Raw genomic sequence first — 72,089 nt, forward strand, 5'->3', positions numbered from 1 at the left:
TGCCAGTGACATGAACAGTATTTTATTTTTTTTTGCACCCTCGCCCCAATTTTGCTACAGCCCAGCTGCATAAGAAAAGTCATCCTGAGACTATGCGAGTTGAATTATCCAGCAACTTTTTTCAGCTATCCCATGACCAAATCTGAGGAGAAATACTATTCAGACGCGCTTGCCGATTTGCCTCGACCATGGACCGAGTCGCTGCCCAGCTGCTCCGTCTCACCATGACCATATATGACGCTGCTCGCGCCAGAGAAACACCCTCGCAGCGCCGAAACCTGCAGCATAGCGTAACCCGTCCACGTACGCCGGCCGGCATCAGGCATCAGCCGCGCCCTTTAAGCTCACGACGACCTTGCCCGGCGGCCAGTGGCGCCCATGGAGCCCACAGAGACCGCCTTCCTCGTCGCGGGAGACACGCCGCCGCCGAAGACGGTGCAGCTGGGCCAAGGTGAGGGGTCGGAGCAGCCCCGGTGCGGATGGGCGTTCTGGGCAATCCTCTGGGTCGTCACCGGCAACTTAGCGTGGGGGTTGTACCGCGCGCGCCACAGCAGCGCGCACGACCTCGCGTTCGTGATCATGGCATACTACCCCACCTACTTCTGCCTCTGGGGGCTCTACGTCTGCATCAGGAGGCACGAGCTCCTGCGCCGCGACGACGACCCGGCGGCGGCGCCCGAGCAGCGGCGGGCCAGGTTCAGAGTGTGGGCGACCTCGCTGGCGGTGGGCAGCATGATCGTGCTGCAGATCGCGGGTGACACCCCGGACCTGGCGCCCAAGTTCGCCTTGACCGTGCTCGGCTGTCTCGCCATGGCACTCGCCTGGTGCTGCATATACGCCGGCCACAGAGCCCGTGCGGACGCCGGAAGCTGGCCGGAGAAGGATCTCCACGAGGTGTCCCCGGAGCACCGGGTTTGAGCTTTCAAGCTTTAATTTGAACTGGTACATACGTGGAGGCAGCCTTTGTTTATATTCTTATACTGTATAATCTTGTAACCTTTGTATCTTGAAACTTTATTGGTGAACTGTTTCGTCGGCGTCTGTCTACCATACTACCTCTGTATTACTATAATACAGAGGGAGTAACTAATTGTTTGTGTCAAATCTGTAAAGTCTGGCTGATCTTTCCGCTGTTGATTTTTCGTTTCATTTCGCCAACTCTTTCCACCGTCGCAATAATACAGTGACACCACCGTGTGGCAACAACGTAAATCCAACACGACACGCAAAAACATCTTGTCATCAAAACGTGTTTCTTTTCGAGTGCAACGATTCGGTGCCCAAACTCATCTGCACCTTGCGAATCAACCTGTGGTTGAGATGGTTAGGTGGACAGTGGTATCCCTAACCCACCAGGGTGCAAATTTCTGGTGCTCGCATTATTTCTGGATTTATTTCAGGATTTCCGGCGATGCGCTTTCAGTGGGAGGAGACGTTTCCGACGACGACGAGACGCCTACGGTGGCTTCGTAAATCTCAAGATGATATGCCGGCTCACTCTCTCGGAGGTGCTCATAGGGATAGGGTGTGCGTGTGTGCGTTCATAGGGATGAGTGTATGCGCGTGTATATGAGCGCTTGTGTCTGTACTGATGCTCAAAAAAACTCATCTGCACCTTGTCAGAATTTTTTTTAAGAAAAAACTAGAAAAATTCAAAAAAAAATCCATGGTAGACACTTTATTGCGTGAGGTTCGCTCCAAATATTGACTCATTTGGACATCTGAGTAACTCTCAGCAAAAAAGATAATTCGGATCAAAACAGTACATGTAAAGTAAACTGTTTTACAAACCCTAAATTTGTCTTTTTGCCGAGAGTCGTGCAGTTGTCCAAATGATTTGAAAATTGGGACGGACCTCACGCATCAAATTGTCTACCATGAATTTTTTTAGATTTTTTTTGAATTTTGCTCGTATTTATTTTGATTTTTCATTCAACATGGATGCAGATGAGCCTGGGAACACAAAATGATTTTCGTTTCTTTTTTCCCTATTCTGACCATATAGAACCAAAGGGGTCTTGTCTTGCCTCACGAGCTTCCTGGTGAGGCCGAAACTGACCGTGCATGTCAGAGAAGACATAAGGCCAGAACATGATCCGTTGACATCCACTCCGCGAAACAACGCCAGCCAATAACACCTAGACGAAGCATAGACATAAGCTAGACCCAAGGCTTGGCCTTACCTAAGCTCCACACGTCCTTCACAAATGCTAATCAACATCGCCGGAAAAGGACAAGAGGGAGGCATCTTATTCCACGTTGTCGATAACACCATCGTCTCGCCACTAGCAACAAAACATCTAGATTGAGCTATACCCAAAACTAGGACGACCCAAACATGGCCACTCTCAAACTGGGTTCACCAAACCTCGTCGACGTTAGAAGGCACCCAGAGACGAGAGGGGAACCGGCGAAGGCGGCACTTACATGAAAACCCTTACCACCTTTCTGTCCAAAGAGGTAGAAGACGAGAGATAATTCATTGCATATTTCTTTTGGGAAAACTCTTGCTTTTGACCGACTGATTTCTCTCGCCTGATAAGTCACGTCCAGCGCGCACGCGTGTCCTGCCGAGGCAACCAACCACTCGTCTCTCCTAACCTTATCCCTTCGTGATGCCCATCCAGATTTCTTCTGAGTCTTCGTCTTCGCCTCTCTCCCTCTGACATCTCGCTGCTCCCTCGCCCACTATCTTCTCCCATCTCTCGCTGCAAGCAACTTCCGGCGAACGACGCCCTCATTCAGAGGCTTCGATGCTACAATTTATAGGTCGTCGTTCATCTCGCGATGCCTGCTACCACGCTGGTGGGACAGCTGCGTTGCAGCGGGTGAAGCGCGAGGACGCTGCTGCCCTGCCGACGACGGAGCTGCATTGCAGCAGGGCGAAGCACGAGGACGCTGAGGACGCACCGACGGTAGAGCTGCATTGCAGCAGACGAAGCACGAGGAAGCTGTCGCCATGCCCGTCGGGGAGCTGCATTGCAGCAGTATAAGACAATAGATTTTGGGGGAATCGGCACAACCCTTTAGGGGTGGCCTATCACATATATATAATGAGGTGGTATACAACGTTACAGTATACACATGTAAATACAGAAGCTATACAGTCTAACACCCTTCCTCAATCTTACCCACTTCCTAAAGAATCTAGAAGGGTAAGATTGCGCCTGCAAGCCTCAAACTGTGGTAAAGGCAATGGCTTGGTGAAGATGTCTGCAAGTTCATCCTTGGAAAAAATAAACTTGATCTGTAGTTGCTTCTGAGAGACACGTTCACGCACAAAGTGATAGTCAACTTCAATGTGTTTCGTTCGGGCATGAAATACCGGATTTGCAGAAAGGTATGTAGTACCGATGTTATCACACCAAAGAACAGGAGGCTGTGATTGGGATATACCCAACTCCTGGAGCAAAGACTGTACCCAGATAATCTCCGAAGTGGCATTGGCCACAGCTTTATACTCAGCCTTAGTACTGCTACGCGAGACAGTGGCCTGTTTCCGAGCACTCCAGGCAATCAGGTTAGAGCCAAAGAACACAGCATAACCCCCCGTGAATCGCCTGTCATCTGGATTGCCAGCCCAATCTGCATCAGAATATGCTGAAAGACAGCCAGAGGAGGACGGTCGAATATGCAATCCATGAGCCACCGTGAATCGAATGTAGCGCAAAATACGCTTAACAGCAGACCAATGAGTATCACGGGGTGACTGCAGATACTGGCAGACTCGGTTAACAGCAAAGGAAATATCCGGTCGTGTGATCGTCAAGTACTGAAGACCACCAACAATACTCATGTACTCCGTCGCATCAGAAAAAGATAGAAGCACACCATCAACAGCAGTGAGCTTGTCAGTGGTAGACATGGGTGTAGTCGTCGGTTTGGACTTAAGCATCCCAGCTCGCTGCAACAAATCCAGAGAGTACTTCTTCTGCATCATAACAAGACCATCAGCCCGAGAAGTAACTTCCACACCAAGAAAGTAGTGAAGCTTCCCAAGGTCCTTGACCGCAAAATCAGCACCAAGCGAGTGAACAAGCGCAGTAGCAGCCGACTGAGAGGAGCTGACCAAGATGATATCATCTACATAGACCAACAAGTACATAGTAACCTCAGGCCTCTGTAGAAGAAATAGTGAGGAGTCAGCAGTTGATGATGCAAAACCATGAGCACGAAGAGCCATTACAAGACGAGCATGCCAAGCACGAGGAGCCTGCTTCAGACCATAAAGTGCCTTGGACAGACGACAGAGATGATCAGGGCGATCCGGATCAGAAAAACCCGGAGGCTGGCGCATATAGACCTCCTCCTCCAACACACCATGAAGGAAGGCATTTTGAACATCAAGCTGACGAAGAAACCAACCTCGAGTAACGGCAAGAGAGAGAAGAAGCCTGATGGTAGTAGGCTTGACCACTGGACTGAAGGTGTCTTCATAGTCAAGACCAAAACGCAGTCGAAAACCACGAGCAACTAGACGAGCTTTGTAGCGCTCAATGGACCCATCAGAATGCCTCTTCACTTTGAAAACCCATTTAGAATCAATGACATTAACCCGTGATGGTGGAGGAACAAGAGTCCATGTCTGATTGCGAATGGGAGCTTGATACTCCTGCTCCATGGCCTCTCTCCAATGAGGAATGCGCATAGTAGCTTGATACGTGCGTGGCTCCGAGGATGGATCTGCAAGAGCAGCAGACATGCAGGCAGCTAACCAGGAAACTGTTCCATCGTGACATTGCTTAGGCTGAAAGATGCCACTCCGGCTGTGCGTATGTGGACGTAGAGCAGCAGCAGGAGCCGTCGAAGTCGAGGGCGATGGAGACGGCGCGGTTGGCGAAGAGCCAGACGCCGCCTCAGGAAAGCCAGTACCGGACGGCTCCGGGCTGCAGGAGGCCGGCCCCGATGACAGTGGCCCAGAGGCCATGGGCGAACCGAGGGCGGGCGAGGCCGGCTTCGGTGACGACGGCCCAGATGCCCTGGGCGAGACGAGGGCGGGCGAGGCCGACCCCGGTGACGACGGCCCAGACGCCCTGGGCGAGACAGGGACAGGTGAGGCCGGCCCAGTCACCGTTGGTGTGACCGGGCTCGCGGGGCGCAACTGTGGCGATGCCGGCCCAGAAGCCAGAGGCGACGAAGCGGGCGACCGGACCGGGGCAGCGATCGGTCGTGCATGGGCACGGGGACCGAGGCCATGCAGGGGCGCCATGTGATCGTCATGCACAGCTGAAGGTGCCGACGATAAAAACGATGGCGGCGAAGGAGGCGATGGCGCCTCTAAAATCTCCAAACGAGCCCCACGACCAGTGCCTGCACCATGGTTAGGCAACAACAGAGGAGAATATGCAACATCATCAAATTGGTCAGAAGCAACAGAGGATGAATGCATGGGTGGTGGTTCGACAGTGGACACAGGGAGTTTGGCAAAGGGAAATACATGCTCATCAAACACAACATCCCGAGAGATGTAGACACGATTAGTAGGCACATGAAGACATTTGTATCATTTATGAAGAGAGCTATAACCAAGAAAAACACACTTCTTGGAACGAAACTTGAGCTTACGCTTGTTATATGGACGGAGATGGGGCCAGCAAGCACACCCAAACACCTTGAGAAAGGTGTAGTCCGGTTGTTCATTAAGGAGAACTTCAATGGGAGTCTTCATGTTCAAAACACGAGTGGGAGTACGATTGATGAGAAAACATGCAGTGGTGAAAGCATCACTCCAAAACCGAAACGGAACAGATGCATGGGCCAAAAGAGTAAGACCAGCTTCAACAATGTGATGATGCTTACGTTCTACTGAACCATTATGCTGATGTGTATGTGGACATGCTAAACGGTGAGCGATCCCAAGCGACTGAAAAAAGGAGTTGAGGTTGCGATACTCGCCGCCCCAGTCCGACTGAACATGAACAATTTTGTGCTTGAGAAGGCGTTCAACATGTTTTTGGAACTGAACAAAAATGTCAAACACATCAGATTTACGTTTGATAAGATAAAGCCAGGTAAAGCGATTGTAAGCATCAACGAAACTGATATAATAATTATGACCACTGACAGAAATCTGAGCAGGACCCCATACATCTGAAAACACAAGTTCTAAAGGATGTTTCACCTCACGACTGGACTCCGAAAAAGGAAGTTGATGACTCTTCCCCTGCTGACAAGCATCACACACTGCTACATCTTTATTGCTAGACACACTAGGAAGCTCATGACAACGCAAAACATGCCGGACAATAGATGTGGCCGGGTGACCAAGACGAGCATGCCACTGTGACAGAGATACCCGAACTCCACTGAAAACGCAAGCGACGCCAGGATGCTCCATACGATAGAGGCCCTGGCAGAGCCGCCCACTAAGAAGAATGTCCCTCATGCCCCGATCCTTAATAAAAAGATCAAAAGGGTGAAATTCACAAAGCACATTATTATCACGTGTGAGTTTAGGAACTGAAAGAAGATTACGTGTCACAGATGGAACTCGAAGAACATTGCGAAGCTGAAGACTCCTATTGGCATGTCTAGTGAGAAGCGATGCTTGACCAATATGAGAGATGTGCATACCTGCTCCATTGGCGGTGTGGATCTTGTTCGGAGCCATGATAGGGTTCACGAGTGTGAAGCTTCCCCATCTCGCTTGTCAGGTGCTCTGTCGCCCCAGAGTCCATGTACCAGTGTGGATCGATGGAGTAGGACTGAGTGTGTCCCTGTTGCTTCTGTGGCGCCGGACGATCAGCCATGGCGACCTGACGGGCAAGGTTACGTGTATCCTTGCCGTAATTGCCAAGACCAAGACAACTCCGCTGGAAGCGCTTGTGACACTTGGAGGCCCAGTGCCCATCACGGCCACAAAGCTGACACACACGCTGACCGCCAGCCCCCGGTAATGTCGCAGTAGGAGGGGGGGCCGAGGCGGGCGGTGGTGGCAGCCCCGAAGGAGCCCGGGATGATGAAGAAGAGCGGCCACCCTTGGTGGCGGCGTTGGCCGAGAGGGAGCCGTTGCCCCTGGAGCGGCGCGTCTCGACCCGTTGCTTAGTGAGAAGGAGGCGAGAAAAAACCTCGTGTGCCAGCATGGGTGTCGAGTCGCCCCGCTCGTTGATGATCTCGACTAAGGCATCATACTCCTCATCAAGACCATTGACAACAAACGAGTTGAACTCGGAGTCGGTGAGGGGCTGTCCAATGGAGGCCAACGTGTCGGCGAGGCCCTTGACCTTGTTGTAGAACTCAGTGGTAGTGGAGTCAAGCTTCTGACACTCCCCAAGTTGACGACGGAGCGCAGAGACACGAGCCTGCGACTGTGCTGCAAACGAGCGCTCAAGGATGGTCCACGCCTCATAGGACGTCTTGGCGAAGACAACAAGACCGGAAACGGCCGGAGAGAGCGACCCCTGGATGGAGGAGAGGTTCGCCTGGTCCTACCCTGTCCAAACACGGTGAGCCGGATTATAGACCGGACCGTGCACGTTGTCCACCAGCGCAGTAGGGCAAGGGAGAGAGCCGTCGACATAGCCAAGCAGGTAATGACTCCCAAGGAGCGGAAGGACCTGCGCGCGCCAGAAGATGTAGTTGTCCGACGACAACTTGATGGTGATGAGATGGCCGAAGTGAAACGGCGGCGGCGGCTGCGATCCCATGGAGGAGACTGGCTGAGGTGTGACCACCGTGGAGACAGTCGGAGGGGTAACCGGCGCGGGTGCAGGGGGCGAGGCGACCGCGGTTGACACCGCGAGACCCGCCATCATGGCGGACTCCGCCACCAGCGGCATAGGCGAGACGGCAGCCGCGGTGGAAGAGGCGAACGGGGTGGCGGCGGTGTGCACCGCAAGCGCCTGGCCGGGCGATGAGGCGGCCGGTGGGATCGCGGACGGGGAGCCCACGCTCCGCGTCCTGATCGGCGACTGCAGGGAGGCGGCGTCCAACGGCCGCGAGAGGAGCGCCGCGAGGGAGGCCGGCAGAAAACCGGCGGCGGTGGAACCGGACGCAGCAGCGCACGACATGGTGGCGATGCAGCGGTGGGGCGGCGGCGGCGGTGGCGGTGGCGGTGGCGGTTTAGGGTTTTGGGCGGAAGCGTACATAACCTAGCGTGATACCATGTAAAACAATAGATTTTGGGGGAACCGGCACAACACTCTAGGGGTGGCCTATCACATATATATAATGAGGTGGTATACAACGTTACAGTATACACATGTAAATACATAAGCTATACAGTCTAACAAGCAGGAGAGCTGTCATGCCGCTGACGGAGCTGCGTTGCAGCAGGAGAATCACGGGACGCTGCTGCCACGTCTGGCGGTGGAGCTGCATTCCGGCAGGAGAAGCACGGGGACGCTGCGGCCATGCCCAGCGGCGGTGCTGCAACGACTATGGAGGATGCCGCTACCATGTCTGACCACGGAGCAGCATTGCAGCAGGTCGCCAGTTGCAGATGCACTGCCACATTCCAGCAGCGAGGCATTCAGTGCGTCTCGCTGGAGCTCGTCGCCCTACCGAGCACTCCTCGTGCGCATGGAAGAGGAGAAGAGAGTGTGGGGCAATTTTTCTGTTGTGATGCGGGAGCAGGACGAAGCTGCGGCGAAGTTTTGCGTGAGAAAGATGCGAGCATAGATCCAATGGCCGTGGGGGCCTACATCGGATGGCTGGCGAGCCGACTGATTTCCCCCCTGAAATCAGTTGGCTTATGCCTAGCAGCGGCTCTTTTACATGTGTCGGAGCACAATATGTCTATAGAAAAAAATCAGCAGAAGTATCAAAAATCCCCTTGTGACTAAGGGGGTTGGAACTTGGAAGCTATCCAGTTGGCCATGATCATATCTGAGGAGGCGTGGGGAGCGATTCGAAGCATCATGTCTCTTTTGCTAAATTGTTCAATGTCTTTTTTCAATATTTTTGTTTTGTTCTCTTTTATTTGTTTTTTTAATTTCTATCTTTTTTTGCGTGGGCTTACTCATTTTTGTCCCGCCCAAATGTTCCTTTTGTGTGTAAGATATGGCCATTTTTTAATTGTTAGTTATACACGACTGCTGCAAGTGTTATCCCTGCCACTGAATGTGTTTAACACAACAATAATTTAGTGGTACTTGTCAGGAGGGAGGAGACAATTGCATCTCTGTCGCTAGACACGTTTCAACGTGCGTGCAATTTGATGGTATTTTTTTGTTGAAAGAGGGCAGTTGCATGTATGCCACTAGGCATGCAACTGCAAGTGTCGTGTCCCAACTGTAATTGCATGTCTTCAGCGTGAATTTATCGAGGGGGTGCATGTCTGTCGCTAACTAGACACACAACTGTAAGTGTTGCCCCCGACTACAACTACATGTCTTCAATGTGACATCAACCTGATCGGGCGTCGAGATGGTGTTGGGTGGCATGATCGCGCTGCGGGTCACACCGATGTTCGTGGATCCGATGTCGAACCTGGCGCGGCAAGTCGCCTTGTAGGTGCTCGCCAACCTCGTCGCGAGCCTCTCCTGGCACCTCTTACTTTCTAGGGCGGTGCCGGTGCGGACCGGAAGATGGCCAGAGAAGGATCTCCGCGAGGTGACCCCAGAACAGAATATTTGATTATTTGGGCTATACCTGGAACCTGAAGTAGCCATTGTTTCATTTTTACTTTGTAAACTTCAGTATTTTTACTTATTATTGGCAAAATGTCATGTGACACCATAATAAATCATGAATTAATCTCTCTTTTCTAGCTTTACATATTTTTAATATTTTAACTAATAAATATGTTCACTTGTATGTTATACACAAATGTGTGTATTTAAAATAACAATAGTACATTATAAATCTAAATATTTGCATCATCTGATTCTCATTCACCCTATGTGTCTATATCGCTCTACTCACACATGGTTACAAAAGCATGATGGCAGCGATGAAGGTTGTGGTTGCGGTGTCAACGCAGAGGAACCCTCCTCGGAGATGATTTTTGTGTCCGGAAAACCTTCCAAATGAACATTGCGGAGATGGCGGCCTCTGTGATTAAATTCCCCATAGGTTTCCCTCTATAATTTGTTTGAACTATAATATGTCGCATCACATAACTAGTAATTTGTTGTCACCTGCAAGTGTGTTTACCGTTCATTTCAAGGAGCTATAATCAAACAAAAACAAGAAACGCCAAAGAAATAGGGTCAACCAATGGCCGGGCACCTCATTCTTATATTTCCCTTTGTTTTCGTAGTGGAACTCATTGACCCAAGCCTTTCACTATTGTTTCCATCACACTTGGAATTTTGCTAGGTGTGTTTCTCCATACAAGATTAGCATACTCTGGATGATCGACAAAAGGATTTCTGTTGTGCTGGTAAAGGCTACAAACTCTATCATTCCGACGTTGCTCTGATCTCGATGGTGGATCTAGTTCATTCCATTCTAGAAGAGCTGAAAGGAGACCCATCCTCCTCCTTTCTTAAATAAACAAGCAACAAATATTTGTCATTACTAAAGAAGCAATGCAATGTGATTCAAGTACAAATGAATTGACATGTATCATGTATGCAGCTAATAGTACATGTGTTGTGACAGGCTGATATATCTCTTATCTATATCTATACCATTACAAAATCACCACTATCTTGGAATCCAAATGATCTTGTGCAGCCTTCTCACTATAACCAGCATTTCTTAACTTTAATTGGATTAATCGGCCGTTGTAAGAGTAAATAATTAGGTAATTATTTAGGTCTTGTGATGTTCTATGCTCAGTAAGAGCTTCTAAATTTCAGATTTGTTGACAAAAGCAATAAGGAACATTCTATGCAAAGTGTTGTTCGATCTTTTGTGGTGTACTTGAATGCTTTATGAGCAAGCACGGGACAATACGATCTAGTCAAAAATGTTTTGAATAAATACACCACATGAATGAAGTACTTACGAATACTAGACGAATCAGAAAGTTCCAAATGTGGAGCTGCATCTTGCTGTCCAGACCCATAGCTTACAGCCATGTACATCAGGGACCTAGCTACATCTCCACGCACCTGAAGAAAGAAAGAAAAAAACTGGAAACATTGGTACGCCGAGTTGTGAAACCTTACAAGAACAATTATTCTTCACATGGTCAAAGCTGATATAAGTCTACCACTGGTATTCATGTGTTGATGTGCTACTTGCACTGGTTGCAATTGACATTCCAACTAATTTAGTACACCCTCCGTACGAAAATATAAGACATTTTTGCTGCTCAATTTGAACTGCAAAACGTCTTATATTTTGGTACAGAGAGAGTAATATAATTTGAAACTTCAATCCCATTTTTAGAACAAGACCCTCCTATTTATGGCACATAAGTGCAGTTCTCAGTTCTTGCAACTGAACATATTACTCTCTCCATTTGTTTTTATAAGATGTTTCAGACAGCTTGCTCTGTACTGTTTTGAACAGTGTCTGAATGTCTAAAACGTCCTGTAAAAATGAACAGAGGTAGTACTAAAAATGAATATTATAGGTCATATAAAATGTGACACAAATATGGATGAACAGTCTGAATAGCACATGTGTGTTTCATTATTTGGACAAAGGTTTTTAATACCTGAAAAGGGGTGCCCATCTTTCACTGTCTGTTTCAGTGTCAGGTGCAGCTTCACGATTTGCCGGCCTCGAACATTTTTTTGACGTCGCAGCACATCCTCCATAATACTTGTTTTGTTAGAATAAATCCGATCCATACCGTTGATCATCCGAGGACCAAGCAATCGCACGAGCACGACACCGAGATTTGTTAACGAGGTTCACCGATATGGCTACATCCCCGGGGCATTGACTACGGGCGCTCCTCCCCATGACACCGTCACAATACCGCACCCCGGCCGTCCGGACGCCGGCACACGCCGCCGGCTCCCCCTTGCGCGCCTGTGCTATTATGTTGGCATAGGTTACATCGTGTGTCTACCCCCACTATATATGAAAGGCCTAGGATACAAGTGTCCTACTAGGACACGACTCCATATCCTATGTAAACACAATACAACTCATAGTCCAACTGTAACCTACCGTGTACACTATATTCGACACAACTCTAACAAACTCCACCTTGGCGAATATTCTCCACCACCTTGAATTCGTCGATGCGTCAAACTTCCATGTACATTGAACTTGAGCTTATCCCATTAGCATTGCTGCTACTCCAAAGACTCCATGTGACTCCACCTGCAACTTGTAGTCCTTCTTTTCTTGACCACAGTCAACACTCGAGCAAAAAATTAAGTTCCACTTTACTCTAGTGTATGCTCCCAACTTCCAGAGCTTCGTTCAACGCATCACACACTGATCACTGACTTGCGTGAAAATAAACAACTCACATATTGGGTGTCACACATAAGAGTTACCTGAACTCAACATCATTGCTCCTTTCTTAACCGCCTGTCTGAAACATGAAGGAATTTCACCATTGCTTGTAGTCATCCCGAGTCAAATTCGCAGTTGTCTCACCACATGTATGACCACCAGAGCCCTGGCCCGTCTCCATGTCCCGTGTGCACCGCACGCCTCGCCGCTATTACCGCGTCGAGCCTCTGCTGTCCCGATCGAGTCTCAAGGGTCGCGAAACCACACCACTCAATCCCCATTGCAGAGTACCACCTATCATCACCGACCGATGACGAGTTTCATGCTTTCATCAGACCACTGTGCTCCAGTCCGAACTGCATGTCACTCGCTTTTCCCGCTGAATAGGCTTCGGTTCTCTGGATCCTTACATCGTAGCCCCCCCAATCCAGCTCCACCTTCAACATGACTCCTTGGTAGATGATCAGTCCACCCTCGCGCCCCGTCGACTTCAAGCTCTATACTGTGCACCGTCTTGAATCAACACCGTGCCATAGTCTTGTCGAAGTCACACAAGCCCTCGGGGCCTGCGCCACGTGTTTCCACACCCAGAAGTCAGTCACCATCAGCATCACGCACCTACGTCGTCTTCGCCGATCCACCACCGTCTTCTGTACCAACTGACCTGCATTGTCCCGTCAGACTGTCCAGTCCGACCCAGCCGAACTTGTTTGACTGCAACCATGCTCCACCATGCTCCGTGTCCGCCCGCACATCTAAGTGCATTGCTTGACGCCCTGTGTATGCATGATCCTCATGACGCACTGTCCTCTGCTTCACATAATCTCCGAGCCCTCTCAGCAATCTTGACAGAAAAAACTACCGTGCAAACCTGACCCGAAGAATTCTTTGCACAATTATTTTTTCACGTCACTGTTTTGCTAATGCATTTCAGTGTACCCTTAGCAGCAAAGACACATCTCCAATCTGCCCATGAACACACACGCACGCTCTTTACATGAAGCCTAGACATTGTGCCTCTTTTTTGTCCAAACAAATCTTCACGTGCCTGATTCCTTCGCTCATAGCATAGCACACGTATCATTCAACAGCAACTCTGCACGCCTGGCCGCTGCTCTGCCTTGGTAACCCCAGTCCACCTCATGGCTGCACAAGGGCCTAGCCCATCAAGAACGCACACAACCAGCCACCTGGGCCAGCCCGCCACATCCTAGCATGCCCACGAGCCACGTTGGCTATGGCTCCCTGCATGGCTGCGACCCACCAACGCTCGAGTTGGTCCGCGGCGCTTCGAATCCGCTGCTACACGCCCGTCTTCCGAAACCAGATCGATCACGTACAGATCCGATCGGCAAGAACTCCAGCGTGCTCGTTTGACGCCGCCTGCCTTCCGATCGCTTCTTTCAAACACGACGCCGTCCTTCATGAATCTTCAACTCGACCAACCTTGATCCACGACGCAACAACTTCGCTGCCATGTCTCCAATCACCCATGTTGCATCTCGTAAGATCTTTTGACAGCTTCCACGTGTTCTCCTCTAGATCAACAATCCACAGCCTCCGAATAACCTAGCTCTCATACCACTTGTTAGAATAAATTCGAGGCATACCGTTGATCATTCGAGGACCAAACAATCGCACGAGCACGACACCGAGATTTGTTAACGAGGTTCACCGATATGGCTACATCCCCGGGGCATTGACTACGGGCGCTCCTCCCCATGACACCGTCACAATACCGCACCCTGGCCGCCCGGACGCCGGCACACGCCGCCGGCTCCCCCTTGCGCGCATGTGCTATTATGTTGGCATAGGTTACATCGTGTGTCTACCCCCACTATATATGAGAGGCCTAGGATACAAGTGTCCTACTAGGACACGACTCCATATCCTATGTAAACACAATACAACTCATAGTCCAACTGTAACCTACCTTGTACACTATATTCGACACAACTCTAACATGTTTCCCTTGGACGAATTCACTGAAACGGGATTTGTCTATCCAGATAAGCATTTGTTTCTCCTCAAGCAAAAAAGTGAACCATTAAATCTGCCACTGATGGAGCACTGTTATCATACTGAAAGAGGAGTCCTCTATGCTCATGGGGTACTTTGGATCAACTACACCGTACAAACCAACTGACCATTGGCATCCGCAGGACGAATGTTGTGCAGATCGGTTAGAGAAGGACGGCGTTTTAGCCCGTATGATCGCGGCCAGAGGTGTTCTCCTACACAACAAAATGCACAAAATATGGCTGGGAAATAACAGAAAGAAAAGATGAACCCATCCTGTCTTGACAGCAAAATTTCAGAATGCAATTATGCAACTCACTGTTCCATCCATCCGGCTTGCCTGCCAAGAGCTTCGGCACAGCTCTCTGCGAGTATATCTCGATCCTGAAACAAAGCACCGCAGCTTAAATCAAGTGAGTAACGAAGAGCAAATGATACAAGTATTAGACTGTTATACACTGTTGGAGAGACATACACTTCAGAGGACGCTTCTGGGTGGTCTGCATCAGCTGCATCGAGAATCTTGAGCGCCTCCCACACCTACTACAGACCATCCATCACTTGTAATCATTGTCTGTTCATTCCAACTCAGATGTATTTCATCAATTAAGCACGGAATCAGATAGCTAGAGGCAAACCAACATTTTGTAGCGCAGTGAGGCGTGAGGCGAGACGACGGCGCCGAGCTTCGGCATCAGCCCGTCACCGGACAAGCCCTCCAGCCCCCCGTATCAAGATGGCAACGGGCCCCGAAACCCGCGTCCCCATGGGTTTTTACCCTATTAGGGGACGGGGATGGGCATCTTTTCATCCCCGCTGTGCTGTCGTTGGGCACATTATACAACCCGACACATTTCATGTGTTTGCACCCGTCTAGGTAGTCCCCGAACCCGAAACCCGGCAAACCCGGCAAAATACATTTTTTTACCAAGTAGTGCTCCGATGCGGCCCAACCCAAAACTACCGAGCCTGAGAGCGACCGAGCCCCCCCACCCCGCAGTGTCGAAAGCCAAACCAACCCCTCGCTGGGGTGGCCAGTCGCTCGCTCCTTTCCCCCTCGATCTAACCCTAAACCTAGGACCCCAGCTGCCGCCTGGCTCGATCCCATCTCGCAAGATCTGCCGACCACGATCTGCGTCGGTGAGCCTCCTCCCTCCACATCTTCTCCACCACCGCCGGTCTGATATGGAGAAAGAGCGTCGCCACCGGTGACGAACCCCATGGTGGCCTCTTCCCGTCCCAAGTCTGGTGAAAGGGCGCCACCGCCGGTGCCGCCGGCGAAGTCTGCAGCCACTCGCCGCCTTCCTCTCTCTACTACAACTACACGCGACGGTGGTGGAAGGGCAGCAAGTCGTGGCATTCGTGGAAGAGGAGGCAGAGGGCTTTCAAATCCGATTCCCGAGCCTCCATCCAACTTCAACGTCCGCAAGAAGTTAAAGACGAGGTGAGTAACCCCAATCTCTCACAATCTGAGGTGGATGGTGCTAGGGTTTGTGATGGATGATGTTAATTTTCTGTGAATTCATGGATTAGATTTGCTAGGGTTTGGTTTAGACTGTAGTATATGGTCTTTTTCATGAAAGTTTCAGAAGTTAAGTTGAAGCTATTACTATGTTGCTGCTGAAATGATATCATTGTTGCTATTATTTATCTTATGTTGCTGCCTCTGAAATATACTATGTATGTTGTTTAAATCTGTTAAAATAAACTCTATATAGCTGTTGAACCATCTACTATTGTTTATGTTGAAATTTGCTCTCGTTATGCTGCTGAAATATGCTTGTTTTGCTATTCAAATGTTGTTCTTTGTTGTCACTATGTTTGTTTAAATATTTTAATTTTCTCGTGGGTTTCCCGTAGGTTTCCCGAAATCCGATGGGTTTAGGAGACGGGCGGAAAACTAGCTCCGCACACAGTGATGGGGACGGGGACGGATTTGTGATTTTCTCGTGGTGATGGGTTTGGGAAGGCAAAACCCGACGGGTTTCGTCCCCGTTGCCATCTGGACCCCCGTAGTAGCTCTGGACGTCTTCGCAAGGATGCCGGGTACTCGGCTTCAGACGCTCGCCGATGGAGGAGGCATGGGCAGGGATGATATCTGGAGGACAGAGCGCGAGCGCTAGAGCAGCGGCGAGCGCGCGGAGGCACCATGGCACCCATGGCCGGCGGCTGGAGCGCGCGGGTCGCGGTGAGGACAAGACGGACCGGGGTGGTTTCGGGGTGGTTTTCTTTACGCATCCAGCGAGAGTTGGGCGGGAGCGGATTGTTCTACCGGACAGCGTGCCGGGAGCGGGGGAGAAGATAACGGCGGCGAAGGCCAACATTCCTTCGTTGCCGCCCGCAGCAGCTGCCGTTCAAAGGTTCCTCTATCTCGAAAATGTCCAAACTTCTCGTGAGCCATTCATTAATGACGAAAGAGATAACCTCCTTGAAACAAAAACACAACAGTAATAATCAAGAAAACAATAAAGAAATTAGTAAAACCACAAAGTATTTTAAAAAAACTACTCCCTCTGAATCCGGTTTGTCCATGAATCCGGTTCCGACTAGAACCTGATTCTGATTCTTAGACCTCACACCTCCTCTCAATAAGTAGCACCACTAGTCCTAGATAGGATTTGGAGTATATGCCTGTGTGAGATCGCACAAGACCCACCATGTTGCACGAAGGCTATTACGAAGCCTCTTTGCGTCCGCCGGCCGGGGATGATGCGCCGGCGGCGACAGAGTGGGACTGGGGGGAAGTCCTCCTCGACCGCGTCGCTTACATGGTCGACCAGGAAAACCGTACCTCCACCCGCTGTCGATTCACCAGGAACCTGGACGGCAAGCGGCTGGAGATGCGGGTGACCTTGTGCTTGGCCCCGCCGCCCCGCGTCTCCTACTTCTGCTGCCTCGCCTACAGCCCCGACGACGACGGAGAAGAAGAAGACACCCGCTTGTTCTTCCGCGAGCCTTTCGTGTTCGCCGCGGAGGGTAACCTCGCCGTCATCACCCTCTGCCACGGGCACATCTGTCCCTCCGCCTTCGGGAGCAAGAAGGACAACTACGAATACTTGGTCTACCAGGCACCATCCTCACCGGCGGGGGAGCCGGAACTCACCTGGGTCCCGCACATCCCCGCCAGCATGTTGCCAAGTACGGGAGTCGACTGCATCCCTTCCAGCTCGATTGGTGTCGTGCGTTACAACAGCAACATTTCCACCCATGATGCTCACCCGCTCCCCAAGGAGGATGATGACTTTGATGCCTACAGAATCGCAGCGCTTGCCTACGATTATTACCACGACTCTGGCAATAGCCCACATGGCCCATACTACATGTGCACCTACGACTCCAGGGCCAAGGTTTGGACCCGGAAGCCAGCTGCTATTCCACAACCGCTGCTGCATTCCGACTATATCTGTGACATCGACATGGTCATCACCATCGGCGGCTTCAGTTGCCGTGGCATCATGGGCTGGGTCGACCTCTGGAATGGCATACTGTTCTCTGACGTGCTCGCAGACCACACACCCTACAGCCCGCTTCGCTATGTCTCCCTTCCAAAGGCGAGGCAGCCGCAAAATTGGCTCCCTATTTCCCTGGACATTGGATGCCGCTTTCGGGACATTGTCTTTGTCAAAGACTCTGGCATCATCAGGTTCGTTGACCTGCAGATCCACACCGACCCCAACATCCCTTACTCAGAAACCCCTAGTGGCTGGACGGTGGTCACATGGATCCTGGAGGGGCTCAATGAGGGTTTGGAAACCCGGGGTGATTTGTGGTTCCGGCAGGAGCACGAGCTCCATTCTCGTGATATCTCCGACTACAACTTGCCCCAGTGTCTGTTTGTTACCAACCCCATTCTCAGCTCCCACGAAGATGGCTTCTTGTACCTCAGGACCAACGCCAGCAGCAGAACCTCCAGGAACTCGAGAGTGATCACTGTTGACATCAAGCAGGGGAAGCTGCTGGATGTGCAGGACTTCGATATGCAAAGACCCAACCCCTACATGCGCACTGCAATCTCCAGCTATCTCATGCCTGTAACAGCCGGACAGTAATCCCCTAGATAATTTTTGCTTATCAAATTGATTGTGCATCTCATAGGCGTTGCATCCGCATCACCTTCCAAGATAACTGCCGCAGTTTTGAACTAAGATTGTTATCGATCAGAGGAGTAATTAATTTGAATATTCAACATTATTTTGTTAAATACTGAGTAATTAAATCTCTCTCTCTCCCTCTCTCTCTCTAAATCATTGTGTGTATTGAAGATATATTACTAATTAGTTTTTTTTTTGCAATCTTTGTTCGGTTTGTTTCATAAAAAAGGCAAGGATTGTTCTAAACCAAATGCTTATGTAAGTATCCAATTTTTTCATGTAAATTGAGCTCTAATGATGTGTTGAAACTTAATGTATTTACTTATATCAACTTGCTTATTTAGTATATCGTAACTAGTATTTCCGGCCCATCAGAATTTCCTAATGTTAGGCACATGATTAATTTACATGTTTTAGTTATATTAAGTATAATGTAAGTTATTTCAATATTTAGTTATTTAGCTCGGTCGGTTTAGATACTGATGTGTGTGCCACCGGGCCTTACCGGTCCCAATGTTGCCGAGTCAGTCGGCTTGCCGCCTTGTTCGTCAAGAAGGTGGAAGCGCCCAGCCTAGCCGATGGGTACGAGTCCTCGGGCCATATGGTCAATGAGATGGTGCTGGGCCTCGTTTGCCCTACCCGGGTGCCACAACATCATCACACCCCATTGATATTAGAGAGGTGTTGTGGATGCTCCCAAACGAAGAGCTCCTAATACAAGCCTTTAGCATGCAATCGTCGCTATATCACGCACCTGGGCTATAGCCCAATAGCACTCTCCCTCCCTAGGAGCCTGGTTCGACTAGCTTGCTCATGTTCGATATTTTGATGGTGCACCTCACCATTCGAGGGGCCATAGATCTAGCTCAAAAAATCAGTAAAAAAATGTTAACATTTGTAAAATATTCACAGATCTAAAAACATGTGAATTCAAAAAATATTCATGAAATTTTAAAATGATCAAGATTTTTAAAACGCATTCAAGTGTTTAATAATATCCATATCTTTCAAAATGTTTATGAATTAAAAATTGTTCATGAATAACGAAATTAACTTGTCTATGTAGAAAAACTACCATACATAAAACCTGTTGAAAAACCTGAAAATAAAAAACAAAGCAGAACAACATCGATGAGAACCAGAGAAAACCTGGTGTTAGTTTTTTTTAAACATAATTTTTTTTGAGACAATTTAGAACATAAAACCTGCTGTTCATACATGAGCGGATAAGAAAATCGGTCTAAATGGGCCGGCCATGTCGCCTGGAGGGCCTGCGTAGCGTACGGTTCTGCCTTAGCGTCGAATAGGGAAGTCTGCCGATCAAACGCGCCGCTAGCTAGCCACGAGAGAAGCCGGATTGTTGCAGGAGGCAGAGTCCAAGATGTTGCCGCCTCCGCCTCCGCCGCCATCTATCTAACGGGAGGACTCTCCGTCTCCGTCTCGGTCTCGTGTTGTGAATCCGTTTCTGACCGCAACCCTCTCTCATAAGTACTCCACTACTCCTAGGCTCCTAGCTAGCCAGGAGTACGAACGCCTGTGTGAGATAACACAAGATCCACCATGTCGCTCAAAGGCTATTACGAAGCCTCGTTGTGTCCGCCGGCAGCAGACGATGTGTTGGCGGCGGCGCCGGTGGCGATAAAGTGGGACTGGGGGGAAGTCCTTCTTGACCACGCCGCTTACATGGTTGATAAGAAAAACCATACTTCCGCCCGCTGTCGATTCAGGATGAACGTCCTGAACAGCAGGGAGGTGGAAATGCGGGTCACCTTGTGCCTCGCCCCGCCGCCTCTCGTCTCCCATTTCTGCTGCCACGCCCACTACACCGACGGCCACGGAGAAGAAGACACCTGCTTGTTCTGCGACGAGCCGTCCATGTTCGCCATGGAGGGTGAGCTTGCACTCATCACCCTCTGCCACGGGGAATTCCCCCCATCCCCCATAGACGACAACAAGAACTACTATGAATACTTGGTGTACCGGGCAGGGGAGGAGGAACTCACCCGGCTCCCGCACCCCGCCCCCGCGATGTTGCCAAATAGGAGATCCCACTGCTTCAATTCCACTGCGATTGTTGTCGTGCCTTACAGCAGCAAAATTTTCACCCATACTCGCCCCCACAAAATTTCTCAGGGTGATGATGCGTGTGATGCCTACAAAATCGCAGCGCTTGGCAAGGACTTTTTCCACGACTTTGCCAATGGCCCACACTTCCTGTGCATCTACGACTCCAAGACCCGGGCCTGGACCCGCAAGGCAGGTGCTGTTCCCCAGCCACTGCCGTCGCCATCCGACTTTATCTCCGACACGGCCATCACCATCGGCGGCTCCAGCGGCGGCATCGTGGGCTGGGTCGACCTCTGGAGTGGCATGCTGCTCTCCGACGTGCTAGCCGACGACACCCCCTTCCACCTGTTCCGCTATGTCTCTCTTCCCAAGCCGAGGCAGCCGCCAAATTGGCTCCCTCTTGCCGTCGACATTGTAACCGCCTTTCGGGACATTGTCCTTGTCAAAGAGACTGGCATCATCAGGTTCGTCGACCTTCAGGTCCATGCAGAACCCGGCCCTTGCTCAGAAACCCCTAGTGGCTGGACGGTGGTCACATGGACCCTGGAGGGGTTCCGTAGGGATTCGGAAACCCTGGGTGATATGCGTTTCCGGCCGGAGCATGAAGTCCATTCTTGTGATATTGAAAACTACAATTTGCCCCAATCTGTCTTTGTTTCTTACCCCATTCTCAGCTCCCACAAAGATGGCATCTTGTACCTCAGGACCACTGTCAGCAGCACAACCGACAGGAACTCGCGAGTTATCGCTGATGACATCAAGAATAAGAAGCTGCTGAAGGTGGGTGAATTCGATATGCGAAGACCCAACACCTACAGGCGCACTACCATCTCCAGCTATCTCAAGCCCCCACGTACCGTACCAGCGCCTCCCCACTATTAATGATAAAAGATGCTATGCCTTGCTCAAATCCATTCAGAGATGTAGATCATGACATGAATTGTAGGTTTATCATCCGATGTCAATGTGGTGGTTAATTAAAGACAGGTACATGATAACTCGGTGACCACAAGATTTCCTGTCAATAAATTTCCTTTTCTTAGCATGGATGTTATTCTAACTACTCCCTCCGTTCCCAAATATTTGTCTTTCTAGACATTTCAAATGGGCAATAACATGTGGATGTATGTAGATATATTTTAGAGTGTAGATTCACTCATTTTGCTCCGGATGTAGTCACTTGTTGGAATCTCTAGAAAGACAAATATTTGGGAACGGAGGGAGTACATTCTAGAACTAGAAATTGTTGTTCAAAACTCTTATCACGTTGCCGGGCTTTGTTAGTTGTGATTTTAAAAGATAAGGTCAATGGTTTTTTTCTCACACCAAAAATATCTTCTTTGTGCAGTTTCAAAGGAGACTATGAAACGACCAGCTCCGGTGTCTCTCGGGTCCTCCTCGCAAGAGGCCGCAGAAGCAGCCTGCCTTCATTATGTCGGGGATGCTGAAGGAGGTCAGGGTGATGTCGGGGATGCCATAGTGCCATGGACTGGACTCACAATAGATGATTTGTTTGGGTATGGCTGCCTTCGAGGTCAATACCATCATTATGGTTTCTTTGCTTTCAACCCATGCCAGCCCACCATCCGAGAACATGGAGAGAGTGTCTGCTTGTGCTTCCTTGTTACTCCCTCTGTTCCATAATATAAAAATGTTTTTCACATTACACCAATGTCAAAAACGTTCTTATACTATGGGGACGGAGGGAGTAACTAGTAAGAATCTGAAAATGTTCTAGAAGATTCAGTAGGAATGTATGATGGAGGTCGAGGCTGGGAGACGATTGTTACTCCCTCCAATACAAAATAAGTATTTATAGTTATTTGGAGCTTCTACATGTTTGCTCTACCAATTACTATTATTATTATGTTCTAGTACAACCTGATGTCCATGGTTTGTAATCCCCTACTTGTATTTATTTTTCTATTATTATATAAGGTTATTATGAATGAGACCGTGGATGCTTCAGATGCGTTTTGTCATTATCTCAACTACATGAATGCCCTGGGCACTGTTGTAGGAATTTGTGCGGAGTAAAAACGTTGATATAGTAAAAATTGTAGATACATGATTAATAAGGAATATCATTTTCCAAATATTTTTTATAGTATACTAAAGTGAAATGCAAAACATAAATAACACCGCACCACTTTGCGTTGTCGAGGAAGCTGTTGAACTTGGGCACACCACATGCATTGAGTAGCACTCTTTGCTTCAAATTGCATTGACTTGTTTAAAATAAATAAAGCACAATAAAGAATTATGTCAATTAATCAATCAAATTGAGAGGTGATGGGAAATGAAGTAGTTGACATGTGTTCCCAAGGACCAACCTGCATGCGTGCAAGAGGGAAATTGGTGCAATTGACACCGTCAATTTAGATTCTGGGGTGATGTGGAAGCATGCATGCGCGGGAAAATAGCAATTAGTGACTTGTAGCACTATAGGAAAAACATATGTTGTCTTTTGTTTCCTCGTAAGCTGAGTGTAGTTTATTGGCTACTCCGCTTATGATGGTGTAAGCCGAGTATTAGCACCAAGACACACGACGACGAAAGAGCCCTCGGCTTACTATGCCGTATGCCGACAAATGCCTGAAGTACACCCGGCTTACAAAAAAACTCGGCATATTGTGGCAACAAAGCTCGACTTTATGACACACGCGGCGAACACGATGCCACGTGGTAGTGCTCGCCTGGCTTAATGGCTCCGTGATGGGTGGTCTATATAAACCGAGTGCCGCCTAACGTAGCTCACGGCGTATATATATAAAACCCTTCTGGTAAAAAATAATTATAAAAATATTCCGCCTACGCCGGTAGTTACCCAACCAATTTTTCCTAATTAGTTAGTTGCCCTATTTGTTTGTAATAATGATGTTTTTTGTTTTTATGCGGAAGGATGATTGTAGACACTGATAATTTAGTCGGTACCGAAGGGGATTTCTTGAATGAGAATGTCCATGATTCGTTGTTATCTCACTATGTTTGATGAAAGTTTGGTGAGTATGATTACCTCTGTAAAGATTTTGTACATTTTTCTTGCATGTGATGTCTCTTCATAAATCATTGTGTGTATTAAAGATATATTTCTAGTTAGTTTTTTATTCGTTTTGCCATAACTTTTCAGTTTGTTTCGTCTAAAGGCAGGATTGTTCTAAACCAAATGCTTCTGTAAGTATCCAAAGAAAAACATGTAAACTGAGCTCTAGGGATGTGTTGCAACTTTCTGTATTTACTTATACCAACTTGCTTATTTATTTTTTTTGCGAGAAAATTTTCGATCTATTCATCTTCAATCATGGCAGTACAACGAATACCAGAAATTATAAAAATTACATCCAGATCCATAGACCACCTAGCGACGACTACCGGCACTGAAGCAAGCTGAAGGCGCGCCGCCGTCATCGCCCCTCCATCGCTGGAGTCGGGCACAACTTGTTGTAGTAGACAGTCGGGAAGTCGTCGTGCTAAGGCCCCGTAGGACCAGCGCACTAGAACAGCAATCGCCGCAGATGAAGAATAACGTAGATCAGAAAGATCCAATCCAAAGACACGCGAACGTAGACGAACAACGACGAGATCCGAACAAATCCACCAAAGATAGATCCGCCGGAGACACACCTCCACACGCCCATCAACGGTGGTAGACGCGCCGCCGGAATGGGGACTAGGCGGGGAGACCTTTATTCCATCTTCAGGGAGCTGCCGCCGTCTCGTCTTCCTGAGCAGGACACAAACCCTAGCAAAACTGAAAAAAACGACTAAAAACGGAGCCCTCCCACCGGCCCTTGCCGAGATCCACCGCGCCCCATGGCCCTAGGGCCACCGGAGAGGAGGCGGACCTGCGGCGGCGATAGTGGGAGGTAGAAACCTTAACTTTTTTGTGGAGGAAGGAGGAGGCGGCGGCTAGCCTTTCCTTCGAGGGAAGGAAAGAACGATTAAGTAGGAACTTGCTTAATTTAGTATATTGTAACCACTATTTCTCGCTCATGAGAATCTAGTGCTAGTGCACGTGATGAATTTACATGCTTTAGTTATATTAAGTACAGTGCAAGTGTTCCGAATCCACCTCTTTACCGTGCAATTGTCACTACAGGGCGCACCCGGGCTGCACCCAATGGAAAATCCTATTTGACGCCCGCAGGCGTCAAAAGGACGAGCCTTCGCTGAAGCAACTCGCCACTTGGCCCGGCCCACGGACGGATTTCATTCGCTGCTGTTTCCTTGTTTCTTTCTTGCGTTTTTTTTCGTTTTTCTTGTATGGTTTTTTGCTTCCAGTTTTTTCACTGTGTTTGGCCGGTATTCAGTTGTTTTGTTCCGGTTTTTTATTTTTCTGTTTTGACTCCTTTTCTCCTTTCATTTTCTTTCTTTTACGTTTCTTTTTTTTATTTTTTGTTTCTGTTCTTCTTCTCATTATTGCGTATTTATAGAAAAAGTTCATCATGTGTTACAAAATTTGTCAATGTATTAAGAAAATGCTCATGGTATATTATGAAATAGTTCACCTTGTACTGTAAAAATGTTCATTGTATATTATTAAATTTTTCAACGTATATTAGAAAATGTTCATTATGTATTACAAAAATGTTCATTGTATATTATTAAATTGTTCAACATATATCAGAAAATGTTCATTGTGTATTACAAAAATGTTCATTGTATATTATTAAATTGTTCAACGTATATTAGAAAATGTTCATTGTGTATTACAAAAATGTTCATTGTATATTATTAAATTGTTCAACGTATATCGGAAAATGTTCATTGTGTATTACAAAAAATTTCATTGTACATTATTAAATTGTTCAATGTATATTACAAAATGTTCATTGTGTATTTAAGTTTTGTTCACCATATATTAAAATATTGTTCAACATATACCGATAAAATGTCCATATTAGTATTTTAGATTTGTCCAGTATTTTTTTACAAAAACGTTCACTGTATTTAAAATTTCTTCAACGCATATTATAAAAATGTTGAGCGTCCTTTTTTAAGGATTTGCCGCTGTGCGTTCTACTTTAAGATTGGCAATGCATCTAAAACAGTCGAGGTAGCTAGCTCGGCTGCCTAGCCTCACTACATTCTGTCAGCTGGTCGGAGGTTCGATGCCGCCCATGCGTTACTTCCTTTTTTGATTTTTCGCTCACAGCGACATGATTGGGCCGGCCCGTGTGCGCGTCGCTTCAGCGAAGTCGCAACGATCGGACGCACACGGGCGGCGTATAGGAGCTCCCGCACCCAATAGCCCTCTCACTCCCTCTTCGCTCGACTATTTTGATGGTGCAACTCTTCGCTCGACTATTTTGATTGGGCCGGCCCGTGTGCGCGTCGCTTCAGCGAAGTCGCAACGATCGGACGCACACGGGCGGCGTATAGGAGCTCCCGCACCCAATAGCCCTCTCACTCCCTCTTCGCTCGACTATTTTGATGGTGCAACTCAGCGTTAGAAAGCCCATAGATATGCTAAAAAAATCAGTAAAAGTATTCACATTTATAAAATATTATTAAATCTAAAGATTATTGCGAATTCAGAAATTATATATTTTTTAAAAAAATATGAACTTTAAATATGCTCATGAATTCAGAAAATATTCACGAATTTTTAAAAAATGAACTTAACAAATGTCCATGTAAAAAACCATAGAGAAAACCTGTTGAAAACATGAAAATAAAAAATAAATCAGAACAAAATTGATTAAAACCAGAGAAAACCTGGTCTTCGTTTTTTTATTACAACGTAAAACCTGGTGTGTGTTTTCTTTTTTATAGTACATAAAACCTGGGAAAACGCTTCAAAACACTTGGATGATTTGTTGCCTTCTTCAGCCGCTTCCGGCGTCGTCCGATCCCATGCAATCATATGGCGCGGAACGCTCCTGTGTCCCCGGCCTGAAGGTCCCCCACGTGAAGGTAGCTCATGCATACTAAGGGCATTTCCAGCCGCGCCCCCAGGAAGGTCCCCCACGTGAAGGTAGCTCATGCATACTAAGGGCATCTCCAGCCGCGCCCTCAGGAAGGCCTCTTCAGGCGTTTTTTTCACGCCGGCACCGAAAAAACGGCCCAGTCGCGCCCCCGGGAGCTCGATTTTCGCCGGCTTGGGCCGAAAATAGCGCCGGCGGACCTAGCCCGAACCCGGCGCGCTGGGGGCGCCCGGGGGCGCCGGGCGAACTGTTTTGGCGCGAAAAAGCCGCGGGCCCACCGCGTCAGCGACACGGCTCTCTTCTCGGCTCTTCGTCGTCCGCATCGCCTCGTTTCCCGCGGCGAATCAATGCCAAAGCTGCCGCGCGCTGCCGCGCCGGTCAGCCTGCACCATTGATGCCTCATGGGCGGCGCAGTGAAGACCGGACGACGCGCGTCCCTCGCCCTCCCTCGCCCGCCACGCGTACACACGATGGCACGCGCGTGGGCGGCGCCTCGGCCTATATATGCCGCGCCCCGACGCACTCGTCGGCTCGCACACTCTCCCGCCGTCATCGTTCCTCCCTCTCCTCTCCTCTCTTTCGCCGTCTCCAGTTCACACCCATGGCCGAGCGCTTCCCAGGCGACGGCGCGGCGGCGAACGGCTTCGGCCGCCGCCATCTTCATGAAGACGAGGCTCGCCTCCTTTACGAGGCCGAGTACCCGGTCCCGCCAGACATGCGGGTGCCGGGGGCGTGGAGGATCAGCGCGGGCGGCGTGCCGGTGCCCCCGGTACCCACCGGCGCGGCGCGGCATGCAGAGATCGCACGCATCCGCTCGAACCTGCCGCGTGCGGCGAGGGAGGGGCCAAGGTACGTCCCCGACAGCCCGCTCTGCGAACCGTACTTCCGCCGCCGTCACGCCCAGCAGCTCGAGGCCACCAACGGCGTCGTGCCCTCCGGCAGGCTCAACACCGCCGGCCGGCGTTGGTGGTGGGGCGTGCCCGGGCGCACGTTGGAGGCTGTCCTCGAGTACATCGAGGGCGGCAACACGCCGCGCCTCGAGTACCCCGACCCCCCTTCCTTCTCACGCCGCCGGGGAAGCTCCTGGACCCCGAGGCGCATGAAGACCGGGGGGTCCTCCTCCTCGTCCGGCGGCTCCCCTGCCTCCGCCCCGTCAAGCCGGAGCCCCAGGGTACGCCGGTCAGCGCGCGCACCCGCAGTTCCGGCGTCCGCATCGGCGCCAACGCCCCGCCACCCACCGGCCGCTTCGTCCTCGTCGAGCCCAAGCCGGAGCCGGGCCTCCCCGCGGAGTACGAGGAGATAGCCCGGCGCGGCTTCTCCGACGAGGACGCCATGCGGTGGGCGCGGGAGGACTACCTCCGCGACGAGACGGTCCGGAAGCGCCGGGCCCTGGAGGAGATCGCCGCCCGCAAGCGTGGGCGCGAGGACGAGCACGGTGTCGTGGTCCTCGACAGCGACGACGATGACGACGCCCCCGGACCGTCCAACCCGCCGCGCCAACCTGGGGAGGGATGCAGCAGGGACGGCGGAGGCGTAGGTGGGGGCGGCGACGACGACGACGATCACGGCGGCGACGGCGATGACTACACGCGGTTCTACAGCCTCCTCGGCATGTAGAACCACGTGGGCGTGCGACGAGGCGGGCGGCGAGGGAGACGGCGGGGGTAGCCCGCGGTAGTTTCTTTCTTTTTTGTAAAATATGTTTAAGTTTGGACGAAATATGTTTAAGTTTAAGTTTGAACTCGCCGCTGTTTGTGTTAAAATTGAGTCATTTTGAACTTTTTTAACTACCCGTGGGCGCCGCGACTGGGGGGCAACACGCCCTCAGTGCGCGGTTTAGCGCCGGTGCGCCCCAGAGGGCGATTTTTTGCCCCTTCCGAGGGGCCAACGGCTGGAGATGCCCTAACGTCTAGCCACGCGCGTGGAGTAGAAAGCATCAAATGAGGATTGCAGAACACCTCTTCTAGACGTTCATTATGGGGTGCTGGTTGCATTTGGTACTAGCAAGCTCGATCGGCACAGCTCGCACACGAGCGTTGTGCCGCTGGTGTTCCGCGCCGACGTGCCTCTGCTGGTTGCGTTTGCAAAACACCATCGTTGCCAGTTTGATGCGCCTGATGACAGCCACTCGTCCTTTCCTCTCATAGCACATACCACTCGTCTTAGCGTCTTTGACGATGCCAACGCCACGGTCGCCGCGGCCGCCGAAGCATGACATCGTAGTATCACAGGAGAAGTCAGACCGCCGTCACAGCACACCGCCGTCATTGATGTAGCACTCGAAGCACGCCGTCGCAGCATCATCGAAGCAGCTGGACCGTCGTGGCAGCGTTGCTGTTGCAACATCATCGAAGCAGCTGGACCGTCGTGGCAGCGTTGCTATTGCAACATCATCAAAGCAGCCAAAAAAAAGCCAGGCCCTTGCTGCAGTGTTGCCGTGGTCGTCGAAGTACGGCGTCGCAGGATTGCCGCGATAGTTAGAAGCACGCCATCGCTGCATCATCGAAGCAGCCAAGCCTTCGTTGCAGTGTTGCTGCTGTCGTCGAAGCACGACATCGCGGGATTGCCGCGATCGTCACGCCGTCGCTGCAGCCATCGAAGCACGACATTACATCATCATCGAAGCAGCCGGCCTGCCGTTGTAGCATCGACGCGGCCGACGAAGCACACCATGACCGTCTGAAGCACGCTGGTCGACGTGGCCGTCAAACTATGTCGCCGCAACATCATCGAAGCAACCAGGCCTCCGCTGCTGTCGTCGAAGCACGACGTCGCAAGATTGCCGCAATTGTTCGAAGCACGCCGCCGCCGCCGTCGAAGCACGACATTACATCATCATCGAAGCAGCCGGGTCGCTGTTGCAGTATCGACGCGCCCGACTAAGCACACCATGACCATTTGAAGCACGCCGGTCGCCGTGGCCATCGAACTATGTCGTCGCAACATCATTGAAGCAGTCGAGCCATCGTCAGAACAACACTGCTCGCGGTCGTCTCGGCTTGCATCGCCTGTGGCCATGTAAGCAGCAGCCACTCGTCTTTGCAGAGCTCGTGTCGCTACAGCAACGGCAGTCGTCTGACTTCCAAAGATGCACCTTTGAAGAGCCCTCGAAGACCACTTTTGGTACCATGCCATTGCCACTACTAGTCGGCGACGTGTATGGCTGCAAGTTGCCATGCCTCAATGCAAGAAGTTGCCGTCTGACGGAATTCCGGCCGCCGTCATCTAGCTTTGCAGGTGGGGCATAAGTGCTTCAAGGCATTAGTGGAGGACGGGGATGCAAACGCGTGCATGCAACCGTGAGATGTGAAAAGAGAAGATGACTTGGAATTTCCATCAAAATATCTAACGTCTCCGGGGCCAATCGGGCGGCTGGCGAGGCGGCTGATCTGACTTACGCCTAGCAGTGGCCACTAAAACCTGCTGTTAGTTTTTTTTTTGAGGGGGGCCTGGTGTTAGTTGACGAGCGGACAAAAAGATCGGTCTAAATGGGTCCCTGGGTACCATAAGGTTGTGCCTAGCGTCGTATAGGAAATTCCGCCGAACGGATCGCTAGCCACGAGACGAGAAGCCGGATTGTTGCAGCAGGCGGAGTCCAAAGGTCCAAAGGATCGGAGTCCAATGCGGATTGCAGCTGGAGCACTCTTCGTCTCCGTCTCGTGTTCGTCCATGAATCCGGTTCTCACTATAACCCTCCTCCCAATAAATACAGTACGAGTCCTATAGCTAGCCAGGAGTACGCCAGTGTGAGATCACATAGGATCCACACCATGTCGCTCAAAGGCTATTACGAAGCCTCGTTGCGTCCGCCGGCCGAGGATGATGTGTTTACGGCGGCGGCGGCGGCGACAAAGTGGGACTGGGGGGAAGCCCTCCTGGACCGCGCCGCTTACATGGTCGACAAGGTAAACCACACCTCCGCCCGCTGTCGATTCAGGCGGGACGTCCTGGACGAGAGGGAGGTGGAAATGCGGGTCACCTTGTGCCTCGCCCCGCCGCCTCTCGTCTCCTATTTCTGCTGCCACGCCTACTACACCGACGACAAAGGAGAAGACAACCGATTGTTCATCAGCGAGCCGTCCATGTTTGCCATGGAGGGTGACCTTGCACTTATCACCCTCTGCCACGGGAAATTCCACCCCTCCGCCATCAACGGCAACAAGGGCTATTATGAATACTTGGTGTACCAGGCAGGGAAGGAGGAACTCACCCGGCTCCCGCACCCCGACCCCTGGATGTTGCCAAATGAGAGATCCCACTGCTTCAATTCCACTTCCATTGCTGTCGTGCCTTACAGCAGCAAAATTTCTCCCAAGGATGATGATGATGCCTACAGAATCGCGGCGCTTGGCAAGGACTTTTTCCACGACTCTGCTAATGGCCCGCACTACCTGTGCATCTACGACTCCAAGGCCGGGGCCTGGACCCGCAAGGCAGGTGCTATTCCACAGCCGCTGCCGCCGCCATCCGACTTCATCTCCGACATGTCCATCACCATCGGCGGGAACAGCGGTGGCATCGTGGGCTGGGTCGACCTCTGGAGTGGCATGCTCCTCTCCGACGTGCTAGCCGACGACACCCCCTTCCACCAGTTCCGCTATGTCCCCCTTCCCGAGCCGAGGCAGCCGCCAAATCGCCTCCCTCTTGCCGTTGACATTGCAACCGCCTTTAGGGACATTGTCCTTGTCAAAGAGACTGGCATCATCAGGTTCGTCGACCTTCAGGTCCACGGCGAACCCGGCAACCCTTTCTCAGAAACCCCTAGTGGCTGGACGGTGGTCACATGGACAATGGAGGGGCTCCGTAGGGATTCGGTAACCCTGGGTGATATGCGTTTCAAGCTGGAGCATGAAGTCCATTCTTGTGATATTGAAAACTACGATTTGCCCAAATCTGTCTTTGTTTCCAACCCCATTCTCAGCTCCCACAAAGATGGCATATTGTACCTCAGGACCACTGTCAGCAGCAAAACCGACAGGAACTCGCGAGTTATCGCCGTTGACATCAAGAATAAGAAGCTGCTGAAGGTGGGTGAATTCGATATGCGAAGACCCAACACCTACAGGCGCACTACCATCTCCAGCTATCTCAAGCCCCCAGGTACCATGCCATCGCCTCCCCATTATTAATGATAAATATACTACGTCAATATGCCTTGCTAAATTCATTCGAGATGTAGACCATGACATGAATTGTTGTTTTATCATTTGAGGTCAATCTAGTGGCTATATAGACTTCAAAGTCGAAAGCTTACCTTGGTGACCATGACATTCTAGAACTATAAATTATTGTTCTAAACGCTTATCGCGCTGCTGGTTTTTGTTAGTTGTGATTTTAAAAGGTAAGGGGGCAAGGGTTTTTTTCTCACACCAAAAATATGTTCTTCTTTGTGCAGTTTCAAAGGAGAATATGAAACGAGGAGCTCCAGTGTCTGCGGGATCCTACTCACGCAAGAGGCCACAGCAGCAGCCTGCCATCACTAACCCAGCTGAAGGGGGAGAGGGTGATGCCGGGGATGCCATGGACTGGACTCACAGTAGTTGATTTGTTTGGGAATGAATGCCTTCGAGGTCCATACCATCATTATGGTTTCTTTGCTTTTCAACCCATGCCAACCCAACATCGGAGAAGTACCCAGGTGGAACGTGGAGAGAGTGTCTGCTTGTGCTTTCTTGTTAACTAGTCAGAATCTGAATTTTATTTATTGTAAGGTTCTAGAAGATTCTGTAGGAATGTATGATGCATGAGGTTGAGGCTGGAAGACGATTGTTAATCCCTCCGATCCAAAATAAGTGTATGTAGGTATTTAGAGCTTCTGCCTGTTTGCTCTACCAATTACTATTATTATTAAGTTCTAGTACAACCTGATGTCCACGGTTTGTAATCGCCTACTTGTGTTGAGTTTTTTTTATATATATAAGGTTATTATGATTGAGATGGTGGATGTTTCAGGTGCGTTTTCTCAGCTACATGAATGCCCTGGGCGTTGTTGTCAGAATTTGCGCGGAGTAAAAAGGATGATATAGACAATTTGTAGACGCATGATTAATAAGGAATATCATTTTCAAATAATTTTTAGTATCCTAAAGTTTTTTAGTCTAAACACACTTCTTTTTATTGATCAAAATTAAGGTTCATGAGAATACAGTTTATATCTGGTGGGTATATATGGCATCCTGCCGAAAGTCCTAAGTGTGTCTAGCAAGGCTATGTGCCTTTATGTTGGTCTCACGTCCTTCAAAGATGAAGGAACACTTGGTGAACTGGCTTGACATAGCTTGAATGTCCTTGATGATTGTAGCATATCACCCTCCTGTATGTCTGAGTATGTCATTGATCACTCCCAGAAAATCAGAGAAAATTGTCACATGTGATAAGGATGAATCCTGTGCGAGAGCCAACGCGTCACGGATTGCGAAGCCTTCAAGTGTGGCCGGGTCGGACACCCATACAGAAGCCCTCAAGTACTATCCCGTCCTGGTTTATTGGTCCCCATTGTATTCCGGGCTAAAATTTGACTGTAAATTTAACTAACAAAATATCCATGCATGTCATAAAAAATTGTATCATTGCAAACTATGTTCAAATACGAATTCAATAATATAATTTTTGTTGACATGCATTAACATTTTGTTAGTCAATTTTTTGGTCAAAATTCGGCACGGAATACAATGAGGATCAATAAACCAGGACGGAGGTAGTACTTACCAGTACAGTCCCTGCAAACAGCATTGGAAGTCCCGTCTCTGGAATTTATAGTTCCCAAAGTGAAACGCAAAAAATAAATAGCATTGCATCACTTTGTGTTGTCAAGGAAGTGGTTGAACTTAGGCACACCAGATGCATTGCATACTTAGCTTCGAATTGCATTGACAAGTTTTTGTGAGATTCTCTTCCAAAAATAAATAAAGCGCAATAAAGAATTAATGGCCAATCAATCAATCAAATTGAGAGGTGGCAGGAAATGTATTTGTTGACAAGTGTCATCCAGGACTGACATGTCCTAGGAGGACAAAAGGAAATTAGTTTAATTAATGCCATCAATTTATGGAAGCACACATGCACTATAGGAAAAAACATGTGTTTCTTGTGTTTCTTTGTAAGCCGAGTGTAGTTTATCGGTTACTCCGCTTATGATGGTGTAAGCCGAGTATTAGCGCCAAGACACACGGAAACGAAAGAGCCCTCGGCTTACTACGTCATGTGATGGCGAACGTCCGAAGTACACTTGGCTTATAAAAAAAACCATGCCACGTGGTTGTGCTCACCTCGCTTAACGGCTCCGTGATGGTGGTGGTCTGTATAAACCGAGTGCTGCCTACGTAGCTCACGGCATATATAAGACCCTTCTGGTAAATAAATTACAAAATGTTCCGTCTACTATAAACGTGGCCAGTAGCTAGTTGCCCGAACCATTTTTCCTGATTAGTTAGTTGCACTATTTGTTAGTAATAATGATGTTTTTTGTTTTTATGAAGAAGAATGATTGTAGACACTGATAATTTAGTCGGCAGCGAAAGGGATTTCTTGAATGAGAATGTTGATGATTCGTTGTTATCTCACTATGTTTGATGAAAGGTTGGTGAGTATGATTACTTCTGTAAAGACGTTGTCCATTTTTCTTGCATTTAAAGTCTCTTCATAAATCATTGTGTGTATTAAAGATATATTTCTAGTTAGTTTTTTATTCTTTTTGCCACCACTTTTCAGTTGTTTCGTCTAAAGGCAGGATTGTTCTAAACCAAATGCTTGTGTAAGTATCCAAAAAAATTCATGTAAACTGAGCTTCTAGTGATGTTTTGCAATTTATGTGTTTACTTAGAGTGAAGTGCACCCTAGGTCCTTGAACTATTTTGAAGGTGTCACATAGGTCCTCAAACTATGAAAAGTGTCATCCAGGTCCTTAAAAATCCTTGAAGTGCAATAAGTGTGTACGTATGTGACACCTCTAAAATAGTTCAAGGACCTACATGACACCTCTAAAATAGTTCGATGACTTGGATGAACGCATATTGCACTTTGAGGACCTGAATGACCCTTTTCATAATTCGAGGACCTACGTAACACCTCTAAAATAGTTCGAGGACCTTTGATGCACTTCACTCGTTTACTTATACCAACTTGCTTATTTTAGTATATATTGTAACTGCTATTTCTCTCCCATGAGAATTTGCTAATGCTAGTGCACTTGAGAAATTTACATGTTTTAGTTATATTAAGTAGTATGCAAGTGCTCCTAATCCACCCATTTAGCGTGCAATTGTCGCTATATAGCGCACCCGGGCTGCAACCCAATAGCCCTCTGCCCCACTCGCTCCCTTCGCTCGACTAGCTCGCTCGTTGCTCCATGTTTGATATTTTGATGGTGCAACTCAGCGTACGAAAACCCATAGATATGGCTCAAAAACCAGTAAAAATGGACAAATTATTATCAAATCTACATACTATTGTGAATTCACAAATATTATATATATATATATATATATATATATATATATTTAAATATGAACTTTAAATATGTTCATGAATTCAGAAAATATTCACAAATTGAAAAAGTTTATGAATTTAAAAATGTTCTTCAATTTGAAATTTCTATGAAAAAAATAAAAAATCATACATAAAACCTGTTGAAAAACGTGAAAATAAAAAATAGAGCACAACTAAATTGATTAAAACCAGAGAAAACCTGGTCTTCGTTTTTTTATTAGAACATTAAACAGGTGTGTGTTAGACGAATAAGCCGCGGCGGCCTGGGCGCGTCGTGCGTGTATGTGTGTAGTGTGTCTGGCCATAGTCTGGCCTAGTCCAGGCATGGTCCGACGTGCATGTAGTTGGCTAGCGGGTTGTTAGTGCGTGCATGGGTTAGCTGGTTAGTGGCCGGCGTGTGTGCGTGCGTTGGTCAGTTGGCGATGGAATCGGAGGGTGACAGCGTCAAGGGCTGTTGGGTGGCCGCGTTGTCTGCGTACGAGCGCGATGGGAGCGCGAGCCAGGAACGGCGTGGGGCACGGGGCGTGGGCGAGTGCGTGCGTACGAGCGCGCGTATAAAGCTTGGCCTCTGTGTATCGCTAGTAAGGAGCTGAGTACGTGCTCAGGAAAGAAAAGGACGCCGTTCGAGCGGCGGGTGACGTACGTGCGCCAGGAAAATACTTTTGTCTATGTCCTTCTTCCTTCCCCTTCATTCTTCTTCCTCTGGTGATCTAGTTCAGAGAGAGAGAAAGGTGCAGCGAGAGAGAGAGAGGTAGAGCTAGGGCATAGCCACGGCAACAACAATTGGTATCAGAGCTTCGGTACGGGCGATCATCGGCGACCATGGCGCTCGTCCCTCATGACGGAGGTGCGGGCGGACCGGCGTCGATGGCGATGCCGATGCTCATGGTGGACAACTACACCGTCTGGGCGATCAAGGCGCAGGCCATCCTCGACGTGGACACTGTGTGGGAGGTGGTGGCGCCGGGCGATACGGCGGTGAACGCGCGGAAGGACAAGACGGCGCGCGCGTTGCTTCTCGAAGCGCTGCAGGAGGACGTGTTGCTGCAAGTGTCGACGAAGCTCACCTCCAGGGAGGTATGGGACTCCTTGAAGGTGAGGTTCGTCGGCGCCGATCGGGTCCGCGCGGCGAGTCTAGCGACGCTGCGCAGCGAATTCGATCGCTTGAAGATGGCGGACGGCGAGGAGCTCGATGTGTATGGTGGGAGGCTCACAGCGATGGCGACGAGGTACGCCAACCTCGGGGAGACGCTGGGCGACGAGCCGCTCGTCAAGAAGCTGCTGGATACGGTGCTGAATCGACTCTTCCCTGTCGTCGCCGGCATCGAGCAGTTCCACGACGTGACGATGATGGCGTTCGACAAGGCGCTCGGGCGGCTGCGTGTGTTTGATGAGCGTGTTCGACGCCGTGGACAAGACGGCGGCGAGGGTGGCGGCGATCAGCTGATGCTCCTCATGGCGCAGTGGCGGGCGCGGGAGTGCCAGCAGGGAGGAGCGTGCGACGACGACGACGGACGGAGCGTGGCGTCGGGCTTCGGTGGCAACCGGCGCGGACGCTGCTACAAGTGCGACGAGCGCGGCCACTTCAAGCGGGACTGCCCGCTTCTGTGCAAGGCACCGGCGGCGGAGCGCGTGCTAATGGCGGATGCCGGCGTTGAAGACAGCGGACTCCTCTGAGCCACGGCTTAGAGGGTGAGTGTTAGACGAATAAGCCGCGGCGGCCTGGGCGCGTCATGCGTGTGTGTGTAGTGTGTCTGGCCATAGTCTGGCCTAGTCCAGGCATGGTCCGATGTGCATGTAGTTGGCTAGCGGGTTGTTAGTGCGTGCATGGGTTAGCTGGTTAGTGGCCGGCGTGTGTGCGTGCGTGCGTTGGTCAGTTGGTGATGAAACCGGAGGATGACCGCGACAAGGGCTATTGGGTGGCCGCGTCGTTTGCGTACGAGCGCGAGCCAGGAACGGCATGGGGTGCGGGTGTAGGACCTTGAGAAGAGGTGTCTAGAGGGGGAGGGATTAGACACTAAGTACCAAAGTTGCAGTTTTTAAATTTCCTTAAATTTAAGTGGAGTTTAGGCACAAGTTTAACATTCACAACACATATCAAGCAAGCATGCAAAGAGTATATGAGGAGCGGAAAGTAAAGCATGCAACTTGCAAGAAAGTAAAGGGAAGGGTTTGGAGGATTCAAACGCAATTGGAGACACAGATGTTTTTGGCGTGGTTCCGATAGGTGGTGCTATCGTACATCCACGTTGATGGAGACTTCAACCCACGATGGTTCCGATGCTTGGGTCTTCGTTGAACATCTTCTTCATCTTGTTCTTCTTCTTGGCCTTCTTCATTGTTGGCGTTGTTGTTCTCTTGTCGTGGTGGAGAAGGAGGTTGTTGACGTTCACCTTGATGCACTTCCTCGTTTTCTTCATCTTGGTGTGTCCCACTTGTGGATGCTTCCGTATCTACTCTCGGTTCACCTTGTCGTGAAGTAGAAGCTTCCACTTGGACATACGAGGTACTCTTCTTCACCTCCGTTGGACGGACCTTGCCAATAGACAAGTCTTGGATTGCTTCCGAAGGATCTTTGTCTCCTACATCAATTGGCAATTGCTCTACTTGCGAGCCGTTAGATTCATCAAACTTCACATCTACCGTCTCTTCAACCTTTTGGGTGAAATTGTTGTAGACACGGTAAGTGTGAGAGTTTGAGACATAACCTAGTAGGAAGCCTAAATGAGACATAGGAACAAATTTAGAACGACGATGCTTATCAAGAATGTAGCACTTTGAGCCGAATACTCGAAAGTATCCAACTTGGGGTTTGTTACCGGTGAGGAGCTCGTATGCCGTCTTGCCGAGTAGCTTGTGAAGATACAAGCAATTCGTTGCATGACAAGCTGTCTCAACCGCTTCTGTCCAAAAGTGCTTCGGCGTCTTGTACTCATCAAGCATCGTTCTCGCCATTTCGATGAGCGTCCGGTTCTTCCTCTCAACAAGTCCATTTTGTTGAGGTGTGTACGTAGCCGAGAACTCGTGTGAAATCCCTTCTTTGTCAAGAAAGGTGTCCACATTTGCGTTCTTGAACTCCGTTCCGTTGTCACTGCAAACCTTCTTGATCTTCACTTCAAATTGATTTTGGGCCTTCCTAGCGAAGTTTTTGAAGATCTTTTGGACCTGCGATTTATCATCGAGAAAGAACACCCACGTAAATCTGGAAAAATCATCAACTATAACTAGACCAAAAGAATTTCCACCGAGACTCTTGTAGGAGTTGGGACCAAAGAGATCCATATGAAGTAGCTCAAGTGGCCTCTTTGTGGTCATGATGTTCTTCACGGGATGCCTTCCTCCAACCTGTTTACCTGCTTGACAAGCACTGCAAAGTCTATCCTTATCAAAAATGACATCATTAACTCCAAGGATATGATTTCCCTTAATAAGCTTGTCAAGGTTTCTCATGCCAACGTGACCTAGTCGTCTATGCCATAACCAACCTTTTGAGGATTTCGCAATGAAGCAAGTTTTAGGTTGAGCCTTTTTAGTGAAATCAACAATGTATAGATCACCTCTACGTATACCGGTAAAGACCATTTTATGATTGTCTCGACGAAACACTTGGCAATCTACTTCAGTAAATAGAACATTGAACCCGAAATCAGCAAGTCTAGATACTGAAAGTAAGTTTTATCCAAGAGATTCAACGAGCATAACATTTTGTATGGAGCTATCATGTGAAATGGCCACCTTACCGAGGCCAACCACCTTACCTTTGAGTTGTCACCGAAAGTGACATACTATCCAGGACTATCATTATCAGCAAGCTCACGAAACATGTCTTTATCTCCGGTCATGTGATCGGTACATCCACTATCAAGAACCCATTCCTTTCCTCCTGACATATATCCCCGAAGATTTGCCATAGGACCAAAGTGTCTCATTGCATCATCAAGATCGAAGTCACTATCATCATCCTCATCATAGTATCCATGTTCAACATCGTCATACGGTGGATCAAATCCTAGAGAGGGTGATTCGTTACAGTGAGTTTGACAATGATCTTGTCTATGAATTTTTATAGCTTCGGAAATAATATCACTAATAATACCAACATTTCCTTTGGCACGCATAAGGTTTGTAAGCTCAAATAGACGATCACCAAACATAGGATCACTAGTATTCATTTTACTCAAAGCAATAGACTTATGGAGGAATTTCATCAAGATTTTTCAAGGAATAATCTGGAAATCGTTCCTCAAGAAATTTCCATATAGTATAGGCACACTTAAAAGTAGGCAAACATCCAATCAAGTTTCTAGGCAATCCTCTAATGATAAGTTCGGCAGTTTTAAGATTCCTAACCATGTCAATTGACTCATCATGGGTAGGATGCATAGGATTAACATAAGGTGCACAAGGGCTAGAAATGTACTTGTTCAAATGATATTGATTGAAAATTACAAGCATATCATTTTTCCACTCATGAAAATACTCTCCATAAAGAATAGGCACTCTATGTCTAAGACTCCTCAAAGTAGACTCATCCATCTTCCTCCAATGGTGATTAAACCAAGGCAATGGAGACCAATGCTCTGATACCACTTGTAGGACCTTGAGAAGAGGTGTGTAGAGGGGGGGATTAGACACTAAGTACCAAAGTTGCAGTTTTTAAATTTCCTTAAGTTTAAGTGGAGTTTAGGCATAAGTTTAACATTCACAACACATATCAAGCAAGCATGCAAAGAGTATATGAGCAGCGGAAAGTAAAGCATGCAACCTGCAAGAAAGTAAAGGGAAGTGTTTGGAGGATTCAAACGCAATTGGAGACACGGATGTTTTTGGCGTGGTTCCGATAGGTGGTGCTATCGTACATCCACGTTGATGGAGACTTCAACCCACGAAGGGTAACGATAGGTGGGGCCGAGTTTGACTTTAGGTTTAGGACATATGTGTGGAAGTGGGAAAGTAGTTGAGGGTATTTGGAGCATATCACTAAGCACTTGAAGCAAGAGGCTCATTAAGCAACACCTCATCCCTCCTTGATAGTATTGGCTTTTCCTATAGACTCAATGTGATCTTGGATCACTAAAATGTAAAATGAAGAGTCTTGAGCTTGAAGCTTGAGCCAATCCTTTGTCCTTAGCATCTTGAAGGAGTTCCACATCCTTTAGTCCATGCCACTCCATTGTTGAACTTATCTGAAACATACTAGATAAAAGTGTTAGTCCAACAAGAGATATGTTGACATTAATTACCAAAACCACCTAGGGAGCACTTGTGCTTTCAATCTCCCCCTTTTTGGTAATTGATGACAACATACATCAAAGGTTTAGATGAAGATATAAAGAACAACAAGTAAAGCTTTGGAAAGACATGTAACAAGCATAGGCTCCCCCTACATGTATGCAATCATGTGAATATGAAATATAGAAGCATGTGATAGCATAACCATGATAGAGTAGGCAATGTGTTACATGTATCTTGGCCATATGCATCAGAGCAAAAAGTATTAAAGGAAATACCTTCATGCCCATGAGTCCTTCTTGCAAACAGTATGTACATCAGCAAGAATTCCTCATACACATGATTGTGATGCATATACTTACCTTGTAGTCTTGAATTGGCTTAGGATGGAATGAACCTGTGTAAACAAGGTTAGATAACACAGATACATCTACTAGCCAGAGCAAACAGAAGAAACCACAAGAATACCAAGACTGGGATGACATGTAGAGAGTGAGTACTAAGTACCACATTTGATTAGACATGTCCCCAAGAGTAAAGATATGCACTGAATTTTATTGATTTCTTTCCCACAGATGTCTTGCTCCCCCTGAATCTAGCATATGATACTGGGAGAAGATAGGGAATAGAAAATCAGAGCTGAAAGATATAAATGAATAGAGCTAATGCAAACTAATGCAAATAAGCACATATGAACATGTCTTTCCCCTCAAGAAGACATGTGGCATCTCTCCTCTTGAACACCAAGCATCTGAGATCCTTGAGAAATACATTCTGCTAGTATTCTCTCCCCCTGGAGATCTCTCTCTCCCTGAAGGATCTCTCTCCCCCTGAGAAGGTGATACTCTCTCTCTGATGTGATCTCTCTCTCTAAATGATAAGCTTTGATGTGAACTCTCTCCTCCTCCTTTGACATCAATTTCCAAGAAGGGCTTGATAAAGATGTAATCTCTCTCTCCCCCTCTGGAATTTGTTGTGAATGGGTTTGATCCTTGAGTCACAACATAAAGCATTGATTAAAATGTGATGCTTGTAGAGGACAAGATTCATTGAGTGGAGCTAGATCAAAAGAAACACAGAATAAGTGGCAAACTGTTTTTCCTGTTGTGAAATCGGTGGCACCGAGTGGTATGCTTCGGTTGCACCAAAAGGATTCGGTTGGACCGAAAACAACAAATCGGTGAAACCGAGTTCATCGCAGAGAAAACACTTGTCACCTCAGCTCACTAGACTAATAAGATCTCACAAAGATTTGCAAGGAATTTACTGAAAGATGCGCAAGGAATTTGATGCAGAAAATGCAGAGCAAACAGAAAGAAATCTAGATGAAGTTTTTTTTGAAAGGGGAAACAAATATGCATGAGACGAATGCAAAAACATAGAAAGGAACATAAGAGAACTTCATCTAGAGATGGTCGGCGACAAAGTCACCTATTTTAGAGTATATTGACTTAGGAGTCAAGTGAGATCACTTGATCATAGGTCATACTCATCATTTAAGCTCAAAATGGGGTTGCCATTTTTCATTTAAGCATCTTCATGTATTCACATCTTGTTTAGTTGCTTTAACTCATGACTTGGAGTAAAGCTTCTCTAAGATGGAATAACATACCTTGGTTGGTGGTGTTGTCCATGTAGTTGAACTTGTGTGGGTTGCTCAAGGTTGATGTAGCTCATCAAGAATTTGGAGCACCACTTGGAATTTGAGTCTATCTACCTACATGGGTTAGTTCGTGCAAGGAAGAGCACTTGTGTATCCAAAAGTGACAATCATGAAGCTCAACATAGAATTTGTCAAAGGATATGTTTGAATGGTTTTTTGTGCTTCCTTGTCTTCAACCACCTTGTGTAGAGACTTGGTGATGTAGAGATTGCTCAAGATATGAGTAGGTTACAACCTCATGGAATTTGATTCAACCAAGTACCTACATGGGTTAGATAACATGCAATATACAAATATATCCAAGACAGAAGATTTTCATCATAAGAGAAATATCAAGGATTAGTCATAAGCTCATGTCTTGCATGTATCCAATGGAGTTTCTACTCCAAGTTTGAAGCATCAATGATGTTCAATTCTCCTCTTAACCTGCAAAACACTTTCTCATCAAGAGGTTTAGTGAATATATCCACTAATTGCTTTTCGGTGCGAACATGCTTAAGATCAATGTCACCCTTAGCAACATGATCTCGAATGAAATGATGACGAACTTCAATATGCTTAGTTCGAGAATGTTGCATAGGATTATGACCAATTTTGATAGCACTTTCATTGTCACAAAGCAATGGAACATGTTTCACATATATCCCATAATCTTTAAGAGTTTGGGTCATCCAAAGCAATTGAGCACAACATGAACTAGCGGCAATGTATTCCGCTTCGGCAGTGGATAAGGATACCGAGTTTTGTTTCTTGGAGGACCAAGACACAAGAGATCTACCAAGAAATTGACAAGTACCCGAAGTGGACTTTCTATCAACCTTGTCTCCGGCATAGTCCGAGTCGGAGTAGCCAACAAGATCGAAAGAGGCCCTCTTAGGATACCAAATGCCAAAATTTGGTGTATGGATTAAGTATCTCACTATCCTTTTCATGGCCTTAAGATGACATTCTTTAGGAGCACCTTGATATCGTGCACACATGCACACACTTAGCATAATATTGGGACGTGAAGCACATAGATATAACAATGAACCAATCATAGAGCGATAAACCTTTTGATCAACCGGTTCATCATCTTTGGTTAAGTCAAGATGTCCACTAGTAGGCATGGGTGTAGTCATACCTTTGCATTCTTGCATATTGAACTTCTTGAATAAGTGCTTGGTGTACTTAGTTTGAGAAACAAAAGTACCTTCCTTAGTTTGCTTGATTTGCAAACCAAGAAAGAATTTGAGTTCACTCATCATAGACATCTCAAACTTCTCCGACATTAGCTTCCCAAACTTTTCACTAGAATGAGGGTTAGTTGAACCAAATATAATATCATCAACATAGATTTGGCACACAAAGAGTTCTCCATTAACCCTTTTAGTAAAAAGTGTTGAATCAATTTTCCCAATTTCAAAGCCTTTTTAAATAAGGAACTTGGTCAAGCATTTATACCACGCTCTAGGAGCTTGTTTAAGACCATAAAGAGCTTTGTGAAGTTTGTAAACATGATTGGGTTTCTTAGGATTGACAAAGCCGGGAGGTTGCTTAACATAAACTTCCTCCTCCATTTCACCATTTAGAAAAGCACTTTTAATGTCCATTTGGTACAAGGTGATATCATGATGATTAGCATAGGCAAGTAAGATGCGAATGGACTCAAGTCTAGCAACAGGGGCGTAGGTCTCACCATAGTCCATACCTTCGACTTGTGTGTAGCCTTGGGCGACGAGATGTGCTTTGTTGCGAACTACTTGTCCATCTTCATCTAGCTTGTTGCGAAACACCCATTTGGTACCGATGATGTTGTGGTTGTTGTCGGGCTTCTCAACCAGTGTCCAAACTTGGTTCCTCTCAAAGTTGTGTAGCTCTTCATGCATAGCATTTATCCAATCCGGATCTTCCAGTGCTTCTTCAACCTTCATAGGTTCAATTCTAGAGATGAAAGAATAGTTTTCACAAAAGTTAGCTAAACGAGTTTTAGATCGAGTGATTCTCCCAGTTTGAATGTCATTGTAGATTTGCTCGACGGGATGATCTTTAGCAATTCTTGCTCGAACTCGTGAAAGCTTTTGCTTGGGTCTTCGTTGAACATCTTCTTCATCTTGTTCTTCTTCTTGGCCTTCTTCATTGTTGGCGTTGTCGTTCTCTTGTCGTGGTGGAGAAGGAGGTTGTTGACGTTCATCTTGATGCACTTCCTCGTTTTCTTCATCTTGGTGTGTCCCACTTGTGGATGCTTCCGTATCAACTCTTGGTTCACCTTGTCGTGAAGTAGAAGCTTCCACTTGGACGGACGAGGTACTCTCCTTCACCTCCGTTGGACGGACCTTGCCAATAGACAAGTCTTGGATTGCTTCCGAAGGATCTTTGTCTCCTACATCAATTGGCAATTGCTCTACTTGCGAGCCGTTAGATTCATCAAACTTCACATCTACCGTCTCTTCAACCTTTCGGGTGAAATTGTTGTAGACACGGTAAGTGTGAGAGTTTGAGCCATAACCTAGTAGGAAACCTTCATGAGACTTAGGAGCAAATTTAGAACGACGATGCTTATCAAGAATGTAGCACTTTGAGCCGAATACTCGAAAGTATCCAACTTGGGGTTTGTTACCGGTGAGGAGCTCGTATGCCGTCTTGCCGAGTAGCTTGTGAAGATACAAGCGATTTGTTGCATGACAAGCTGTCTCAACCGCTTCTGCCCAAAAGTGCTTCGGCGTCTTGTACTCATCAAGCATCGTTCTCGCCATTTCGATGAGCGTCCGGTTCTTCCTCTCAACAACTCCATTTTGTTGAGGTGTGTACGTAGCCGAGAACTCGTGTGAAATCCCTTCTTCGTCAAGAAAGGTGTCCACATTTGCGTTCTTGAACTCCGTTCCGTTGTCGCTGCGAACCTTCTTGATCTTCACTTCAAATTGATTTTGGGCCTTCCTAGCGAAGTTTTTGAAGATCTTTTGGACCTGCGATTTATCATCGAGAAAGAACACCCACGTAAATCTGGAAAAATCATCAACTATAACTAGACCAAAAGAATTTCCACCGAGACTCTTGTAAGAGTTGGGACCAAAGAGATCCATATGAAGCAGCTCGAGTGGCCTCTTTGTGGTCATGATGTTCTTCACGGGATGCCTTCCTCCAACCTGTTTACCTGCTTGACAAGCACTGCAAAGTCTATCCTTATCAAATATGACATCATTAACTCCAAGGATATGATTTCCCTTAATAAGCTTGTCAAGGTTCCGCATACCAACGTGACCTAATCGTCTATGCCATAACCAACCTTTTGAGGATTTAGCAATGAAGCAAGTTTTAGGTTGAGCCTTTTTAGTGAAATCAACAATGTATAGATCACCTCTACGTATACCGGTAAAGACCATTTTATGATTGTCTCGACGAAACACTTGGCAATCTACTTCAGTAAATAGGACATTGAAACCGAAATCAGCAAGTCTAGATACTGAAAGTAAGTTGTATCCAAGAGATTCAACGAGCATGACATTTTGTATGGAGCTATCATGTGATATGGCCACCTTACCGAGGCCAACCACCTTACCCTTTGAGTTGTCACCGAAAGTGACATACTTTCGAGGACTATCATTATCAGCAAGCTCATGAAACATGTCTTTATCTCCGGTCATGTGATCGGTACATCCACTATCAAGAACCCATTCCTTTCCTCCTGACATATATCCCCGAAGATTTGCCATAAGACCAAAGTGTCTCATTGCATCATCAAGATCGAAGTCACTATCATCATCCTCATCATAGTATCCATGTTCAACATCGTCATGTGGTGGATCAAATCCTAGAGAGGGTGATTCGTTAGAGTGAGTTTGACAATGATCTTGTCTATGAATTTTTATAGCTTCGGAAATAATATCACTAATAATACCAACATTTCCTTTGGCACGCATAAGGTTTGTAAGCTCAAATAGACGATCACCAAACATAGGATCACTAGTATTCATTTTACTCAAAGCAATAGACTTATGGAGAATTTCATCAAGATTTTTCAAGAATAATCTGGAAATCGTTCCTCAAGAAATTTCCATATAGTATAGGCACACTTAAAAGTAGGCAAACATCCAATCAAGTTTCTAGGCAATCCTCTAATGATAAGTTCGGCAGTTCTAAGATTCCTAAGCATGTCAATTGACTCATCATGGGTAGGATGCATAGGATTAACATAAGGTGCACAAGGGCTAGCAGTGTACTTATTCAAATGATATTGATTGAAAATTACAAGCATCTCATTTTTCCACTCATGAAAATACTCTCCATCAAGAATAGGCACTCTATGTCTAAGACTCCCCAAAGTAGACTCATCCATCTTCCTCCAATGGTGATTAAACCAAGGCAATGGAGACCAATGCTCTGATACCACTTGTAGGACCTTGAGAAGAGGTGTCTAGAGGGGGGTGATTAGACACTAAGTACCAAAGTTGCAGTTTTTAACCTTTCTTAAAGTTTAAGTGGAGTTTAGGCACAAGTTTAACATTCACAACACATATCAAGCAAGCATGCAAAGAGTATATGAGCAGCGGAAAGTAAAGCATGCAACTTGCAAGAATGTAAAGGGAAGGGTTTGGAGGATTCAAACGCAATTGGAGACACGGATGTTTTTGGCGTGGTTCCGATAGGTGGTGCTATCGTACATCCACGTTGATGGAGACTTCAACCCACGAAGGGTAACGGTTGCGCGAGTCCACGGAGGGCTCCACCCACGAAGGGTCCACGAAGAAGCAACCTTGTCTATCCCACCATGGCCGTCGCCCACGAAGGACTTGCCTCACTAGCGGTAGATCTTCACGAAGTAGGCGATCTCCTTGCCCTTACAAACTCCTTGGTTCAACTCCACAATCTTGTCGGAGGCTCCCAAGTGACACCTAGCCAATCTTGGAGACACCACTCTCCAAGAAGTAACAAATGGTGCGTTGATGATGAACTCCTTGCTCTTGTGCTTCAAATGATAGTCTCCCCAACACTCAACTCTCTCTCATAGGATTTGGATCTGGTGGAAAGAGGGTTTGAGTGGAAAGCAACTTGGGAAGGCTAGAGATCAAGATTCATATGGTAGGAATGGAATATCTTGGCCTCAACACATGAGTAGGTGGTTCTCTCTCAAAAATGGTAAGTTGGAAGTGTAGGTTTAGTCTGATGGCTCTCTCCACGAATGAAGAGGAGGTGGAGGGGTATATATATCCTCCACACAAAATCTAACCATTACACACAATTTACCAAACTCGTTGGGACCGAATCAACAAACTCGGTCGGACCGATTTAGTAAATCTAGTGACCGTTAGGATTTTCGGTGGGACCAAAATGCAACTCGATAGGACCGATATGGTTAGGGTTAGGGCATAACGTAATCTCGGTGAGACCGATTACACAAACTCGGTGAGACCGATTTTGGTAATTAGCTAACCAGAGAGTTGGTCAGGAAAACTCGGTTGGACTGATTACTCAAACTCGGTGGGACCGATTTTGGTAATGAGTCAACCAGGAAGTTTGCATTGTAATCTCGGTAGTACCGATTGCTCAAACTCGATGAGGCCGATTTGATAATGGAAATACACAGAGAGATTACAATCCCATCTCGGTGAGACCGAGATCCCTATCGGCGAGACCGATTTGCCTAGGGTTTGTGGCAGTGGCTAAGACATCCAAACTCGGTGGTGCCGGATAGAAAGAATCGGTGGGGCCGAGTTTGACTTTAGGTTTAGGACATATGTGTGGAAGTGTGAAAGTAGTTGAGGGTATTTGGAGCATATCACTAAGCACTTGAAGGAAGAGGCTCATTAAGCAACACCTCATCCCTCCTTGATAGTATTGGCTTTTCCTATAGACTCAATGTGATCTTGGATCACTAAAATGTAAAATGAAGAGTCTTGAGCTTGAAGCTTGAGCCAATCCTTTGTCCTTAGCATCTTGAAGGAGTTCCACATCCTTTAGTCCATGCCACTCCATTGTTAAACTTATCTGAAGCATACTAGATAAAAGTGTTAGTCCAACAAGAGATATGTTGAAATTAATTACCAAAACCACCTAGGGAGCACTTGTGCTTTCAGCGGGCCGTGGGCAAGTGCGTGCGTACGAGCTCGCGAATAAAGCTTGGCCTCTGTGTATCGCTAGTAAGGAGCTGAGTACGTGCTCAGGAAAGAAAAGGATGCCGTTCGAGCGGCGGGTGGCGTATGTGCGCCAGGAAAATACTTGTGTGTCTGTTCTTCTTCCTTCCCCTTCCTTCTTCTTCCTCTGGTGATCTAGTTCAGAGAGAGAGAAAGGTGCAGCGAGAGAGAGAGAGAGAGAGAGTTATAGCTAGGGCATAGCCACGGCAGCAACAATTGGTATTAGAGCTTCAGTTCGGGTGATCACCGGCGACCATGGCGCTCGTCCCTCATGGCGGAGGTGCGGGCGGATCAACGTCGATGGTGATGCCAATGCTCACGGTGGACAACTACACCGTCTAGGCGATCAAGGCACAGGCCATCCTCGACGTGCACACTGTGTGGGAGGCGGTGGCGTCGGGCGATGCATCAATGAACGCGCGGAAGGGCAAGACGGCGCGCGCGTTGTTGCTCGGAGCGCTGCCGGAGGACGTGTTGCTGCAGGTGTCGATGAGGCTCACCACCAGGAAGGTATGGGACTCCTTGAAGGTGAGGTTCGTCGGTGCTGATCGGGTCCGCGCGGCGAGGCCGGTGATGTTGCGCGGCGAATTCGACCGCCTGAAGATGGTGGACGACGAGGAGCTCGACGTGTATGGCAGGAGGCTCGCGGCGATGGCGGCGAGGTATGCTAACCTCGGGGAGACGCTGGGCGACGGGCCGCTCGTCAAGAAGCTACTGGATACGGTGCAGGATCGACTTTTCCCCGTCGTCGCCGGCATCGAGCAGTTCCATGAAGTGACGACGATGGCGTTCGACGAGGCGCTCGGGCGGCTGCGCGCGTTTGATGAGCGGTTTCGGTGCCATGGACAAGACGGCGGCGAGCGTGGCGGCAATCAGCTGATGCTCACCATCATGCAGTGGCGGGCGCGGGAGCGGCAGCAGGAAGGAGCACGCGACGATGATGACGGGCGGAGCGTGGCGTCGGGCTTCGGCAACAAACGGCGCAGACGCTGCTACAAGTGCGGCGAGCGCGGCCACTTCAAGCAGGATTGCCCGCTGCTGCGCAAGGCACCGGCGGCGGAGCACGCACTAATGGCGGACGCCGGTGTTGAAGATGGTGGACTCCTCTGAGCCACGGCTTAGGAGGTGAATGTTAGACGAATAAGCCGCGGCGGCCTGGGTACGTCGTGCGTGTGTGTGTGTAGTGTGTCTGGCCATAGTCTGGCCTAGTCCAGGCATGGTCCATCGTGCATGCAGTTGGCTAGCGGGTTGTTACTGCGTGCATGGGTTAGCTGGTTAGTGGCCGACGTGTGCGCGTGCGTGCATTGGTTAGTTGGTGATGGAACCGGAGGGTGGCCGCATCGAGGGCTGTTGGGTGGCCGCGTCGTCTGCGTACGAGCGCGATTGGAGCGCGAGCCAGGAACGACGTGGGGCGCGGGGCGTGGGCGAGTGTGTGCGTACGAGCGCGCTTATAGAGCTTGGCCTCTATGTATCGCTAGTAAGGAGCTGAGTACGTGCTCACGAAAGAAAAGGATGCCGTTCGAGCGGCGGGTGGCATATGAGCACCAAGAAAATACTTGTGTCTCTATCCTTCTTCCTTCCCCTTCCTTCTTCTTCCTCTGGTGATCTAGTTCAGAGAGAGAGAAATGAAGTAAATATGCCCTAGAGGCAATAATAAAGTTATTATTTATTTCCTTATTTCATGATAAATGTTTATTATTCATGCTAGAATTGTATTAACCGAAAACATAATACATGTGTGAGTACATAGGCAAACATAGTGTCACTAGTATGCCTCTACTTGACTAGCTCGTTGATCAAAGATGGTTGAGTTTCCTAGCCATAGACATGAGTTGTCATTTGATTAACGGGATCACATCATTAGGAGAATGATGTGATTGACTTGACCCATTATGTTAGCTTAGCACTTGATGGTTTAGTATGTTGCTATTGCTTTCTTCATGACTTATACATGTTCCTATGACTATGAGATTATGCAACTCCCGTTTACCGGAGGAACACTTTATGTGCTACCAAACGTCACAACGTAACTGGGTGATTATAAAGGAGCTCTACAGGTGTCTCCGAAGGTACTTGTTTAGTTGGCGTATTTCGAGATTAGGATTTGTCACTCTGATTGTCACAGAGGTATCTCTGGGCCCTCTCGGTAATACTCATCACTATAAGCCTTGCAAGCATTGTGACTAATAAGTTAGTTGCGGGATGAAGTATTACGGAACGAGTAAAGAGACTTGCCGGTAACGAGATTGAACTAGGTATTGAGATACCGAAGATCGAATCTCGGACAAGTAACATACCGATGACAAAGGGAACAACGTATGTTGTTATGCGGTTTGACCGATAGAGATCTTCGTAGAATATGTGGGAGCCAATATGGGCATCCAGGTCCCACTATTAGTTATTGACCGGAAACGTGTCTTGGTCATGTCTACATAGTTCTCGAACCCATAGGGTCCGCACGCTTAACGTTTTGTTGACAATATAGTATTATATGAGTTATGTATGTTGGTAACCGAATGTTGTTCGGAGTCTCGTATGAGATCATGGACATGATGAGGAACTCCGGAATGGTCTGGAGATAAAGTTTGATATATGGGATAATAGTGTTTGATCTCCGGAAGGGTTCCGGAATTCACCGGAAGGGGTTCTGGATGTTTCCCGAAATGTTTGGGTACGAGAACACGTTATTTGGGCCAAAGGGGAAAGCCCACAAGATTTTTGGAAAGCGCAAAAGGAAGTTTTGCAGAGTCCAGGTGCCAGACGCCAGGGTCCCTGGCGTCTGGGTCCAGACGCCGGGAACCCTGGCGTCTGGCCCTGGAGTCCGATAAGGACTCTTGCCTTTCAGGTGAAACCGACTTTGTGGAGGATTTTACTACAAGTTTCGACCCCAAGGCTCAACATATAAATAGAGGGGTAGGGCTAGCACCAAAGAAACATCAAGAAATACCAAGCCGTGTGCCGGCAACCCCGTCCCCTCTAGTTTATCCTCCGTCATAGTTTCCGTAGTGCTTAGGCGAAGCCCTGCGGAGATTGTTCTTCACCAACACCGTCACCACACCGTCGTGCTGCCGGAACTCATCTACTACTTCGCCCGTCTTGCCGGATCGAGAAGGCAAGGACGTCATCGAGCTAAACATGTGCAGAACTTGGAGGTGCCGTGCTTCGTTACTTGGATCGGTCGGATCGTGAAGACGTACGACTACATCAACCGCATTGATAAACGCTTCCGCTTGGCGGTCTTCAAGGGTATGAAGATACACTCCCCCTCTCGTTGATATGCATCACCATGATCTTGCGTGTGCGTAGGAAATTTTTGAAATTACTACGTTCCCCAACAGTGGCATCAGAGCCAGGTTTTATGTGTAGATGTCATATGCACGAGTAGAACACAAGTGATTTGTGCGCGATATAAGTCATACTGCTTACCAGCATGTCATACTTTGGTTTAGCGGCATTGTGAGATGAAGCGGCCAGGACTGACATTACGATTACGCTTATGCGAGACTAGTTTTACCGCCGTGCTTTGCACACAGGTGACTAGCGGGTGTCAGTTTCTCCAACTTTAGTTGAACTGAGTGTGGCTACTCCCGGTACTTGCGAAGGTTAAAACAACACTAACTTGACAAACTATCGTTGTGGTTTTGATGCGTAGGTAAGAACGGTTCTTGCTCAGCCCGTAGAAGCCACGCAAAATTTGCAACAACAAAGTAGAGGACGTCTAACTTGTTTTTGCAGGGCATGTTGTGATGTGATATGGTCAAGACGTGATGCTATATTTTATTGTATGAGATGATCATGTTTTGTAGCGAAGTTATCGGCAACTGGCAAGAGCCATATGGTTGTCGCTTTATTGTATGAAATGCAAACGCCCTGTAATTGCTTTACTTTATCACTAAGCGGTAGCGATAGTCGTAGAAGCAATAGATGGTGTAACGACAATGATGCTACGATGGAGATCAAGGTGTCGCGCCGGTGACGATGGTGATCACGACGGTGCTTCGGAGATGGAGATCAAAAGCACAAGATGATGATGGCCATATCATATCACTTATATTGATTGCATGTGATGTTTATCCTTTATGCATCTTATCTTGCTTTGATTGAAGGTAGCATTTTAAGATGACCTCTCACTAATTATCAAGAAGTGTTCTCCCTGAGTATGCACCGTTGCGAAAGTTCTTCGTGCTGAGACACCACGTGATGATCGGGTGTGATAGGCTCTACGTTCAAATACAACGGGTGCAAAACAGTTGCACACGCGGAATACTCAGGTTAAACTTGACGAGCCTAGTATATACAGATATGGCCTCGGAATACGGAGACCGAAAGGTCGAGCGTGAATCATATAGTAGATATGATCAACATAGTGATGTTCACCATTGAAAACAACACCATCTCACGTGATGATCGGACATGGTTTAGTTGATTTGGATCACGTGATCACTTAGATGACTAGAGAGATGTCTGTCTAAGTGGGAGTTCTTAAGTAATATGATTAATTGAACTTAAATTTATCATGAACTTAGTCCTGGTAGTATTTTGCAAATTATGTTGTAGATCAATAGCTTGCATTCTTGCTTTCATATATTTTGATATGTTCCTACAGAAAATTGTGTTGAAAGATGTTAGTAGCAATGATGCGGATTGGATCCGTGATCTGAGGATTATCCTCATTGCTGCACAGAAGAATTATGTCCTTAAGGCACCGCTAGGTGACAGACCTATTGCAGGAGCAGATGCAGACATTATGAACGTTTGGCTAGCTCAATATGATGACTACTTGATAGTTTAGTGCACCATGCTTAACGGCTTAGAATCGGGACTTCAAAGACGTTTTGAACGTCATGGACCATATGAGATGTTCGAGGAGTTGAAGTTAATATTTCAAGCAAATACCCGAGTTGAGAGATATGAAGTCTCCAACAAGTTCTATGGCTAAAATATGGAGGAGAATCGCTCAACTTGTGAGCATGTGCTCAGATTGTTTGGGTACTACGATCGCTTGAATCAAGTGGGAGTTAATCTTCTAGATAAGATAGTGATTGACAAAGTTCTCTAGTCACCATCACCAAGTTAGTAGAACTTTGTGATGAACTATCGTATGCAAGGGATGACGAAAACGATTCCCGAGCTCTTCGTGATGTTGAAATCGATGAAGGTAGAAATCAAGAAAGAGCATCAAGTGTTGATGATTGACAAGACCACTAGTTTCAAGAAAAGGGCAAAGGGAAAGAAAGGGAACTTCAATTAGAATGGCAAGAAAGTTGTCACTCCTGCGAAGAAGCCCAAAGCTGAACCAAAGCCTGAAACTGAGTGCTTACACTGCAAAGGAAATGGTCACTGGAAACGAAAATAGCCTGAATATTTGGTGGATAAGAAGGATGGCAGAGTGAACAAGGGTATATTTGATATACAAGTTATTGATGTGTACCTTACTAGTGTTTACAGTAGCCTCTGAGTATTTGATACTTGTTCGGTTGCTAAAAATTAGTGACTCGAAACAGGAGTTACAGAATAAACAGAGACTAGGTAAGGGTGAAGTGACGATGTGTGTTGGAAGTAGTTCCAAGATTGATATGATCATCATCGCACACTCCCTATACTTTCGGGATTAGTGTTGAACCTAAATAAGTGTTATTTGGTGTTTGCATTGAGCATGAATATGATTTGATCATGTTTATTGCAATACGGTTATTCATTTAAAGTCAGAGAATAATTGTTGTTCTGTTTACATGAATAAAACCTTTGATGTTCATACACCCAATGAAAATAGTTTGTTGGATCTCGATCGTAGTGATACACATATACATAATATTATGCCAAAAGATGCAAAGTTGATAATGATAGTGCAACTTATTTGTGGCACTGTCGTTTGGGTCATATCGGTGTAAAGCGCATGAAGAAACTCCATAAAGATGGACTTTTGGAATCACTTGGTTATGAATCATTTGATACTTGCGAATCGTGCCTTTTGGGCAAGATGACTAAAACTCCGTTCTTCGGAACAATGGAACGAGCAACAAACTTGTTGGAAATAATACATGCTGATGTATGCAGACCAATGAGTATTAAGGTTCGTGGCGGGTATCGTTATTTTCTGACCTTCACAGATGATTTGAGCAGATATGGGTATATCTACTTGATGAAACATAAGTCTGAAATAGTTGAAAGGTTCAAAGAATTTCAGAGTAAAGTGTAAAATCATCGTAACAATAAAATAAAGTTTCTGTGATCTGATCGTGGAGATGAATATTTGAGTTACGAGTTTGGCCTTCAGTTAAAACAATGTGGAATAGTTTCACAAACTCATGCCACCTGGAACACCACAACGTAACGGTGTGTCCGAACATCATAACCGCACTTTATTTGATATGGTGCGATCAATGATGTCTCTTACCGATTTACCAATATCGTTTTGGGGTTATGCATTAGAGACAGCTGCATTCACGTTAAATAGGGCACCATCTAAATCCTTTGAGATGACACCTTATGAACTGTGGTTTGGCAAGAAACCCAAGTTGTCGTTTCTTAAAGTTTGGGGTTGCGATGCTTATGTGGAAAAGTTTCATCCTGATAAGCTCAAACCCAAATCGGAGAAGCGCGTCTTCATAGAATACCCAAAGGAAACTGTTGGGTACACCTTCTATCACAGATCCGAAGGCAAGATATTCATTGCTAAGAATGGTTCGTTTCTAGAGAAGGAGTTTCTCTCGAAAGAAGTGAGTGGGAGGAAAGTAGATCTTGATAAGGTAATTTGTACCTTCTCCCGAATTGGAAAGTAGTTCATCACAGAAATCAGTTCCAGTGATTCCTACACCAATTAATGAGGAAGCTAATGATGATGATCATGAAACTTCAGATTAAGTTACTACAAAACCTTGTAGGTCTTCCAAAGTACAGTCCGCACCAGAGTGGTACGGTAATCCTGTTCTGGAAGTCATGTTACTAGACCATGATGAACCTAGGAACTATGAGGAAGCGATGATGAGCCCAGATTCCACTAAATGGCTTGAGGCCATGAAATCTGAGATGGGGTCCATGTATGCGAACAAAGTATGGACTTTGGTTGACTTGCCCGATGATCGGCAAGCCATAAAAAATAAATGGATTTTCAAGAAGAAGACTGACGCTGATGGTAATGTAACTGCCTACAAAGCTCGACTTGTTGCGAAAGGTTTTCGACAAGTTCAAGGAGTTGACTACGATGAGACTTTCTCACCCGTAGTGATGCTTAAGTCTGTCTGAATCATGTTAGCAATTGTCGCATTTTATGATTATGAAATTTAGCAAATGGATGTCAAAACTGCATTCCTGAATGGATTTCTGGAAGAAGAATTGTATATGATGCAACCGAAAGGTTTTGTCGATCCAAAATGTGCTAACAAAGTGTGCAAGCTCCAGCGTTTCATTTATGGACTGGTGCAAGCATCTCGGAGTTGGAATAAACGTTTTGATAGTGTGATCAAAGCATATGGTTTTATACAGACTTTTGGAGAAGCCTGTATTTGCAAGAAAGTGAGTGGGAGCTCTGTAGCATTTCTAAATACTATATGTAGATGACATATTGTTGATTGGAAATGATATAGAAATTCTGGATATCATAAAAGGATACTTGAATAAGAGTTTTTCAAAGAAAGACCTCGGTAAAGCTGCTTACACATTGAGCATCAAGATCTATAGAGATAGATCAAGAGGCTTGATAAGATTTTTTCAATGAGTACATACCTTGATAAGATTTTGAAGTAGTTGAAAATGGAACAGTCAAAGGAGTTCTTTCCTGTATTGCAAGGTGTGAAGTTGAGTAAGACTCAAAACCCGACCATGGCAGAAAATAGAAAGAGAATGAACAGTCATTCCCTATGCCTCATTCATAGGTTATATATAGTATGCTATGCTGTGTACCAGACCTATTGTATACCTTGCTCTGAGTTTGGCAAGGGAGTACACTTTTGATCTAAGAGTAGATCACTGGACAACGGTCAAGAATATCCTTAGTGAGGACTAAGGAAATATTTCTTGATTATGGAGGTGATAAAAGAGCCCGTCATAAAGACTTACATCGGTGCAAGCTTTTACACCAATCCAGATGACTCTAAGTCTTAATCTGGATACATATTGAAAGTGGGAGCACTTAGCTAGAGTAGCTTCGTGCAGAGCATTGTAGACATAGAATATTTGCAAAATACATATGGCTCTGAATGTGACAGACCCGTTGACTAAACTTCTCTCACGAGAAAAACATGATCACACCTTAGTACTCTTTGGGTGTTAATGACATAGCGATGTGAACTAGATTATTGACTCTAGTAAACCCTTTGGGTGTTGGTCACATGGCGATGTGAGCTATGGGTGTTAATCACATAATGTGAATATTTGTGTTAAATCACATGGTGACGTGAACTAGATTATTGACTCTAGTCCAAGTGGGAGACTGAGGGAAATATGCCCTACACGCAATAATAAAGTTATTATTTATTTCCTTATTTCATGACAAATGTTTATTATTCATGCTAGAATTGTATTAACCGGAAACATAATACATGTGTGAATACATAGACAAACATAGTGTCACTAGTATGCCTCTACTTGACTAGCTCGTTGATAAAAGATGGTTGAGTTTCCTAGCCATAGACATGAGCTGTCATTTATATTAACGGGATCACATCATTAGGAGAATGATGTGATTGACTTGACCCATTCCGTTAGCTTAGCACTTGATCGTTTAGTATGTTGCTATTGCTTTCTTCATGACTTATACATGTTCCTATGACTATGAGATTATGCAACTCCCGTTTACCGGAGGAATACTTTGTGTGCTATCAAACGTCACAACGTAACTGGGTGATTATAAAGGAGCTCTACAGGTGTCTCCGAAGGTACTTGTTTAGTTGGCGTATTTCGAGATTAGGATTTGTCACTCCGATTGTCGGAGAGGTATCTTTGGGCCCTCTCGATAATACTCATCACTATAAGCCTTGCAAGCATTGTGACTAATAAGTTAGTTGCGGTATGAAGTATTACGGAACGAGTAAAGAGACTTGCCGGTAACAAGATTGAACTAGGTATTGAGATACCGATGATCGAATCTCGGGCAAGTAACATACCAATGACAAAGGGAACAACGTATGTTGTTATGCGGTTTGACCGATAAAGATCTTCGTAGAATATGTGGGAGCCAATATGGGCATCCAGGTCCCGCTATTGGTTATTGACCAGAACGTGTCTTGGTCATGTCTACATAGTTCTCGAACCCGTAGGGTCCGCATGCTTAACGTTTCATTGACAATATAGTATTATATGAGTTATGTATGTTGGTAACCGAATGTTGTTCGGAGTCCCGGATGAGATCATGGACATGACGAGGAACTCCGGAATGGTCTGGAGATAAAGTTTGATATATGGGATAATAGTGTTTGATCTCCGGAAGGGTTCCGGAATTCACCGGAAGGGGTTCCGGATGTTTCCCGAAATGTTTGGGTATGAGAACACGTTATTTGGGCCAAAGGGAAAGCCCACAAGGTTTTTGGAAAGCGCAAAAGGAAGTTTTGTGGAGTCCAGATGGGCCAGACGCCAGGGTCCCTGGCGTCTGGGTCCAGACGCAGGGAATCCATGCGTCTGGCACTGGAATCCGAGAAGGACTCTTGCCTTTCGGGTGAAACCGACTTTGTGGAGGCTTTTACTCCAAGTTTTGACCCCAAGACTCAACATATAAATAGAGGGGTAGGGCTAGCACCAAAGACACATCAAGAAACACCAAGCCGTGTGCTGGCAACCCCGTTCCCCTCTAGTTTATCCTCCGTCATAGTTTCCGTAGTGCTTAGGCGAAGCCCTGCGGAGATTGTTCTTCATCAACACCGTCACCACGCCGTCGTGCTGCCGGAACTCATCTACTACTTCGCCCATCTTACTGGATCGAGAAGGTGAGGACGTCATCGAGCTGAACGTGTGCAGAAGTCGGAGGTGCCGTGCGTTCGGTACTTGGATCGATCGGATCGTGAAGACATACGACTACATCAACCGCGTTGATAAACGCTTCCTCTTAGCGATCTTCAAGGGTATGAAGATACACTCCCCCTCTCTTTGATATGCATCACCATGATCTTGCGTGTGCGTAGGAAATTTTTGAAATTACTACGTTCCCCAACAAGAAAGGTGCAGCGAGAGAGAGAGGTAGAGCTAGGGCATAGCCACGGCAACAACAATTGGTATCAGAGCTTCGGTTCGGGCGATCACCGGCGACCATGGCGCTCGTTCCTCATGGCGGAGGTGCGGGCGGATCGGCGTTGATAGCGATGCCGATGCTCACGGTGGACAACTACACCGTCTGGGCGATCAAGGCGCAGGCCATCCTCGACGTGCACACTGTGTGGGAGGCGGTGGCCCCGGGCGATGCGGCGGTGAACGCGTAGAAGGACAAGACGGCGCGCGCGTTGCTGCTCGGAGCGCTGCCGGGGACGTGTTGCTGCAGGTGTCGACGAAGCTCACCGCCAGGGAGGTATGGGAATCCTTGAAGGTGAGGTTCGTCGGCGCCGATCGGGTCCGCGCGGCAAGGCTGGCGATGCTGCACGGCGAATTCGATCGCCTGAAGATGGCGGACGGCGAGGAGCTCGACGTGTATGGCAGGAGGCTCGCGGCGATGGCGGCGAGGTACGCCAACCTCGGGGAGACGCTGGGCGACGGGCCGCTCGTCAAGAAGCTGCTGGATACGGTGCCGGATCGGCTCTTCCTCGTCGTCGCCGGCATCGAGCAGTTCCACGACGTGACGATGATGGCGTTCGACGAGGCGCTCGGGCAGCTGCGCGCGTTTGATGAGCAGGTTCGGCGCCGTGGACAAGACAACGGCGAGCGTGGCGGCGATCAGCTGATGCTCACCATGGCGCAGTGGCGGGCGTGGGAGCGGCAGCAGGGAGGAGAGCGCGACGATGACGACGGACGGAGCGTGGCGTCGGGCTTCGGCGGCAACCGGCGCGGACGCTGCTACAAGTGCGGCGAGCGCGGCCACTTCAAGCGGGACTGACCGCTGCTGCGCAAGGCACTAGCGGCGGAGCGCGCGCTAATGGCGGACGCCGGCGTTGAATACGGCGGACTCCTCTGAGCCACGGCTTAGGGGGGTGAATGTTAGGCGAATAAGCCACGGCGGCCTGGGCGCGTCGTGCGTGTGTGTGTATAGTGTGTCTGGCCACAGTCTGGCCTAGTCCAGGCATGGTCCGACGTGCATGTAGTTGGCTAGCGGGTTGTTAGTGCGTGCATGGGTTAGCTGGTTAGTGGCCGGGTGTGTGCGTGCGTTGGTTAGTTGGCGATGGAACCGGAGGGTGACCGCGTCAAGGGCTGTTGGGTGGCCGCGTTGTCTGCGTACGAGTGCGACGGGAACGCGAGCCAGGAACGGCGTGGGGCGCGGGGCGTGGGCGAGTGGGTGCGTACGAGCGCGCGTATAAAGCTTGACCTCTGTGTATCACTAGTAAGGAGCTGAGTACGTGCTCAGGAAAGAAAAGGAGGCCGTTCAAGTGGCGGGTGGTATACGTGCGCCAGGAAAATACTTGTGTCTATGTCCTTCTTCCTTTCCCTTCCTTCTTCTTCCTCTGGTGATCTAGTTGAGAGAGAGAAAGGTGCAGCGAGAGAGAGGTAGAGCTAATGCATAGCCACGGCAACAACAGTGTGTGTGTCTGTGTTTTATACAGTACATAAAACCTGGTGTTAGTAAAAAAATTTGGGGTACCACTACCAGGTGTTAGTAAACGAGCGGAGAAAAAGATCGGTCTAAATGGGCCCCTGTGTACCGTACGGTTCTACCGAACGCATCGTATAGGAAATTCCGCCGTCACCTCCAAAAAAAAAGAAGCAAATTCGGCCGAACGCATCGCTAGCCACGGAGACGTGAGAAGCCGGATTGTTGCAACACGCGGAGTCCTAGGCGGATTGCAGCAGGAGCACTCTTCGTCTCCGTCTCGTGTTTGTCCATGAATCCGGTTCTCTCACTACAACCCTCCTCTCAATAAATACAATACCGAGTCCTATAGCCAGGAGTATGCCTGTGTGAGATCACACAAGTCCCACCATGTCGCTCAAAGGCTATTACGAAGCCTCGTTGCGTCCGCCAGCGGCGGATGATGCACAGGCGGCGACAGAGTGGGACTGGGGGGAAGGCCTCCTCGACAGCAAAGCTTACATGGCCGACAAGGAAAACCACACCTCCGCCCGCTGTCGATTCACCAGGAAGCAGGACGGCAAGTTGGTGGAGATGCGGGTGACCTTGTGCCTCGCCCCGCCTCCCCGCGTCTCCTATTTCTGCTGCCACGCCCGCTGCCCCGACGGCCACGGCGGCGAAGAGGTGGCCCGCCTGTTCTCCCGCGAGCCGTCCATGTTGGCCACTGAGGGTAACCTTGCCCTCGTCACCCTCCGCAACGGGTTCTCCCGTTCCTCCTTCAGCACCTGCGCCATCAGTGACTACTACGAATACTTCGTCTACCAGGCGGGGGTGCGGGAACTCACCCGGCTCCGGCAACCATCCCCCGACATGTTAACTGGGGGAGCTGACTGCTTCGATGCCGATTCGATCGGTGTCGTGCCTTACCGCAGCGACATTTCCACCCATGCTCACACCCACAAAACCGTCACCGGCCCTTCTCCCAAGGATGATGATAATGCCTCTGATGCCTACAGAATCGCAGCGCTTGGCCACGACTATTTCCATGACTCTGCCAATGGCCCACACTACCTGTGCATCTACGACTCCAAGGCCGGGGCCTGGACCCGCAAGCCAGGCGCTATTCCACGGCCGCCGCCGCCATCCGAGTATATGTGTGACATGGCCATCACCATCGGCTGCGGCTCCAGCCGTGCCATCGTGGGCTGGGTCGACCTCTGGAGGGGCATGCTCCTTGCCGACGTGCTAGCCGACCGCAACCCCTTCCACCGGTTCCGCTATATCCCCCTTCCCAAGCGGAGGCATCCGGTAAATTGCCTCCCTCTTGCCATTGACATTGCACGCAACTTCAGGGACATTGTCTTTGTCAAAGACTCCGGCACCATCAGGCTCGTCGACCTTCAGGTCCACGCTGACACCAGCAGCAACCCTTTCTCAGAAACCCCCATTGGCTGGACGGTGGTCACATGGACCATGGAGATGGAGGGGCTTCACGGGGATTTGGAAACCCTGGGTGGTTTGCGTTTCAAGCAGGAGCTTGAACTTCATTCTCGTGATATCAAGGGCTACAACTTGCCCAAGGCGCTCTTTGTCTCCAGCCCCATCCTCAGCTCCGGCAAAGATGTCATCTTGTACCTCCAGACCAATATCAGCAGCGAAACCGACAGGAACTCGCATGTGATTGCTGTTGATCTCAAGCAGAAGAAGCTCATGGGGGTGAAGGAATTCGATATGCAAAGACCCACCAGCTACATACGAACTAGCATCTCCAGCGATCTCATGCCGCCAGGCACCGTACCATTGCCTTCCCGTTAATGATAAATATACGTCGAGATGCATTGCTCAAATTCATTTACGATGTAGAGTTGTAGACCATGACATGAGTTGTAGTTTTGACATTTGTAGTCCAAATATTTTTCTTACTTAGGAGGGGAAAAAAGAGAAGTTTGTACACAAGAATTTTGGTGTAAGAATGGTCTAGATAAGAGGTGTAGCTACATGGCTACACAACCACAACTTTCCCACACTCTTCTCACGTTGCGGTCGTTGTTGGTTGTGATTTTAAAAAGAGAAGGGCACATGCTTATTTTTCACACCCGTTCTTTTTTCAGTTTTAAAGGATAATATGAAACGAGCAACACTTGTGTCTCTGGGATCCTCTCGCAAGAAGCCTGCCATCACTAACCTAGCGCAAGGAGATGGTGATGTTGTTGGGGATCGTAGTAATAATTTTAAAAAAAATTCCTACGTGTCATCAAGATCAATCTAGGAGATGCTAGCAACGGGAGAGAGGCAGTGCATCTTCATACCCTTGAAGATCGCTAAGCGGAAGCGTTACAAGAACGCGGTTGATGGAGTCGTACTCACGACGATTCAAATCGCGGAAGATCCGATCCAAGCGCCGAACACGTACAACCCGGGGACGTCTCCTCCTTGATCCAGCAAGGGGAGAGGAGAAGTTGAGGGAGAACTCCGGCAGCACGACGGCGTGGTGACGGAGCTCGTGGTTCTCCGGTAGGGCTTCGCCAAGCACTACGGAGGAGAAGGAGGAGGTGTAGGAGGAGGGAAGGCTGCGCCAGGGGACAAGGGGTGCGGCTCGCATGCACCTCCCCATTATATATAGGGGTGGAGGGGGTTGGTTTCTTACCCTCCAAGTCCATTGGGGCGTTGGCAAAGGTGCGAGGAAAGAAATCCCATCCTTTTCCTTCCCCACCGATTGTTATCCCCCCTTTTTAGGGATCTTGATCTTATCCCTTCGGGATATGATCTTATTCCTTCTAAGGGGGGATCTTGGTGCGTCTTGAACAGGGGTGTGGGGCCTTGGCCCCACTACCGACGTTTATGTGGGTCCCCCCATGCAGGTGGGCCCTGTTGGGGAACGCAGTAATTTCAAAAAAATTCTACGATCACGCAAGATCTATCTAGGAGAAGCATAGCAACGAGCGGGGAGAGTGTGTCCACGTACCCTCGTAGACCGAAAGCGAAAGCGTCAAGTTATGCGGTTGATGTAGTCCAACGTCTTCATGATCCAACCAATCCTAGTACCGAAAGTACGACACATCCGTGATCTACACACATTCAGCTCGGTGACGTCCCTTGTACTCTTGATCCAGTTGAGGCCGAGGGAGAGTTCCGTCAGCACGACGGCGTGGTGACAATGATGATGAAGTTACCGATGCAGGGCTTCGCCTAAGCACTACGACGATATGACCGAGGTGTGTAACTGTGGAGGGGGGCACCGCACACGGCTAAGACAAATCTTGAGTGCCTTTGGCGTGCCCCCCGGCCACGTATATAAAGGAGGAGAGGGAAGAGGTGGCCGGCAAAAGGGGGGCACGCCAGGTGTGGGGAATCCTACTAGGACTCCCCAGTCCAAGTAGGATTCCCCTCCTCTTTCCTATTCGGAGTAGGAGAGAAGGAAAGAGAGGGAGAGGGAGAAGGAAAGGGGGGTCGCGCCCCCACCCCTTGTCCAAGTCGGTTTGGGTAGGGGGGCGGCGCGCTCCACCTCTTGGCCCTTCTCCCCTCTCTCCACTAAAGCCCAATGTGGCCCATTACTTCTCCCGACGAATTCCCGTAACTCTGCGGCACTCCGAAAAATACCCGAATCACTCGGAACCTTTCCGATATCCGAATATAGCCTTCCAATACATCGATCTTTACGTCTCGACCATTTTGAGACTCCTCGTCATGTCTGTGATCTCATCTAGGATTCCGAACAACCTTCGGTACATCAAATCACATAACTCATAATACAAATAGTCATCGAACATTAAGCGTGCGGACCATACGGGTTCGAGAACTATGTAGACATAACCGAGACACATCTCCTGTCAATAACCAGTAACGGAACCTGGATGCTCATATTGGCTCCTACATATTCTACAAAGATCTTTATCGATCAAACCGCATAACAATATACTTTGTTCCCTTTGTCATCGGTATGTTACTTGCCCGAGATTCGATCGCCGGTATCTCAATACATAGTTCAATCTCATTACCGACAAGTCTCTTTACTCGTTCCGTAATGCATCATCCCGCAACTAACTCATTAGTCACATTGCTTGCAAGGCTTATAGTGATGTGTATTACCGAGAGGGCCCAGGGATACCTCTCCGAAACACGGAGTGACAAATCCTACTCTCGATATATGCCAACCCATCAAACACCATCGGAGACACCTGTAGAGCATTTTATAATCACCCAGTTATGTTGTGACGTTTGATAGCGCACTAAGTGTTCCTCGGTATTCGGGAGTTGCATAATCTCATAGTCATAGGAACATGTATAAGTCATGAAGAAAGCAATAGCAACAAACTAAACGATCATAGTGCTAAGCTAAAGAATGGGTCATGTCCATCACATCATTCTGTAATGATGTGATCCCGTTCATCAAATGACAACACATGTCTATGGCTAGGAAACTTAACCATCTTTGATTAACGAGCTAGTCAAGTAGAGGCATACTAGGGACACTCTTGTTTGTCTATGTATTCACACATGTACTAAGTTTCCGGTTAATACAATTCTAGCATGAATAATAAACATTTATCATGAAATAAGGAAATAAATAATAACTTTACTATTGCCTCTCGGACATATTTCCTTCAGTCTCCCACTTGCACTAGAGTCAATAATCTAGTTCACATTGCCATGTGATTTAACACCAATAGTTCACATCTTTATGTGATTAACACCCATAGTTCACATCGCCATGTGACCAATACCTAAAAGGTTTACTAGAGTCAATAATCTTGTTCACATCGCTATGTGATTAACACCCAAGAGTAATAAGGTATGATCATGTTTTGCCTATGAGAGAAATTTTTAGTCTACGGGTCTGCAACATTCAGATCCGTATGTATTTTGCAAATTTCTATGTCTACAATACTCTGCACGGAGCTACTCTACATAATTGCTCCCACTTTTAATATGTATCTAGATCGAGACTTAGAGTCATCCAGATCAGTGTCAAAGCTTGCATCGACGTAACCCTTTAAGATGGACCTTTTTGTCACTTCCCTAACCGAGAAACATATCCTTATTCCACTAAGGATAATTTTGACCGTTGTCCAGTGATCCACTCCTGGATCACTATTTTACCCTCTTGCCAAACTCATGGTGAGGTACACAATAGGTCTGATACACAGCATAGCATACTTTATAGAACCTATGACTGAGGCATAGGGAATGACTTTTCATTCTCTTTCAATTTTCTTCCATGGTCGGGTTTTTGAGTCTTTACTCAATTTCACACCTTGCAATACATGCAAGAACTCCTTCTTTGATTGTTCCATTTTGAAATGCTTCAAAATCTTGTCAAGGTATGTACTAATCGAAAAAACTTATCAAGTGTTTTGATCTATCTCTATAGATCTTGATGCTTAATATGTAAGCAGCTTCACCGAGGTCTTTCTTTGAAAAACTCCTTTCAAATACTCCTTTATGCTTTCCCAAAAATACTACATCATTTCTGATCAACAATATGTCTTTCACATATACTTATCAGAAAAGCTGTAGTGCTCCCACTCACTTTCTTGTAAATACAGGCTTCACCACAAGTCTGCATAAAATTATATGCTTTGATCAACTCATCAAAGTGTATATTCCAACTCCAAGATGCTTGCACCAGTCCATAGATGGATCGCTGGAGCTTGCACACTTTGTTAGCACCTTTAGGATTGACAAAATCTTCTTGTTGTATCATATACAACTCTTCTTTAAGAAATCCATTAAGGAATGCAGTTTTGACATCCATTTGCCAGATTTCATCAAATGTGGCAATTGCTAACATGGTTCGGACAGACTTAAGCATCGCTACAAGTGAAGAAATCTCATCGTAGTCAACACCTTGAACTTGTCAAAAACCTTTTGCGACAATTCGAGTTTTGTAGATAGTAACACTACTATCAGAGACCGTCTTCCTCTTGAAGATCCATTTATTCTCAATGGCTTGCCGATCATGGGGCAAGTCAACCAAAGTCCATACTTTGTTCTCATACATGGATCCCATCTTAGATTTCATGGCCTCAAGCCATTTTACGGAATCTGGGCTCATCATCGCTTCCTCATAGTTCGTAGGTTCATCATGGTCTATTAACATGACTTCCAGAACAGGACTATCGTACCACTCTGGTGCGGATTGTACTCTGGTTGACCTACGAGGTTCGGTAGTAACTTGATCTGAAGTTTCATGATTATCATCATTAACTTCCTCACTAATTCATGTAGGCATCACTGAAAATGATTTCAGTGATGAGCTACTTCCCAATTCGAGAGAAGGTATAATTACCTCATCAAGTTCTACTTTCCTCCCACTCACTTCTTTTGAGAGAAACTCCTTCTCTAGAAAGGATCCATTCTCAGCAACGAGTATCTTGCCTTCGAATCAGTGATAGAAGGTGTACCCAACAGTCTCCTTTGGGTATCCTATGAAGACACATTTTTCCGACTTGGGTTCGAGCTTATCAGGTTGAAGCTTTTTCACATAAGCATCGCAGCCCCAAACTTTAAGAAACGACAACTTTGGTTTCTTGCCAAACCACAGTTCATATGGCGTCGTCTCAATGGATTTAGATGGTGCCCTATTTAACGTGAATGCAACTGTCTCTAATGCATAACCCCAAAACATTAGTGGTAAATCGGTAAGAGACATCATAAATCACACCATATCTAATAAAATGCGGTTACGACGTTCAGACACACCATTACGCTATGGTGTTCCAGGTGACATGAGTTGCGAAACTATTCCACATTGTTTCAAATGAAGACCAAACTCATAACTCAGATATTCTCCTCCACGATGAGATCGTAGAAGCTTTATTTTCTTGTTATGATGATTTTCCACTTCACTCTGAAATTCTTTGAACTTTTCAAATGTTTCAGACTTATGTTTCATCAAGTAGATATACCCATATCTGCTCAAATCATCTGTGAAGGTCAGAAAATGACGATACCCGCCACGAGCATCAACACTCATCGAACCGCATACATCAATATGTATTATTTCCAACAAATCTGTTGCTCGCTCCATTGTTCAGGAGAACAGAGCTTTAGTCATCTTGCCCCTGAGGCATGGTTCGCAAGTATCAAGTGATTCCAAAAGACCATCAGCATTGAGTTTCTTCATGCGCTTTACACCAATATGACCTAAACGGTAGTGCCACAAATAAGTTGCACTATCATTATTAACTTTGCATCTTTTGGCTTCAATATTATGAATATGTGTATCACTACGATCGAGATCCAACAAACCATTTTCATTGGGTGTATGACCATAGAAGGTTTTATTCATGTAAATAGAACAACAATTATTCTCTGACTTAAATGAATAATCGTATTGCAATAAACATGATCAAATCATATTCATGCTCAATGCAAACACCAAATAACATTTATTTAGGTTCAACACTAATCCCGAAAGTAGAGGGAGCGTGCGATGATGATCATATCAATCTTGGAACCACTTCGAACACACATCGTCACTTCACCCTTAACTAGTCCTCTGTTCATTCTGCAACTCCTGTTTCAAGTTACTACTCTTAGCAACTGAACCAGTATCAAATGCCGAGGGGTTGCTATAAACACTAGTAAAGTACACATAAATAACATGTATATCAAATATACCTTTGTTCACTCTGCCATACTTCTTATCAGCCAAGTATCTAGGGCAGTTCCACTTCCAGTGACCATTTCCATTGCAGTAGAAGCACTCAGCCTCAGGCTTAGGTCCAGACTTGGGCTTCTTCACTTGAGCAGCAACTTGCTTGCCGTTCTTCTTGAAGTTCCCCTTCTATCCCTTTGCCCTTTTCTTGAAACTAGTGGTCTTGTTAACCATCAACACTTGGTGCTCTTTCTTGATTTCTACCTTCGTCGATTTCAGCATCGCGAAGAGCTCGGGAATTACTTTCATCATCCCTTGCATATTATAGTTCATCATGAAGTTCTAGTAACTTCGAGATAGTGAGTAGAGAACTTTGTCAATTACTATCTTATCTGGAAGATTAACTCCCACTTGATTCAAGTAATTGTAGTACCCAGACAATCTGAGAACATACTCACTAGTTGAGCTATTCTCATCCATCTTGTAGGCAAAGTACTGTCAGAGGTCTCATACCTCTTGATACGGGCGTGAGTATGAAATACCAATTTCAACTCTTGGAACATATTATATGCTATGTGGCATTCAAAACATTTTTGAAGTCCCGGTCCTAAGCCGTAAAGCATGGTGCACTAAACTATCAAGTAGTCATCATATCGAGCTTTTGTCAAAACGTTCATAACATCTACATATGCTCCTGCAATAGGTCTGTCACCTAGCGGTGCATCAAGGACATAATTCTTCTGTGCAGCAATGATGAAAATCCTCACATCACGGACCAAGTCTGGATCATTGCTATTATCATCTTTCAACCCATATTTCTCTAGGAACATATAAAAAATAAATGGGGAGCTACATCGCGAGCTATTGATCTACAACATAGATATGCTAATACTACCAGGACTAAGTTCATGATAAATTAAAGTTCAATTAATCATATTACTTAAGAACTCCCACTTAGATAGACATCCCTCTAATCATCTAAGTGATCACGTGATCCAAATCAACTAAACCATGTCCGATCATCACGTGAGATGGAATAGTTTTCAATGGTGAACATCACTATGTTGATCATATCTACTATATGATTCACGCTCGACCTTTCGGCATCAATGTTCCGAGGCCATATCTGCATATGCTAGGCTCGTCAAGTTTAACCCGAGTATTCTGCGTGTGCAAAACTGGCTTGCACCCATTGTATGTGAACGTAGAGCTTATCACACTCGATCATCACGTGGTGTCTCGGCACGACGAACTATAGCAACGGTGCATACTCAGAAGGAACACTTATACCTTCAAAATTTAGTGAGAGATCATCTTATAATGCTACCGCTGAACTAAGCAAAATAAGATGCATAAAGGATAAACATCACATGCAATCAATATAAGTGATATGATATGGCCATCATCATCTTGTGCCTTTGATCTCCATCTCCAAAGCACCGTCATGATCACCATCGTCACCGGCTTGACACCTTGATCTCCATCGAAGCATCATTGTCATCTCGCCAACTATTGCTACTACGACTATCGCTACCGCTTAGTGATAAAGTAAAGCAATTACATGGCGATTAGATTTCATACAATAAAGCGACAACCATAAGGCTCCTGCCAGTTGCCGATAACTTTAAACAAAACATGATCATCTCATATAACAATTTATATCTCATCACATCTTGACCATATTACATCACAACATGGCCTGCAAAAACAAGTTAGACGTCCTCTACTTTGTTGTTGCAAGTTTTACGTGGCTGCTACGGGCTTCGCAAGAACCGTTCTTACCTACGCATCAAAACCACAATGTATTTTTAACCTTCAACAAGGATAGGGCGTAGTCAAACTCGATTCAACTAAAGTTGGAGAAACAGACACCCACTAGCCACATGTGTGCGAAGCACGTCGGTAGAACTAGTCTCATGAACGCGGTCATGTAATGTCGGTCTGGGCCGCTTCATCCAACAATACCGCCGAATCAAAGTCTGACATGTTGGTAAGCAGTATGACTATTATCGCCCACAACTCATTGTGTTCTACTCGTGCATATAACATCTACGCATAGACCTGGCTCGGATATCACTGTTGGGGAATGCAGTAATTTCAAAAATTTCCTACGATCACGAAAGATCTATCTAGTAGAAGCATAGCAACGAGCGGGGAGAGTGCGTCCATGTACCCACATAGACCTAAAGCGGAAGCGTCAAGTGACGCGATTGATGTAGTCGAACATCTTCATGATTCAACCGATCCTAGTACCGAAAGTACGGCACCTTCGTGATCTGCACACGTTCAGCTCGGTGACGTACCTCGTACTCTTGATCCAGTTGAGGCCGAGGGAGAGTTCCGTCAGCAAAGACGGCGTGGTCACAGTGATGATGAAGTTACTGGTGTAGGGCTTCGCCTAAACACTACGACGATATGATCGAGGTGTGTAACTGTAGAGGGGTGCACCGCACACGGCTAAGACAAATCTTGAGTGCCTTTGGGGTGCCCCCTGGACACGTATATAAAGGAGGGGAGGGAAGAGGTGGCCGGCCCAAGGGGGGTGCGCCAGGTGTGGGGAATCCTACTAGGACTCCCCAGTCCAAGTAGGATTCCCCTCCTCTTTCCTATTCGGAGTAGGAGAGAAGGAAAGAGAGGGAGAGGGAGAAGGAAAGGGGGGACGCGCCCCCACCCCTTGTCCAATTCGGTTTGGGCAGGGGGGAGGCGCGCGCCACCTCTTGGCCCTTGTCCCCTCTCTCCAGTAAATCCCAGTAAGGCCCAATACTTCTCACGGCGAATTCCCGTAACTCTTCGGTACTCCAAAAAATACTCGAATCACTCGGAACCTTTCCAATGTCCGAATATAGCCTTCCAATATATCGATCTTTACGTCTCGACCATTTTGAGACTCCTCGTCATGCCCGTGATCTCATCCAGGACTCCGAACAACTTTGGTACATCAAATCACATAACTCATAATACAAATCATCATCGAATGTTAAGCGTGCGGACCCTACGGGTTCGAGAACTATGTAGACATGACCGAGACACATCTCCGGTCAATAAACAATAGCGGAACCTGGATGCTCATATTGGATCCTACATATTCTACGAAGATCTTTATCGGTCAAACCGCATAACAACATATGTTGTTCCCTTTGTCATCGGTATGTTACTTGCCCGAGATTCGATCATCGGTATGTCAATACCTAGTGCACCTTTATAGTCACTTAGTTATGTTGTGACGTTTGATTCGACCAAAGCATTCCTACGGTATCCGGGAGTTGCACAATCTCACTGCCTAAGGAAATGACACTTGACATTAGAAAATCTCTAGCAAACGAACTACACGATCTTCTGCTATGCTTAGGATTGGGTCTTGTCCATCACATCATTCTCCTAATGATGTGATCCCGTTATCAACGACATCCAATGTCCATGGTCAGGAAACTATAACCATCTATTGATCAACGAGCTAGTCAACTAGAGGCTCACTAGGGACATGTTGTGGTCTATGTATTCACACATGTATTACGGTTTCCAGTTAATACAAATATAGCATGAACAATAGACAATTATCATGAACAAGGAAATATAATAATAACCATTTTATTATTACCTCTAGGGCATATTTCCAACAGTCTCCCACTTGCACTAGAGTCAATAATCTAGTTACATTGTGATGAATTTAACACCCATAGAGTTCTGGTGTTGATCATGTTTGCTCGTGGAAGAGGTTTAGTCAACGAATCTGCGACATTCAGATCCGTATGTACTTTACAAATATCACATGTAGATGTTGCCACGATGCTTTGCTTACAACTGCACCAGCTGACTGCCCCACCATTCGAAATATGCACGTATCCGGTTTGTGACTTGGAGTCGTTTGGATCTGTGTCGAAGCTAGCATTGACGTAACCCTTTACGACGAGCTCTTAGGCACCTCCATAAACGAGAAACATATCCTTAGTCCTTTTCAGGTACTTTAGGATATTCTTGACCGCTGTCCAGTGTTCCATACCGGGATCACTTTGGTACCTCCCTACCAAACCTATGGCAAGGTTCACATCAGGTCTAGTACACAGCATGGCATACATAATAGAGACTATGGCCGAGGCATAGGGGATGACACTCATCTTTTCTCTTTCTTCTGCCGAGGTCGGGCGTTGAGCTGTGCTCAATTTCACACCTTGCAATACAGGCAAAAACCCCTTCTTGGACTGATCCATATTTAACTTCTTCAATATCTTGTCAAGGTATGTGCTTTGTGAAAGACCAATGAGGCGTCTTGATCTATCTCTATAGATCTTGATGCCTAATATATAAGCAGCTTCTCCAAGGTCCTTCATTGAAAAACACTTATTCAAGTAGGCCTTTATGCTTTCCAAAAGTTCTATATCATTTCCCATCAACAATATGTCATCCACATATAATATGAGAAATGCTATAGAGCTCCCACTCACTTTCTTGTAATACAGGCATCTCCATAAGTTTGTATAAACCCAAACACTTTGATCATTTCATCCAAGCGAATGTTCCAACTCCGAGATGCTTGCACCAGCCCATAGAGGAGCGCTGGAGCTTGCATACCTTGTCAGCATTCTTCGGATCGACAAAACCTTCCGGCTGCATTATATACTATCCTTCCTTAAGGAAACCATTAAGGAATGCCGTTTTGACGTCCATTTGCCAGATATCATAATCATAAAATGCGGCAATTGCTAACATGATTCGGACGATTTTCAGCTTCGCTACCGGCGTGAAGGTCTCATCGTAGTCAACTGATGTCTACTACACAACCTTCTTCTTGTAGACGTTGTTGGGCCTGCAAGTGCACAGGTTTGTAGGACAGTAGCAAATTTCCCTCAAGTGGATGACCTAAGGTTTATCAATCCGTAGGAGGGGTAGGATGAAGATGGTCTCTCTCAAACAACCCTGCAACCAAATAACAAAGAGTCTCTTGT

General features: G+C 47.2%; 3 protein-coding genes across 3 annotated transcripts; 2 read left to right on the forward strand and 1 right to left on the reverse strand.

Moving 5' to 3' along the window:
• Nucleotides 1-9,044: 9,044 nt before the first annotated feature.
• On the reverse strand, nt 9,045-16,649 carry LOC123067387 (extracellular ribonuclease-like). Its single transcript, XM_044490202.1, has 10 exons — nt 16,341-16,649; nt 14,964-15,056; nt 14,801-14,865; nt 14,645-14,709; nt 14,454-14,540; nt 14,272-14,291; nt 11,556-11,661; nt 10,895-11,005; nt 9,351-9,598; nt 9,045-9,056 (listed from the first exon to the last, which is right to left on the reverse strand). Exons 1-10 carry the CDS (start codon nt 16,647-16,649, stop codon nt 9,045-9,047), a joined length of 1,116 nt encoding a protein of 371 aa, XP_044346137.1.
• Nucleotides 16,650-19,948: 3,299 nt separating this feature from the next.
• Nucleotides 19,949-22,415, forward strand: LOC123065015 (uncharacterized). The gene is made up of 2 exons (XM_044488390.1): nt 19,949-21,470; nt 21,832-22,415. The coding sequence occupies exon 1, from the start codon at nt 19,977-19,979 to the stop codon at nt 21,363-21,365; it is 1,389 nt and encodes a 462-aa protein (XP_044344325.1). The 5' UTR covers nt 19,949-19,976; the 3' UTR covers nt 21,366-21,470; nt 21,832-22,415.
• Nucleotides 22,416-30,157: 7,742 nt separating this feature from the next.
• Nucleotides 30,158-32,416, forward strand: LOC123065016 (uncharacterized). The gene is made up of 2 exons (XM_044488391.1): nt 30,158-31,510; nt 31,806-32,416. The coding sequence occupies exons 1-2, from the start codon at nt 30,181-30,183 to the stop codon at nt 31,952-31,954; spliced, it is 1,479 nt and encodes a 492-aa protein (XP_044344326.1). The 5' UTR covers nt 30,158-30,180; the 3' UTR covers nt 31,955-32,416.
• Nucleotides 32,417-72,089: the final 39,673 nt, after the last annotated feature.

This window comes from Triticum aestivum, chromosome 3B (genome assembly GCF_018294505.1).
Source record: "Triticum aestivum cultivar Chinese Spring chromosome 3B, IWGSC CS RefSeq v2.1, whole genome shotgun sequence".
NCBI lineage: Eukaryota > Viridiplantae > Streptophyta > Magnoliopsida > Poales > Poaceae > Triticum > Triticum aestivum.

What these genes read in the sequence shown, in the direction of transcription:
- LOC123067387 (XM_044490202.1), bottom strand. Translation starts at nt 16,649, where the DNA reads ATGTTGGCCTTCGCCGCCGTTATCTTCTCCCCCGCTCCCGGCACGCTG. An exon ending in GCGAAGACGTCCAGAGCTAC is followed by an intron (nt 15,057 to 16,340) that starts TACGGGGGTCCA and finishes TTGCCATCTTGA; the next exon opens with TACGGGGGGCTGGAGGGCTT. An exon ending in TGAATTCGTCCAAGGGAAAC is followed by an intron (nt 11,662 to 14,271) that starts ATGTTAGAGTTG and finishes TTCTAACAAAAC; the next exon opens with AAGTATTATGGAGGATGTGC.
- LOC123065015 (XM_044488390.1), top strand. Translation starts at nt 19,977, where the DNA reads ATGTCGCTCAAAGGCTATTACGAAGCCTCGTTGTGTCCGCCGGCAGCA.
- LOC123065016 (XM_044488391.1), top strand. Translation starts at nt 30,181, where the DNA reads ATGTCGCTCAAAGGCTATTACGAAGCCTCGTTGCGTCCGCCGGCCGAG. An exon ending in CAGCTATCTCAAGCCCCCAG is followed by an intron (nt 31,511 to 31,805) that starts GTACCATGCCAT and finishes TTCTTTGTGCAG; the next exon opens with TTTCAAAGGAGAATATGAAA.